We start from the raw sequence: 72,089 nt of genomic DNA on the forward strand, positions 1-72,089 counted from the left end.
CCCTTTAATTGCCTTTGTTGAACTATGATGGGGTTTATTTTTCCTTTAAAATGTTTTGTATTGTGTGTTTCACTGAAGTTAGACGTGGGGTTGCAGTTCCTTGCAGGCACTGGACTGTTTCTGGTGAATTAATGTGGGTAGTGTTAATTGGGAAGAGATTTGAGTGGGATCATTCTGTGCTGAATGCGTGGCTGGGCGGCGGGTTTGCCCTTAGTCCCAGTGATGAGTATTGTTGACACCAAATCCAGGGACCACATACATTGTGCCTCCAAATCCAGGGACAACTTACACTGAGGCAACAAATACAGAGACCAGTTACAATGAGACATCAAATCTATGATAAATTACATCTGACACCAAATTGAGGGATTACTAATACCGTGATAACAAATAGAGAGACCAATAACACTGAGGCACCAAATCCTTGGACCACTTACACTGAGACTATAGAATTACATCAGATATATGGGACAGAAATGGACCATTCGGACTAACCAGTCTGTGCCGGTGTTCAAGCTCTGCTCGGTAATTGGAGAGCCTCAGTATGGGGAATGGCCATGCCGCTGAAAGCAGCTCTAGTTAGGGGGAAAGGTGGGTAATGAATGAAGATATGATGGTGGAATTAGACGGTGACTGGTGAGGCCTGGTGACAGATTATTGTCAGAAGCCCTTTTCAAGCAGGCTGATGATTAAATGTAACCAGCACAACAAATGTATCCTTCTGTTATTGTCCCAAAATCCCCAAATCTAATGTCACTAATTGATTTTTCTGTGAGAAATGTAGAGATGTAAAAGAAGGGAGGAAATGAGGCTAGCGCAGAAGCGAAGGTTCCTTGAATTAACACATTGTGAGGCTGTTTTGTGACTCGTCTGTGAGAGGTTAAAAACATGAAATGGAAAAGGGCAAGTTCAGTGACACTTAGATTGCCAATAGTGCTTTCTACGTTAATCACTATATCCTAAGCCGAATATCATATTGACTATCCCAATCACTAATCCCAATCCTAACACATAACCACAAACCACACCCACTAACCACTAAACCTACATCTAAACCCAGCCCCTAATCAATGCTAAGAACATAAAAAATAGGAGCAGAAGTCGGCCATCTAGCCCCTTGAGCCCGCTCTGCCATTCAATAATATCATGGCTGATCTGATCTTGGCCTCAATTCCACTTCCCTGCCCTCTCCACATAACGCTTGAATTCCCTATCTTTCAAAACTCAGTCTATCTGCAACTTAAATATATTCAATGACCCAGCGTCCGTTGCTCTTTGGGGTAGAGAATTTCAAAGATTTACGACTCTCTGAGAGAAGAAATTCATCCTCATTTCCGTTTTAAATGGGAGACCCCTCATGCTCAGACTATGCCACCTAGTTCTCGATTCCCCCCACAAGAGTTAACAGAGATCAATGGGGAAGCTAATGACCCGATAAAGGAAGTGTTTAAACAATTATTTTGATGCAAAAAATTTCTGCAACGTATGTTAGTAACAAGTAATTATAATCAACTAACCCATCAAAATTAGCAAAGACAATTACAAAGACCAGAACATTTCAAAGGCGATCACATGCATTATGTGTGGAGATGTATTAACCGCATTCAAAAATCGTTAAACAATATGGAAAATGAGAGAGTTCCAGTCTTAAGCAAGATAGTTCTTTCAAGGAACGGCAAATGAGTGTAAAGTGAGACACGCCGGTTCAGTGTATGACATCCACAAGTCGTATACTCAAACGAAACAAGCTTGGGATTTGATGTGGCAAAAGATGAACTGCGTGAGAAGTGAAATAATCTAGAGTGAGAAAAGGCTCAAAATGGAAGGGAAAGGAACATGAATTAGTCTCCCGTGCAGCGGCATGGTTCCAGCCTGCATGACCATCAGCAGGTCGGGGCCATGTGAGGGAGCAGTGTGCGGCGGTGGCATTCCATTGGAGGATGGTGACGGCTGCAAAGTCACGTCGCTAATTGCAGTGTGGGCAGGCACAGCAGGAGGAGCGAAGGAGCAGCAAAAGATTATAGAAGGACGTGACCGGGGCCCAGGAGAGGCATGAGTCTGGGGCCCAGAAGGGGCAAGGGCCTAGGGGCAGCATGGGCCAGCCCAAACTGGTATATTTGTGCTCAGTCCGTGGGCAGCACAGCTGGTCTCCAGTCGTCTGGGGTAATCCTTGCCACTGGACCAAGACCAAGCTCTGTCAAGCCAGTCTGGTGGCTGGTGTGCAACGGCCACCGCAAGTTAAAAAAATCCAAGCACAGACAGCTTCCACCTTTCAAGATGTAGCTCGGGATCTGCAATATTAGGTCCTTCATTAAAACACCTGTGAACTCACTCCTTTTTGGAGTAGAAAGACGTCATCCTCGCTTCCAGGGACTGCCTATGATGATGATGGTTATGGAGAAATCAAATATTCGACACACGGTGTTTGAAATAAGCTGATTTATTAAATATTGAGACAGAACATTAATCTCCAGCTCAGGTACAGGGTTATTCAGAGCAGCAGAAACAAAGTCTAAGTGCCAGAATGAACATGGTTCAGTGCCCAATGGGGGCCCATTATATCCTGTCCCATTCACTGAAGTGATCTTGGGTATTTACCCAGCATTCGCAGCGATAGAGAATGTGCCCAGCCCAGACAACATGGGCCCATTGCGCAGGCGCGAGACCTGGCTGTATTTGGAGCATGCGCGGTGTGTATAATGGCGGTGCGGCTGTGGTGATATGTGCTCCGCAAAACAGCTCATCTCCACGGGGCGGAGGTGAGTAATGGACCAGCGGGTAGCCGGGGAGGCTTCATAAACAACTGGTGCCCGACGGAAGCCAGGAATAACAACCGGAATATCGTCGACTGCAGCCTCGAGGCTTTCTCCCGGTCACAGGCCCAGGGTAACGGCGGCCATCTTTGTACAGGAAGGCAGGGTCAGTCCTCCGCCATGTTAGTTCACAGAGCAGCAAAGCGCATGCGCGGCCATCTTGGTAAAGTAACAACTGAGTTATTTTATTCTCACACCTCGGATTTCTCTCATTGTTCTGAACTCCAAAGTGTATCGTCCCAACCGTCTCAACCTGTCCTCATCAGAGAACCACCTCCTCGCCGGAATTAACCTCTGAACAGCCTCCAATGTAAGTATATCCTTCCTTAAATACACAGTATTCCAGGTGTGGTCTCACCAATACCCTGTACACTTGTAGCAGGACTTCTCTGCTTTTTATTCTATCCCCCTTACAATAAAGGCCAACATTACATTTGCCTTCCTGACTACTTCCTGAACCTGCATACTAACCTTTTTGTGTTTTAGGCACAAACACCTTCAGGTCTCTCTGTCCTGTAGCACTTTGCAATTTTTCTCCATTTAAGTTATAATTTATTTTTCTATTATTTCTGCTAACGTGGATAACCTCACAATTTCCCATATTATACTTCATCTGACAAATTTTTGTCCACTCATTTAGCCTGTCTATCTCCCTTTGCAGATTTTTTGTTTCCTCAATTTGCTTTCTCACCCATCTTTGTATCATCAGCAAACTTGGCTACATTACACTCGGTCCCTTCTTCCAAGTCATTAATATAGATTGTAAATAGTTGAGGACCCAGCACCGATACCTGCGGCACCCCACTGGTTACCATTTGCCAACCGGAAAAAGACCCATTTATCCCGACTCTCTGTTTTCTGTTAGTTAACCAATCCTCTATCCACGCTAATATACTGCCCCCAACCTGATGATATTTTATCTTGTGCAATAATCTCTTATGTGGCACCTTATCAAATGCCTTCTGGAAATCCAAATACACCACATCCACTGGTTCTGCCTTATCCATCCTACTCATTACATCCAGCAAATTTGTCAAACATGATTTCCCTTTCATAAAGCCATGCTGACTCTGCTTGATTGAATCATGCTTTTCCAAATGTCCCGCTACTACTTCCATAATAATGGAATCCAGCATTTTCCCAATAACTGATGTTAAGCTAACTAGTCTATAGTTTCCTGCTTTTTGTCTGCCTCCTTTTTTAGAGAGAGGCTTTACATTTGCAGTTTTCCAATCTTTTGGGACTGCCCCAGAATCCAGGGAATTTTGGTAGATTACAACTAATGTGTCCACTATCTCTGCAGCCACTTCTCTTAAGACCCTACGATGTAAACCATCAGGGCAAGGTGACTTGTCTGCCTTTAGTCCCATTATTTTACCGAGTACTACTTCATTATGCATAGTTATTGTATAAAGTTCTTCCCTCACTATAGCCCCTTGATTATCGACTTCAGTATTAATCTCAGTGACCGAGTGTTTTATTCTTATTAAACTGATCTCTGACTGTTTCTGTCATATATTAACTCCGGCACGGTCCCGGCAAACACTCCCACTCCCTCGTCCCTCCGATGTTGCTGCAGGATTGCTTTTTGAATACTGGCTCATGGAGAGAAACACCCTGCACGGAATGATCCCAAATTGATCATTTCCAAGGGACAAGGCTTGCAGCTTTAATCATTCTCTGTCCTTTCCCCCCAGGCCCAGTTCCTTTGCTCAGATTCTGATAAAAGTAAATTGGGAAAAGTGCACTTTGATTTTTACAGATTGAATTATTGCAGAGAGCTGTGCATGCGTGGTTCAGCCTCGCCCCCTGTGTCAATTCCCAGTGAGCAGAAGAGCACATGCACCCTCTCCTCCCCCAGCCCTGCCTGTGATCGCCATTCACTCAGTGAGTGGAAGAAGATGGTTTAAAACAGCCGGGAATGGAGACACAGTGACCCCGGGGTAAGGCAGTGAGCAGCAGCCTCCTTACAGCAGCACAGCGCTTTGGGAGCGTGTCCGCAGATGGGCTCAGAGATCGGCATTGAGTCCGGGGGGAGTTCAGGGGGAGTCGGGGGCTGTGTGTAAGAGGCAGAGTGGACCAAGAATCAGTGTCAGTGCGTGGTGTGAGTGGGGGAAGGGAGTGGCCATTCTCGGGCTGTGAGTGGACAGTGTGTGTCAAGGGTAACAGAGACAGAATGGGCAGAATCTGCTGTTTACAATCTGCTGCTTTCTCTCTCCAAACCAGGAGTGAACGTTCCTGGTTTAGTTCCCTCAGGGGCTGTGTGTAAGAGGCAGAGTGGATCAGGAACTAGTTCCGGGACATGATGTGAGTGGGGGAAGGGAGAGGCCATTCTCGGGCTGTGTGCGGACAGTGTAAGGTAACAGAGAAAGTAAACCACTCGCTCTTTCAAATCATTGCTGCCGCCTTTCCCCAAATCAGTAGTGAATGTTCCTGATTCAGTTCCAATCTCACCGTGTCTGTTGTTCTTGGACAGTGAGCAGTGGAAACACAGTCTGACAGTGAGGATGTGGGGAATTTCACAAAGTGCATCTATTGCAGGCACCAGGAGAGGAGTGTGGGAGAAGATATTTTAAAGACGGGTTATAATGTTTCGGTGAGCTGAGTTCTCCAGAACCATGTTGCTGGTGGTCGAGAGATATATTGCCACTCCCTCATAATCTCCCCCGCATCCATCTCTTAGAATTACTAATGTTCTCGTATTATTATTCTCAGAGCAAAATTCTTTAGCCAGAACAAATGTGAGCTTTCTTCCACCCGGAATACAAGGAACAGTGCAGTCAGCTCCTTCTCACACACAGTAAGTAGATTATCACTCACAGAGCACAGAGACACAGAACTGGCCTCAATCCTATTGTCACAGGCAGCAGAAGCTGTCAGTCCCACAGTGATCCGAAGTGACAGAGTTACATTGTGAATCTTACAGCCACATGGAGCAGTAGAATCACATGCTGTTTCACCATTGAAACAGATCACACTGACAGGTACATTAAACACCCACACTCACTTGCCAGAAACTGGCAGGTGAAGAATAAAAGACAATCATCTATCAGAAAAAATAGCCAATAGAACGTATAAACCACACTCGCATATCAGAAGATGATGGGTACAGAGCAAAAGCCATATTCATGTTTCAGAATCTGACGGATTCAGTATTTAAACCCCCCGAACATACCAGAAGATGACAGGTGCAGAATAAAACCCACATTCCTGTTCCACAGACTGACAGATACAGTATACAACACACACCCACATATATGAAAGTGACAGTAATAGAATAAAATCCCCACTTGCATACTAGAGAGTGACAGGTAAAGTGTAAATCCCCTGGGCACATATCGGACAACTGAAAGGCAGTAAGTAAAATTGTTACTTGCATCGCAGAAACTGATAGGGGCAGAATAAAACCCACAACCACACATCAGAAAAAATGACAAGGAGAAGGCAAAATCTTCATTCACATATTATAGAAATACAGGTTAAAAGTAAAATTGACTCTCACGTTCTCATACGAGAGACTTGCAAATACAGAGCAAATTTCACACTCGCACAGCAGGAACTGACAGGTACAGTCGAAAACACACAATCAAGTAGCAGGAACAAATAGGTACAATCTAGCATATCAGAAACTGAGAGGCACAGATTACACCTCAACACACGACAAAACCTGACAGTTACAGAAAAATACAAACACTCACATATCAGAGGCTGACATATTACAATCCATATTCCCATAACATAAATTGACATACAGTGACATGCCCTGACTCACGAACCAGTAATTGACAGGTACAGGGTAAAGACCTCTCTTTCATTCCAGAAACTGACAGGGACAAAGGAAAGTCCACTCACAATTAAGCAGAAACTGGCAGTTATAGAGTGAGGCCCACAATCTCATGTCAGAATGTGACAGGTACAAAATAAAACCCAGACTCCCATAATACAAATGGAGAGATACAGAGAAAGGCCCACACTCATAGCAGAGACAGATAGATGCAGAGTGAGACTCAGACTCATTTACCAGAGACCGACCGAGTCACCATAAACACTCACCTCCATAACACAAATTGACAGTTAAAAAGTAAAACGAATACTCTATCAGGAATTGGTGGTACACAGTAAAACAATACTAACATACTGGAGAATGACGGGTATGGAGTAGAGCTCACATTCACATAAGAGATGGACAGATACAGCGCAAAATACACATCACACACCAAGAATGGAAAGAAACATAGAAAATAGGTGCAGGAGTAGGCCATTCGGCCCTTCGAGCCTGCACCGCCATTCAATATGATCATGGCTGTCAATTGCAACTTCAGTACCCCACTCCCGCTTTCTCTCCCTACCCCTTGATCTCCTTAGCCGTAAGGGCCACATCTAATTCCCTCTTGAATATATCCAACGAACTGGACTCCACAACTTTCTGTGGTAGAGCATTGCACAGGTTTAACACTCTCTGGGTGAAAAAGTTTCTCCTCATTTCATTCCGACATGGCTTACCCCTTATCCTTAGACTGTGACCCCTGATTCTGGACTTCTCCAACATCGGGAACATTCTTCCTGCATCTAACCTGTCCAGTCCTGTCATAATTTTATATGTTTCTCTGAGATCCCCTCTCATTCTTCTAAATTCCAGTGAGTGCAAGCCTAGCCGATCCAGTCTTTCTTCATATGTCAGTCCTGCCATCCCGGGAATCAGTCTGGTGAACCTTCACTGCACTCCCTCAATAGCAAGCACGTCCTTGCTCAAATTAAGAGACCAAAACTGCACACCATACTCAAGGTGTGGTCTTACCAAGGCCCTCTACAACTGCAGTAACACCTCCCTGCTCCTACACTCAAATCCTCTTGCTATGAAAGCCAGCCTGCCAGTTGCTTTCTTTACTGCCTGCTGTACCTGCATGCCTACCTTCAGTGACTAATCTACCATGACACCCAGGTCTCTTTGAACCTCCCCTTTTATTAATCTGTCAGCATTCAGGTAATAACCTGCCTTCCTGTTTTTGCCACCAAAGTGGACAACCTCTCATTTATCCACATTATATTGCATCTGCCATGCAATTGCCCATTCACCTAACCTATCCAAGTCAACCTGCAGCCTCTTCGCATCCTCCTCACAGCTCACACTGCCACCCAGCTTTAGTGTCATCTGCAAACTTGGAGATATTACTTTCAATTCCATCGTCTAAATCATTAATATATATTGTAAATAGCTGGGATCCCAGCACTGAATCTTGTGGCACCCCACTAGTCACTGCCTGCCATTCTGAAAAGAATCCGTTTATTCCCACTCTTTGCTTCTATCCACGTCAATACATTACCCCCAATACCATGTGCTTTAATTTTGCACACTATTCTCTGGTGTGGGACCTTGTCAAAAGCCTTTTGAAATTCCAAATACACCACATCCACTGGTTCTCCCTTATCCACTCTACTAGTTACATCCTCAAAAACCTCTAGTAGATTTGTCAATCAGAATTCCCTTTCATAAATCCATGCTGACTTGGACTGATCCTGTCACTGCTTTCCAAATGCTCTGCTATTGCATCTTTAATTGATTCCAGCATTTTCCCCACCACCGATGTCAGGCTAACTGGTCTATAATTCCTAATTTCTCTCTCCCTCCTTTTTTAAACAGTGGGGTTACATTAGCTACCCTCCAATCCATAGGTACTGATCCAGAGTCCATGGAATTTTGAAAAATGACCACCAATGCATCTACTATTTATAGGGCCACTTCTTTAACTACTCTGGGATGCAAACTATCAGACCCTGGGGATTTATCGGCCTTCAGGTTCACTGCAAGCATTTCCTGACGAATAAGGATTTCCCTCAGTTCCTCCTTCTCGGTCCCCTCATATTTTTGGGAGGTTATTCGTGTCTTCCTTACTGAAGACAGGACCAAAGTATTTGTTCAGTTGGTTTGCCATTTCTTTGTTCCCTATTATGAATTCACCTGATTCTGACTGCAAGGGGCCTACATTAGACTTCACTAATCTTTTTCTCTTCACATATCTATAGAAGCTTTTGCTGTCAGTTTTTATGTTCCCTGCAAGCTTACTCTCATATTCTAGTTTCCTCCTCCTAATTGCACCCTTAGTCCTCCTCTGCTGAATTCTAAATTTCTCCCAGTCCTCAGGTTTGCTGCTTTTTCTGGCCAATTTATATGCCTCTTCCTTGGATTTAACACTGTCCCTAATTTCCCTTGTTAGCCACGATTGAGCCACCTTTCCTGTTGTATTTTTACGCCAGACAGGGATGTACAATAGTTGTAATTCATCCATGTGATCTTTAAGTGTCTGCCATTGCCTATCCACCGTCAACCCTTTAAGTATCATTCGCCAGTTTATCCCAGCCAAATCACGTCTCATACCATTGAAGTTTCCTTTAAGCTCCGGACCCTAGTCTCTGAGTTAACTGGGTTGCTCTCCATCTGAATGAAGATAACTGGGTTGCTCTCCATCTGAATGAAGAATTCTACCATATTGTGGTCACGCTTCCCCAAGGAGCCTCACATGACCAGATTGCTAATTAATCCTCTCTCGTTACACAAAACCCAGTCTAGGATGGCCTGCTCACCCGTAGGTTCCTCGACATATTGGTCGAGAAAACAATCTCTGAAACACTCTAGGAAATGTTCCACCACAGTATTGCTACAAGTTTGGTTAGCCCAATCAATATGTAGGTTGTCACCCATGATAACTGCTATACACTTATTGCACATGTCCTTAATTTCCTGTTTGATGCCATCCCCAACCTCCCTACTATTGTTTGGTGGTCTGTACACAACCACAACTAACGTTTTCTGCCGTTTGGTGTTTCACAGCTCTACCCATATAGATTCCACATTATCCCAGCCAATGTCCTTCCTTACTATTGCATTAACCTCCTCTTCAACCATTAACGCTACCCCACATCCTTTTGCTTTCTGCCTATTCTTCCTGAATATTGCATACCCCTGGATGTTATGTTCCCAGCTTTGGTTACTCTGGAGCCATGTCTCTGTAATCCCAATTACATCATATCCGTTAACAGCTATCTGTGCAGTTAATTCGTCCACCTTATATCGAATACTTCTCGCTTTGAGAATCAGAGCCTTTAGGCTTGTTTTTTTAACACTCTTTGTCCCTTTAGAATTATGTTGTAATGTGACCCTTTTTGATACAGAATGAAACCCACAGGCAATTACCAGAAATTGACATGTACAGGATAAAATCCACCTCTCGTATCAGAAACTAACATACAGAGTAAAATCCTCATCCACATACCAGAGATGGACAGATAGAGTCAAATCCACACTCCCGTACCAGACACCAACTACATAAGAAAATAAGAACAAAAGAAAAAGGAGCAGGAGTAGGCCATACGGCCCTTCGAGAGTGCTCCGCCATTTAATACGATCATGGCTGATCCGATCGTGGACTCAGCTTCACTTCCCTGCCCGTTCCCCATAACCCCTTATTCCCTTATCGATTAAGACACTGTCTATCTCTGTCTTAAATATATTCAATGTCCCAGCTTACACAGCTCTCTGAGGCAGCGAGTTCCACAAGTTTACAACCCTCTGAGAGAAGAAATTCCTCCTCCTCTCAGTTTTAAATGGGGGGGGCCCTTATTCTAAGTTTATGCTCCCTAGTTCTAGTCTCCCCTATCAGTGAAAACATCCTCTCTGCGACTACCTTGTCAAGCCCCCTCATAATCTTATACGTTTCGATAAATCACCTTTCATTCATTCTTCTGAATTCAATGAGTAGAGGCCCAACCTCCTCAACATTTTCTCATAAGTCAACCCCTCATCTCCGGAATCAACCTAGTGAACCCTCTCTCAACTTCCTCCAAAGCAAGTATATCCTTTCAAAAATATGGAAACCAAAACTGCATGCAGTATTCCAGGTGTGGCCTCACCAATAATCTGTATAACTGTAGCAAGCCCTCCCTGCTTTTATACTCCAGCCCCTTTGCAATAAAGGAAAAGATTGCATTGGCCTTCCTGATCACTTGCTGTCCCTGCATATTAACCTTTTGTGTTTCATGCACAAGTACCCCCAGGTCCCGTTGTACTGCAGCACTTTGCAATCTTTCTCCATTCAAATAATAACTTGATCTTTGATTTTTTTTCTGCCATCGTGCATCACTTCACACTTTCCTACATTATACTCCATCTGCCAAATTATTGCCCACTTACTTAGCCTGTCTATGTCCTTTTGCAGATTTTTTGTGTCCTCCTCACACTTTGCTTTTCCTCCCATCTTTGTATCATCAGCAAACTTGGCTACGTTACATAGAAACATAGAAAATAAGTGCAGGAGTAGGCAATTCGGCCCTTCTAGCCTGCACCGCCATTCAATGAGTTCATGGCTGAACATGCAACTTCAGTACCCACTTCCTGCTTTCTCGCCATATCCCTTGATTCCCCTCGTAGTAAGGACTTCATCTAACTCCTTTTTGAATATATTTAGTGAACTGGCCTCAACTACTTTCTGTGGTAGAGAATTCCACAGGTTCACCACTCTCTGGGTGAAGAAGTTTCTCCTCATCTCAGTCCTAAATGGCTTACCCCTTATCCTTAGACTGTGACCCCTGGTTCTGGCCTTCCCCAACATTGGGAACATTCTTTCTGCATCTAACCTGTCTAAACACATCAGAATTTTAAACATTTCTATGAGGTCCCCTCTCATTCTTCTGAACTCCAGTGAATACAAGCCCAGTTGATCCAGTCTTTCTTGATAGGTCAGTCCCGCCATCCCGGGAATCAGTCTGGTGAACCTTCGCTGCATTCCCTCAATAGCAAGAATGTCCTTCCTCAGGTAAGGAGACCAAAACTGCACACAATACTCCAGGTCTGGCCTCACCAAGGCCTTCTACAACTGTAGCAACTCCTCCCTGCCCCTGTACTCAAATCCCCTCGCTATGAAGGCCAACATGCCATTTGCTTTCTTAACCGCCTGCTGTACCTGCATGCCAACCTTCAATGACTGATGTACCATGACACCCAGGTCTCGTTGCACCTCCCCTTTTCCTAATCTGTCACCATTCAGATAATAGTCTGTCTCTCTGTTTTTACGACCAAAGTGGATAACCTCACATTTATCCACATTATACTTCATCTGCCATGCATTTGCCCACTTACCTAACATATCCAAGTCACTCTGCAGCCTCATAGCATCCTCCTCGCAGCTCACACTGCCATCCAACTTAGTGTCATCCGCAAATTTGGAGATACTACATTTAATCCCCTCATCTAAATCATTAATGTGCAATGTAAACAGCTGGGGCCCCAGCACAGAACCTTGCGGCACCCCACTAGTCACTGCCTGCCATTCTGAAAATTACACATTTACTTCTACACTTTGCTTCCTGTCTGACAACCAGTTCTTAATCCACGTCAGCACGTTACCCCCAATCCCATGTGCTTTAACTTTGCACATTAATCTCTCGTGTGGGACCTTGTCGAAAGCCTTCTGAAAGTCCAAATATACCACATCAACTGGTTCTCCCTTGTCCACTCTACTGGAAACATCCTCACAAAATTCCAGAAGATTTGTCAAGCATGATTTCCCTTTCACAAATCGATGCTGACTTGGACCTATCATGTCACCTCTTTCCAAATACGCTGATATGACATCCTTAATAATTGATTCCATCATTTAACCCACTACTGAGGTCAGGCTGACCGGTCTATAATTCCCTGTTTTATCTCTCCCTCCTTATTTAAAAAGTGGGGTTACATTGGCAACCCTCCACTCCATAGGAACTGATCCAGAGTCTATGAAATGTTGGAAAATGACTGTCAATGCATCTGCTATTTCCAAGGCCACCTCATTAAGTACTCTGGGATGCAGTCCATCAGGCCCTGGGGATTTATCGGCCTTCAATCCCATCAATATCTCCAACACAATTTCCCGACTAATAAGGCTTTCCCTCAGTTCCTCCTTCTTACGAGACCCACTAACCCCTTTTATATCCGGAAGGTTGTTTGTGTCCTCCTTCATGAATACCGAACCAAAGTACTTGTTCAATTGGTCTGCCATTTCTTTGTTCCCCGTTATGACTTCCCCTGATTCTGACGGCAGGGGGACCTACGTTTGACTTTATGAACCTTTTTCTCTTTACATATCTATCGAAACTTTTGCAGTCTGTCTTAATGTTCCCTGCAAGCATTCTTCTCGTACTCCATTTTCCTTGCCCGAATCAAACCCTTTGTCCTCCTCTGGTGAGTTCTAAATTTATCCCAGTCCCCAGGTTCACTGCTATTTCTGGCCAATTTGTATGCCACTTCTTTGGCTTTAATACTTTCCCTGATTTTCCTTGATAGCCACGGTTGAGCCACCTTCCCTTTTTTATTTTTACGCCAGACAGGAATGTACAATTATTGTAGTTCATCCAAGCGGTCTCTAAATTTCGGCAATTGCACATCCCCAGTCAACCCCTTCAGTATCATTCGCCAATCTATCCTAGCCAATTCATGCCTCATACCTTCAAAGTTACCCTTCTTTAAGTTCTGGACCATGGTCTCTGAATTAACTGTTTCATTCTCCATCCTAATGCAGAATTCCACCATATTATGGTCACTCTTCCCCAAGGGGCCTCGCACAACGAGATTGCTAATTAATCCTCTCTCATTACACAACACCGAGTCTAAGATGGCCTTCCCCATAGTTGGTTCCTCGACATATTGGTCTAGAAAACCATCCCTTATGCACTCCAGGAAATCCTCCTCCACTGTATTGCTTCCAGTTTGGTGAGCCCAATCTATGTGCATATTAAAGTCACCATTATAACTGCTGCACCTTTATTGCATGCACTCCTAATTTCCTGTTTGATGCCCTCCCAAACATCACCCTACTGTTTGGAGGTCTGTACACAACTCCCACTAACGTTTTTTGCCCTTTGGTGTTCTGCAGCTCTACCCATATAGATCCCACATCATCCAAGCTAATGTCCTTCCTAACTATTGCATTAATCTCCTCTTTAACCAGCAATGCTACCCCACCTCCTTTTCCTTTTATTCTATCCTTCCTGAATGTTGAATACCCCTGGATGTTGAGTTCCCAGCCCTGATCATCCTGGAGCCACGTCTCTGTAATCCCAATCACATCATATCTGTTAACATCTATTTGCACAGTTAATTCATCCACCTTATTACGGATACTCCTTGCATTAAGGCACAAAGCCTTCAGGCTTGTTTTTTTAACACCCTTTGTCCTTTTAGAATTTTGCTGTACAGTGGCCCCTCGGTCCCTTCTTCCAAGTCGTTAATATAGATTGTAAATAGTTGGGGTCCCAGCACTGATCCCTGCGGCACCCCACTCATTACTGATTGCCAACCCGAGAAGAACCATTTACCCAGACCCTCTGTTGTCTGTTAGTTAGCCAATCCTCTATCCATGCTAATATATTACCCCCAGCCCCGTGAACTTTTATCTTGTGCACTAACCTTTTATGTGGCACCTTGTCAAATGCCTTCTGGAAGTCCAAATACAACACACCCACTTTATCCACCCTGGCCCATGATGTGAAGTGGAACATAATTCATCGAAAGCACCTCTGACAGTGTTGAACGGAAACTGACCGAACAAATGTGAAAAATGAATTACTGAATGTTTGGTATTGTACAAGACAAAAATAGAAAGAATGCATTTCTTCCAAATGTCCAGGCCTGGTCTGAATGATGGATTAGTGATTTTGAGATGAGATAAAATTATAACTTTTGCATACTGTTTAAAAATAGACTGATATTTGAGGACAAAAATATTTCATTTCAGAATTTTTTTCAACATGGTACAAGCAGAGAAGGAGTTTGATGACATATGCCATTGCCTAATAGTGAACTGATTTAGTTGGCTACTATTGCATATTTTCTTCAAATTTTTTAAAGTTTTCATTTGCTGTGTATTTCCACCTGTTTTGAATAACACCAAAAATGAAAATAATCATAGCATTTAGGATAAGGGGTAGGCCATTTAGGACTGAGATGAGGAGAAACTTCTTCACTCAGTGAGTTGTTAACCTGTGGAATTCCCTGCAGCAGAGAGTTGTTGAGGCCAGTTCACTGGATACATTCAAGAGGGAGTTAGATATGGCTCTTACGGTTAAGGGGATCAAGAGGTATGGAGAGAAAGCAGGAAAGGGGTACTGAGGGAATGATCAGCCATGATATTGAATGGCGGTGCAGGCTCGAAGGGCCGAATGGCCTTCTGCACCTATTTTTCTATGTTTCTATGTTCGTTACATGCTCAAAAAGTTCCAGCAAATTTGTCAAACTTAACTTCCCCGTCATAAATACATGCTGACTCAACCTGACCGAATTATGTTTTTCCAAATGTCATGCTAATGCTTCTTTAAGAATGAACTCTTCAACATTTTCCCAACCACAGATGTTAGGCTAACTGGTCTATAGTTTCCTGCTTTTTGTCTGCCTCCTTTTTAACCGAGTGCGGCTCTCGGTCCCCGGGCAGCGCCGAGTGCGGCTCTCGGTCCCCGGGCAGCGCCGAGTGCGGCTCTCGGTCCCCGGGCAGCGCCGAGTGCGGCTCTCGGTCCCCGGGCAGCGCCGAGTGCGGCTCTCGGTCCCCGGGCAGCGCCGAGTGCGGCTCTCGGTCCCCGGGCAGCGCCGAGTGCGGCTCTCGGTCCCCGGGCAGCGCCGAGTGCGGCTCTCGGTCCCCGGGCAGCGCCGCGTGCGGCTCTCGGTCCCCGGGCAGCGGCGAGTGCGGCTCTCGGTCCCCGGTCAGCGCCGCGTGCGGCTGTCGGTCCCCGGGCAGCGCCGAGTGCGGCTCTCGGTCCCCGGGCAGCGCCGAGTGCGGCTCTCGGTCCCCGGGCAGCGCCGAGTGCGGCTCTCGGTCCCCGGGCAGCGCCGAGTGCGGCTCTCGGTCCCCGGGCAGCGCCGAGTGCGGCTCTCGGTCCCCGGGCAGCGCCGAGTGCGGCTCTCGGTCCCCGGGCAGCGCCGCGTGCGGCTCTCGGTCCCCGGGCAGCGCCGCGTGCGGCTCTCGGTCCCCGGGCAGCGCCGCGTGCGGCTCTCGGTCCCCGGGCAGCGCCGAGTGCGGCTCTCGGTCCCCGGGCAGCGCCGAGTGCGGCTCTCGGTCCCCGGGCAGCGCCGAGTGCGGCACTCGGTCCCCGGGCAGCGCCGAGTGCGGCTCTCGGTCCCCGGGCAGCGCCGCGTGCGGCACTCGGTCCCCGGGCAGCGCCGCGTGCGGCTCTCGGTCCCCGGGCAGCGCCGAGTGCGGCTCTCGGTCCCCGGGCAGCGCCGCGTGCGGCCCTCGGTCCCCGGGCAGCGCCGCGTGCGGCCCTCGGTCCCCGGGCAGCGCCGCGTGCGGCCCTCGGTCCCCGGGCAGCGCCGCGTGCGGCCCTCGGTCCCCGGGCAGCGCCGCGTGCGGCCCTCGGTCCCCGGGCAGCGCCGCGTGCGGCCCTCGGTCCCCGGGCAGCGCCGCGTGCGGCCCTCGGTCCCCGGGCAGCGCCGAGTGCGGCCCTCGGTCCCCGGGCAGCGCCGCGTGCGGCCCTCGGTCCCCGGGCAGCGCCGAGTGCGGCCCTCGGTCCCCGGGCAGCGCCGAGTGCGGCCCTCGGTCCCCGGGCAGCGCCGAGTGCGGCCCTCGGTCCCCGGGCAGCGCCGAGTGCGGCCCTCGGTCCCCGGGCAGCGCCGAGTGCGGCCCTCGGTCCCCGGGCAGCGCCGAGTGCGGCCCTCGGTCCCCGGGCAGCGCCGAGTGCGGCCCTCGGTCCCCGGGCAGCGCCGAGTGCGGCCCTCGGTCCCCGGGCAGCGCCGAGTGCGGCCCTCGGTCCCCGGGCAGCGCCGAGTGCGGCCCTCGGTCCCCGGGCAGCGCCGAGTGCGGCCCTCGGTCCCCGGGCAGCGCCGAGTGCGGCCCTCGGTCCCCGGGCAGCGCCGAGTGCGGCCCTCGGTCCCCGGGCAGCGCCGAGTGCGGCCCTCGGTCCCCGGGCAGCGCCGAGTGCGGCCCTCGGTCCCCGGGCAGCGCCGAGTGCGGCCCTCGGTCCCCGGGCAGCGCCGAGTGCGGCCCTCGGTCCCCGGGCAGCGCCGAGTGCGGCCCTCGGTCCCCGGGCAGCGCCGAGTGCGGCCCTCGGTCCCCGGGCAGCGCCGAGTGCGGCCCTCGGTCCCCGGGCAGCGCCGAGTGCGGCCCTCGGTCCCCGGGCAGCGCCGAGTGCGGCCCTCGGTCCCCGGGCAGCGCCTAGTGCCGCCCTCGGTCCCCGGGCAGCGCCGAGTGCCGCCCTCGGTCCCCGGGCAGCGCCGAGTGCCGCCCTCGGTCCCCGGGCAGCGCCGAGTGCCGCCCTCGGTCCCCGGGCAGCGCCGAGTGCGGCCCTCGGTCCCCGGGCAGCGCCGAGTGCGGCTCTCGGTCCCCGGGCAGCGCCGCGCGCGGCTCTCGGTCCCCGGGCAGCGCCGAGCGCGGCTCTCGGTCCCCGGGCAGCGCCGAGCGCGGCTCTCGGTCCCCGGGCAGCGCCGAGCGCGGCTCTCGGTCCCCGGGCAGCGCCGAGCGCGGCTCTCGGTCCCCGGGCAGCGCCGAGCGCGGCTCTCGGTCCCCGGGCAGCGCCGAGCGCGGCTCTCGGTCCCCGGGCAGCGGCGAGCGCGGCTCTCGGTCCCCGGGCAGCGCCGAGCGCGGCTCTCGGACCCCGGGCAGCGGCGAGCGCGGCTCTCGGTCCCCGGGAAGCGCCGAGCGCGGCTCTCGGTCCCCGGTCAGCGCCGAGCGCGGCTCTCGGTCCCCGGTCAGCGCCGAGCGCGGCTCTCGGTCCCCGGGCAGCGCCGAGCGCGGCTCTCGGTCCCCGGGCAGCGCCGCGTGCGGCTCTCGGTCCCCGGGCAGCGCCGCGTGCGGCTCTCGGTCCCCGGGCAGCGCCGAGTGCGGCTCTCGGTCCCCGGGCAGCGCCGAGTGCGGCTCTCGGTCCCCGGGCAGCGCCGAGTGCGGCTCTCGGTCCCCGGGCAGCGCCGAGTGCCCCTCTCGGTCCCCGGGCAGCGCCGAGTGCGGCTCTCGGTCCCCGGGCAGCGCCGAGTGCCCCTCTCGGTCCCCGGGCAGCGCCGAGTGCGGCTCTCGGTCCCCGGGCAGCGCCGAGTGCCCCTCTCGGTCCCCGGGCAGCGCCGAGTGCCCCTCTCGGTCCCCGGGCAGCGCCGAGTGCGGCTCTCGGTCCCCGGGCAGCGCCGAGTGCGGCTCTCGGTCCCCGGGCAGCGCCGAGTGCGGCTCTCGGTCCCCGGGCAGCGCCGAGTGCCCCTCTCGGTCCCCGGGCAGCGCCGAGTGCGGCTCTCGGTCCCCGGGCAGCGCCGAGTGCCCCTCTCGGTCCCCGGGCAGCGCCGAGTGCGGCTCTCGGTCCCCGGGCAGCGCCGAGTGCGGCTCTCGGTCCCCGGGCAGCGCCACCGGGCCCAGCACCAGCAACCCACGGGGGCAGCACCTCCCCCACACCAGGAATACAACAACTTACATTTATACAGCAGGCGCAGCAATTCCCAGCCGCTCTGTATCAGGTGGGCGCTGGATGTGGAAGTTACTCCCTGGCCTCCTGTGTGGGTCTGTTTGTTACATCAGTTTGAGCTGGATGCAGAGGGGGGTGAAGCTGCTGGGTTTCACCCCCAGTATTTCTGGGCCCAGTGGGAACAACAATTTCCCATGTGGGCCTGTCGAGGGAGGTGGTTTCCCTTCCCTGAAGGACAGCAGTGACCCAGATGTGTTATTACGACAATCCGGCAGCTTTCATGGTCACTTTTTTCTAGTGCTGGCCCCACAAATGATCAGATTCATTAAGCTCAATTTCACAACCTGCCTTTGTGTTTTTGTGGGTTCTCTCTCACACTCACTTTTCCTGTTTGAAATTCACTGTACAAGGTGTTAAAAGGGGAGGATTTGTCGACTGGAAGCTCAAACCAAACATCACCTCAAGATCTGACAGTCACTCACTACATCGGAACTGGAATATCATCAGCTTTTGACCATGGAAGCAGAAGGCACCATTCGCAGTGGGGAGAAATGGTACACATGCTCTGTGTGTGGACAAGGCTTCAGTCAAACTGGAGAGACACAAGTGCAGTCACACTGGGGAGAAACCGTGCAAATGTGGGAATTGTGGGAAACGATTCAACTACCCATCCCAGCTGGAAACACATCGGCGATTTCACACTGGGGAGAGGCCGTTCACCTGCTCCGACTGTCGGAAGGGATTCACGACATCATCCGACCTGCTGAGACACCAGCGAGTTCACAATGGGCAGAGACTGTTCAGCTGCTCTGACTGTGGGAAGGGATTCACTACATCATCCCATCTTCTGAGACACCAGCGAGTTCACACTGGGGAGAAGCCATTCAGCTGCTCTGAATGTGAGAATGGATTCACTGCATCATCCAACCTGCTGACACACCAGCGAGTTCACACTGGGGAGAGGCCGTTCACCTGCTCCGACTGTGTGAAGGGATTCATTACATCATCATCTTCTGAGACATCAGCGAGTTCACACTGGGGAGAGGCCGTTCACCTGCTCCGACTGTGTGAAGGGATTCATTACATCATCATCTTCTGAGACATCAGCGAGTTCACACTGGGGAGAGGCCGTTCACCTGCTCCGAGTGTGGAAAGGGATTCACTACATCATCCTACCTGCTAACACACCAGCGAGTTCACACTGGGGAGAGGCCATTCACCTGCTCTGAGTGTGGCAAGGGATTCACTCTGTCAGGCAACCTGCTGAGACATCAGCGAGTTCACAAGTGACTGCAGGGGTTGGATTCTGCTGTTATTCACATCCCGGACTAAATCGTGTTCATTCTGACAGTTGGGGTTTATAACTCCTGTAACACTGATGGTAATAACTCCTGAAATCGACTGGAGTTTAATATTTGTGATATAGACATATAAATTAGTGTTGCTTTCAACACATTGCTGTGGATTTTTGTCTTTCTCACCTGAGTGTTGAGCATCACCTGGCTGGAGCTGAGAAAGGACATTCTGTGGGGAGGATCTTACAGTGGGATCAGAATTTCAGCCTGGACACTGACCTTCAGGGCCACAGTAAGATCACCTCATTCTTCTGAACTCCAATATGTTTAGTCCAACCTACTCAACCATAAGTCAATCCCCTCATCTCTGGAATCAACTCTGAAATCTGCAACAGACATGAGCAAGGACCTGAGGCTAATTAAATGACACATATTTCATTACAGACAAGGTTACACTGGGAGAAATGTTCAGTTAGAACATAATAAATAGGAGCCGGAGTAGGTCATTTGAACCCTCAGGCCTGCTCCGCCATTCAATAAGATCATGGCTGATCTGATCATGGACTCAGTTCCACTTCCCTGCCCGCTCACCATAATCCTTTACTCATTTATCGCTCAAAGATCTGTCTATTTCCGCCTTAAATATATTCGAAGACCCAGCCTCCACAGCTCTCCTGGGCAGAGAATTCCACAGATTTACAACCCTCAGAGAATAAATTCCTTGTCTCAGTTTTAATTGGGTGGCCGCTTATTCTAAGACTATGTCCCCTAGTTTTAGTTTCCCGTGTAAGTGGAAATATCCTCTCTGCATCCACCTTGTTGAATCCCCTCATTATCTTATATTTCGATAAAATCACCTCTCATATTTCTGAACTCCAATGTGTTTAGGCCCAACTTACTCAAGCTATCTTCATAAGTAAATCCCCTCATCTCCGGAATCAACCTAGTGAACCTTCTCTGAACTGCCTCCCATGCAAGTATATCCTTCCTTAAATACGGAGACTAAAATACGGAGTCCATTACAGGCAAAATGCCAATTAAGCCAGCAGCACACTGGCACCTTAACAGTGTCTCATTGGCTGACAGGCTTTTCTTAAATAGATTTGCTGAGTGGATATAAACTTAAACCAGGTTTGCAGATGTGATGTTCTATTCACATATTGAAGGTAGAAGAGATGCTGTGGGGCACATGCTAAGTCCAGTAGCTGAAAGTGATTAACAGACTGGGTTTTGTGTTTACTGATCCCGGGCGTGTTACCAATACCAGAAAAATCGAAGCCCATGGAATAACTGGGACAGTGGCAGCATGTTAATGAAAGTGGCTAAGTGACACAAACAGAGTAGTGGTGAACGGTTGTTTTTCAGACTGGAGGAAGTGCTGTTCCCCAGGGGTCGGTATTGGGGCCATTGCTTTTTTTAATCTATATTAATGACCTAGACTTGGGTGTACAGGGCAAAATTTCCAAATCTACAGCTCACACAAAACTTGGAAGTACAGTGAACAGTGAGGAGGATAGTGATAGACTTCAGAAAGTCTGACAGACTGGTGGAATGGGCAGACATGTGGCAGATGAAACTTAACGTAGAAAAGTTTAAAAGTGATACATTTTGGGAGGAAGAAAGAGGAGAGGAAATATAAACTAAAGGGTACAATTGTAAAGGGGTGCGTGAACAGAGAGACCCAGGAGTATATGTGCAACAATCACTGAAGGTGGCAGCACAGGTTGAGAAAGTGGTTACAAAGACTTACAGGACCCTAGGCTTCATGAATAGAGGTATAGAGTACAGAAGTGTGGATATTATGTTGAAAGCACGTAAAACTCTGATTCGGCCTCAACTGGAGTATTGTGTCCAATTCTGGGTCATCATCATCATCATAGGCAGTCCCTCGGATTGAGAAAGACATGCTTCCACTCTAAAAATGAGTCCTTACGTGGCTGAACAGTCCAATACGAGAGCCATAGTCCCTGTCACAGGTGGGACAGATAGTCGTTGAGGGAAGGGGTGGGTGGGACAGGTTTGCCGCATGTTCTTTCTGATGCCTGCGGTTGATTTCTGCATGCTCTCGGCGATGAGACTCGAGGTGCTCAGCGCCCTCCCAGATGCTCTTCCTCCACTTAGGGCGGTCTTTAGCCAGGGACTCCCAGGTGGCAGTGGGGATGTTGTACTTTATCAGGGAGGCTTTGAGCGTGTCCCTGTAACGTTTCCTCTGCCCACCTTTGGCTCGTTTGCTGTGAAGGAGTTCTGAGTAGAGTGGTTGCTTTGGGAATCTCGTGTCTGGCATGCGAACAATGTGGCCTGTGCAGCGGAGATGATCAAATGTAGTCCGTGCTTCAATGCTGGGGATGTTGGCCTGGCCGCCGATGCCAACGTTGGTGCATCTGTCCTCCCAGGGAATTTGTAGGATGTTGCAGAGACCTCGTTGTTGTTATTTCTCCAGAAACTTGAGGTGTCGACTGCACATAGTCCATGTCTCTGAGGGTGGGTATTACTAAAGCCTTGTAGACCATGAGCTTAGTGGTAGATTTGAGGGTATGGTCCTCAAACACTCTTTTCCTCAAGAGGCCGAAGGCTGCACTGGAGGCGGTGTTGAATCATGTCGTCAATGTCTGCTCTTGTTGATAAGAAATATGGGATATGGTCCACGTTGTCCAGGGCCGTGCCATGGATCTTGATGACTGCGGGGGGTGGGTGGAGGGAGTGCTGTGCGGCGAGGACAGGCTGGTGGTGGACCTCGGACTTTCAGGTGTTTAGTGTAAAGCCCATGCTTTGGTACGCCTCAGTAAATACGTTGACTATGACTTGGAGTTCAGCCTCTGTGTGTTCGCAGACGCTAGTATTGTCCGCGTACGGTAGCTCAACGACAGAGATTGGGGTGGTCTTGGACCTGGTCTCGAGACGATGAAGTTTGGACAGGTTCCCACTGGTTCTGTAGTTTAGTTCCACTCCAGCGGGGAGATTGTTGACTGAGCTGGAGCAATTCTGGCTTCTGCATTTTAGTAAGTATACAAAGGACTTTTGAGAGCGTGCAGAAAGATTCCAGGGATGAGGGACTTCAGTTACGTGGATAGTCTGGAGAAGTTGGGGTTGCTCTCAGAACAGAGAAGATTGAGAGGAGATTTGACAGAGGTGTTCAAAATCATGAGGGGTCTGGACAGAGTAGCTAGAGTGGGATTAGTAGAAGCTCTTGCAGATAGCCGGCATGGGCTCGACAGGCCAAATGGCCTCCTTCCATGTTGTAACCAGTCTCTGATTCTATGATGATGAAAAATGTGTTGCCCAAAATGCTCCATCTCCCGGGCACTGGGACCCAGTTGGGAACAGAGATACTGAAGCCCCGCCCACTCTCTGTCCCCAAACCAAGATGGCCGCGCATGCACCCTGATCCCGCCATGTGCAAGATGGCGGCCAGTGACCCCGCTCACCCGGGCCTGTCAGCACGGGGCCTGTGGGCTCTAATTCAGAGCCTGAGATTTATTCTGTATCTAAGCCGTGCTGCACCTGCTCTGGGATTGTTTGACGAGATAGTGTAGAGGGAGCTTTACTCTGAATCTAATCAGTGCTATACCTGCTCTGGTAGTGTTCGACAGGACAGTGGAGGGGAAACGTTTTAATACATACTATAAATGACGGACAGGTAAAGAACATCTGGTCCATCAAGCCTGTCCCACACAATTGCGATATATCACAGCGTATACACTCCATTCCACCCACGTCCATGTGATCAACTGGGAGAGGCAAAAATACAGATTTAAAAAAAAACCTTGGACAATTTGGGAAAATAAAATCTATGAAATTCCTCTCCAAGCCATCTAAGTGATCGAAACCAGACCAGCAGATCACTCTTGCCATTAAACTCCCTGCAGTACCTAACTTCTGTAAGTGTTAATCTCCGCCGCAGGCAGAAACAAATCCAGCTTTTACTTGAAGGAATTCAGTGAGTCTGTATCCAGCACATGAGAGGGCAGCTTGTTCCAGAGGTCTACTGTTCTCTGGGAAAAGAACCACCTCCTGATGTATAACCTGGATCTAGGCTTGTACAACTGATATTTGTATCCCTGGTCCTGTCTAACCTACTTAATTGAAATAAATGGTCAGCTGGACCACTCTCTTTCACCTTCATTATCTTATAAACCTCAATCATATCACGCTAAGTCGACACTGCTCTATGGTAAAGAGTCCCAACTCTTTTAACCTACCTTGGTAACTAAGATGCTTTAGACTTGGAATTAGTCTAGTGACCCTTTCCAGAACCTCAATATCACCCACCATGTGAGGAGACCAAAACTGGACACAGTATTCGAAGTGTGGCCTGACTAAGGTCTTGTATAAGGACAAAACAGTACGCCTCGTCTTATAATCAATTGTCCTATGGATACACCCCTTCACCCTATTTGCTTTAGCTGCCGCTACACTGCATTGCTCGTGTACATTTAAGGATGTATTCACTAGAATGTCTAAATCTCTTTCTATCTCCACTATCTTTAATGCCTTTCCCTGGAGGGTGTATGAATGTTGAGCATTTGCCCTTCCCATATGCATAACACTGAACTTATCGAAGTTATACATCATTTTCCAGACACGAGGCCAGTGTCCCAACACATTAAGATCTGTCTGAAATAGACGAGCTTCTTCTACAGTTCGAGCACTCGCACAGATCTTGGTATAATTTCAAAATTTGCAAATTGTGCCCCCAACCCCAAAATCCAGATCATAAATAAAAATAGTGAAAAGCAGGACACCGGTCTCCAAACAGATCCAAATCTATCTACAACTGCTCTTTACCTGCATCCTGCAGCCAGTTCTGTATCCAGCTCAATATATTATCAGTACCAGAGGCTCCGATCTTATAGAGAAGCCTCTTGTGTGGTACACTGTCAAAAGGTTTTTGGAAATCTAAGTAGACAATGTCTACTGGGCTTCCCTCATCCACCAACTTTGTACCTTCTTCATAAAATATAATTGGAGTTGTGAGACAAGAACTCTTTATAATGGGTTGTGGTGTACATAATATGTCCCTCCCTATCCAAGTATTTAGATATTGCATCCCTTATGATTCTTTCAATCATCTTAACTATTACTGATATTAATCTGATGGGCCTCTGGTTACCCGGGTCTGCCTTGTCACATTTTTATTAAAATGGGGACTTCATTAGCCTCCTTCCAATCTGTAGGAACTATTTCAGAGTGAGCTATTAAACATACATGCCAGGGGCTCGCACAACACAAGTCCCATCGCCCAGAGAACCCTCACACAGCACATGTCCCATCGCCCAGAGGACCCTCACATAGCACATGTCCCATCTCCAGAAGGGGCTCACACAGCACATGTCCATCTCCCGGAGGACCCTCACACAGCACATGTCCATCTCCCGGAGGACCCTCACACAGCACATGTCCCATCTCCCGGAGGACTCTCACAGCACATGTCCCATCTCCCGGAGGACCCTCACACAGCACATGTCCATCTCCCGGAGGAGCTCACACAGCACATGTCCCATCTCCCGGAGGACCCTCACACAGCACATATCCATCTCCCGGAGGACTCTCACAGCACATGTCCCATCTTCCGGAGGACCCTCACACAGCACATGTCCATCTCCCGGAGGACCCTCACACAGCACATGTCCATCTCCCGGAGGACCCTCACACTGCACATGTCCCATCTCCCAGAGGACCCTCACACAGCACATGTCCATCTCCCGGAGGACTCTCAAATAGCACATGTCCCATCTCCCGGAGGGGCTCACACAGCACATGTCCCATCTCCCGGAGGACCCTCGCACAGCACATGTCCCATCTCCCGGAGGGGCTCACACAGCACATGTCCCATCTCCCGGAGCACCCTCACACAGCACATGTCACATGTCCCATCTCCCTGAGGACCCTCACACAGCACATGTCCCATCTCCCGGAGGACCCTCGCACAGCACATGTCCCATCTCCCGGAGGACCCTCGCACAGCACATGTCCATCTCCCGGAGGTGCTCACACAGCACATGTCCCATCTCCCGGAGGACCCTCACACAGCACATGTCCCATCTCCCGGAGGGGCTCACACAGCACATGTCCCAACTCCTGGAGGACCCTTGGATGGATATCCTCCTGCCCGGCTGCTCTATCTATTTTTAAGTTCTGAATGTTTTCTAAAACAATATGTTTATCTATGTTAATGTTACTGATAAAACTATTATTATTAATAAATTCTAATATTTGGGATGATGTTAAAGGGTGAAGACTGATGCACAGTACTCACTAATATTCCCACCATACTCAGTGAGTCCTGTGTAACCTGTCCTTGAACACCCTTCAGTGGCCCAATACAGACTTTGATAGTTCTCGGACTCTCCACATAACTGAAAAAGCTCTGCCCATGACGGCCAGTTGTCTACAATACTTTTATTCACAGAGACTTTTTCCTGATCAAATAGCAGCCTTCGTTTTCTTTCATTGTTCATTGTATTCACCCTATTTATTTGAGGGTTAAATTATTTAATTTATGGAAACATTTCTGTTTACATCTTTGTCCAGAGCCAGTCGGCCATCTCGGCTTTTTCTTACCACATTTCTATCTTTTAATGTTGACTACATTTGTTTACCACATTTTTAAACTTGTTTCTAAAACTTTTCCATTGATATCCAACATCAGTCACATCACCACCGAGGAGGTTTGACCAATTTACCTGTTACAATCCTCTGCCAGTTTGGAGAAGTTTGCCCTGAAATGCGGTCCGTGTCGCAGGGTCTCAGTCCCTTTGGTTCTCCCGGCCAGTCGGGACGGTATAATGTGATCAGTGTTGCCCAGATGTTCCCCACACGGAGGCCTGATCCGAGATCAGGCTCACTACTAAACACCAGATCCAATCTCTGATTTTCCCCAGTTACTGCATTAACATGTTGTGTCAGGAAACAGTGCTGTATATTGTCACTCAATCTTTCAGCTGCACTGACCCCAGCAGCAGGTAAAGGCCCGTGGCCCTGAATGTCAGGCCAATGACAATGATCTTCCCTCAGCTCCATTCTCTCTCTCTGTCCCCCCACACACACTGCCTGAGCTCTCAGTCTGACTGTTCCCATCACATTCTTTCTTTATTCTCTCACATTGCTGGGCTCGGGCTGTGTGGGCGGGGCCCCGACCTCTCACACGGTGGGCGGGACCATGACCCGTGCGTTGAGTGGGCGGGGCTGTGAACTCACGCACGGTGGGCGGTCCTTCTCCAGACGTGGTGGATACTCAGACAGGAATTGAGAGCTTCATTGTTGTCTCTCCGGACACAGAGAGACCCAGACAATGGGAGGGAGAAAGCCCTTCTTAATCAGTGTCATTAAAGCTGGCCAACGCTCCAGGGAAGTTGCTGAGTTGTGTGAGCTGAATATATCGTCTGTCAGCTCTCTCTCTGCCTGAGGTGTCCCTGAGAGAAAGCAAAACCCGAGGGACAGATAGACAGGTGGAGGCTGGGCGTGTGTGTCCTGGATGGGCTTCAGCCAGGAATATAAAGGAATGGGCAGTGATTGTAGACAGCAGAGAAAGCATGCTGGCCTTCATAGCGAGAGGATTTGAGTATAGGAGTAGGAAGGTCTCACTGCTATTGTACAGGGCCTTGGTGAGACCACGCCTGGAGTATTGTGTGCAGTTTTAGTCTCCTAATCTGAGGAAGGACATTCATGCTATTGAGGGAGTGCAGCGAAGGTTCACCAGACTGAGTCCAGGGATGGCAGGATTGACATATGAGGAATGACTGGATCGGCTAGCCTTATACTCACTGGAATTTAGAAGAATGAGAGGCGATCTCATAGAAATATATAAAATTCTGACGGGACTGGACAGGTTAAATGCAGGAAGAATGTTCCCGATGTTGGGGTAAGTCCAGAACCAGGGGACATAGTCTTTGGATAAGGGTTAAGCCAATTAGGACCGAGATGAAGAGAAACTTCTTCACTCAGAGAATTGTGAACCTGTCGAATTCTCTGCCACAGAAAGTTGTTGAGACCACTTCATTGGATATATTCAAAAGGGAGATAGATGTGGCCCTTTTGGCTAAAGGGATCAATGGGTATGGAGAGAAGGCAGGGGTGGGGTACTGTGGTTCAATGATCAGCCATGATCTTATTGAATGGCGGTGCAGGCTAGTACGGCCGAATGGCCTGCTCCTGCACCTATTTTCTATGTTTGTATCTTTAATATGTGACCTACTCCTGGAAAATGCACGGCCGGTATATGAGGAGTCTCTAACCGCGGAATATGGAATTATTTTTACTTCAATGTTTTGTTTCGACCAGTAATTACAAGGTAGGTTAACTTTGCACTCTATTTCACACCGATAATATTGTTCCCATTTTCTGTCCTGATTAGATGTCCCGGTGAATGTAGGAGTGCTTGAGAAAATTCCAGCTGTGGACCTAACAGGGATTGTAGACTGAGGAACAACACCAGGTGAACAAGCCCAGGATTGTGCGAGCACTAAACAGAGAAAAGTATTGATTCAAAGAGCTTCCATACATCGATAGGGGCGAAAGGTAAGCAAGAGTCCCATTGATTCAGAGACAACCTGGTCCTGGGGATAGACTGGGGAGAAAGGTCAGAGAGAGTCCCATTGACTCAGATACACACTGGTCCTGGGGATAGACTGGGGAGAAAGGTCAGAGAGAGTCCCAATCCACGTCACTTAATCAATATTTATCTAATTTTCTGTCTCGCATAATTAGATCTCGGGTAAATGATGGAGTGATAGAGAAAGGTCCACAGCTGGAAGTGAACAGGGGTTGCAGACTGAGGAACAACAGCAGGTGAACCATCTATTGCTGAAAACCTTATCTCTGCCTTTGCTACCTCTCGACTTGAATATTCCATCATTCTCCTGGCCGGTGTCCCTTCTTACACCCCCCGTAAACCTGCACTCTTCCAAAACCCTGTTGTTCACTTCCTAACTCCTCACAAATTAATGCCAGAGAATAACTTCAACAACTGTTTGGAGAAATTCCTGATCCGAGACTGAATCGCTTGCATTTCCACAGTGTGGAAAGGACGTTGACAGTTAACGTGCATGAGCGTGTGTTTGCACAAGCACAAGTGGAGAATTGTGATTGTAAAACAGCAGCTAACTCTACCAATTATATATTTATGGTGTCTTGAGATTGTAAGACACCTAAAGATAATTTAACAAATCAATGTTATGTATCCCCTGACTGTGAAGGTACACAATTCATTCTACATTATGGTATCAGTGGAACAGTGGGAAATGTCCTCACCCCCTAAAGTGCTCATTCATCATCATCGCAGACAGTCTGTCAGAATCGAGGAAAACTTGCTTCCACTCTAAAAGTGAGTCGAATATGAGAACCACAGTCTGTGGCACAGTTGGGACAGACAGTGGTTGAGGGAAGGGATGGGTGGCGCTGGTTTGCCGCACCCTCCTTCCGCTACCTGTGATTGATTTCTGCATGCTCTTAGCAACGAGACTCGAGGTGCTCAACGCCCTCCCGGATTCACTTCCTTCACTTAGGGCGGTCTTTGGCCAGGGACTCCCAGGTGTCGGTGGTGATGTTGTATTTCATCAAGGACGCTTTGAGGGTGTCCTTCAAACGTTTCCTCCGTCCACCTTGGGCTTGCTTGCCGTGAAGGAGTTCCATGTAGAGCGCTTGCTTTGGGAGTCTTGTGTCAGGCATGTGAACAATGTGGCTCGCCCAGTGGATTTCATTAGTCAGGTGCTGACACCAGGAGATATGGTCAATATATTTAAATAGAAGCAGCAACAGTTCACATCTCCCTGAACACACGGACAATATCACTGCCCATAGAGACCAGGGGAATTACACCCAGCTATATGTTGGTATGTGGATAGATATAATATTCATAAAATGCCATAAATTATTATCCCAACTCAAAAATATTAAACACACAACTGTGAATAAAAATAATACAATACCGCCATTAAATGGCGGAGCAGGCTTGAGGGGCCAGATGGCCTACTCCTCTTATTTCTTATGTTCTTATGCCAGACTATGTAAAACTGATTAAAGGATCATTTAATCCATCAATGATCACCCGCTCCACATTTCCCTGCTGAATATTCCCTACCTAGGTAATAATGGTTTGGGACTGCACTGTGAGTAAATCTCACCAATGGTCGCTCCCAGTGCGGAGTCTCGGCCAACGGGAGCCCGTCTGGAACTGGGTTGTGGAGATCAGTGGGACTCACTGGATTTCATTGGAGAGCTGTATGTGCCACACCTGATGTGGAGAGTTGATTGTAACACTCGGGAAATGCTCGATCCCAGAGCTAACCGCTATTGTACTGCTGGGGGAGGAGGGACTGGGTATCATGTTTAACAAGGCAATGTCCTCCTTCCCATTTTAATATTTCCCTCTAACCCTCCTATTAATATTTTATTTATTACAGAGCATCAGAACCAGGGAACGCCTGTCACCGCCATTGCTGAAGGTCCAAACAGGGGAGAAGATCCAACATCTTCAACAAGAATGAGAATGGACACAGCTCGGTTCACATCACCACTCCCAGAGCAGGTACATCACAGGTTATATATGGAGTAAAACTCCCTCTGCACTGTCTCATCAAACACTCCCAGAGCAGGTACAGCACGGGTTATATACGGAGTAAAGCTCACTCTACGCTGTCCCATCAAACATTCCCAGAGCAGATACAGCACGGGTTAGCTACGGAGACTAGCTCCCTCTACACTGTCGCATCAAACACTACCAAAGCAGGTACAGCACGGGTTAGATACAGAGTAAAGCTCCCTCTACACTGTCCCATCAAACACTCCCAGGGCAGGTACAGCACGGGTTACATACAGATTAAAGCTCCCTCTACACTATCCCATCAAACACTCCCAGGGCAGGTACAGCACGGGTCATATACAGATAGCTCTGTCTACAGTAGGCCATTAGATACGCTCAGCACAGGAACAGCACGGGTTAGATACACAGTAAAGCACCCTCTACGCTGTCCCATCAAACATTCCGAGGACAGGTGCAACATTGGTTAAATGCGGAGTAAAGCTCCCTCTGCACTGTTGCATCAAACAACCCCAGGGCAGGTACAGCACGGGTTAGATATAGGGTAAAGCTCACTCAATGCTGTCAAACCAACCAACCACAGGGTAGTTGTAGCCTGGGTTAGATACAGAGTAAAGCTCCTTCTGCACAGTTTCATCAATCACTCCCAGGGGCAAATATAGCACGGGGTTAGATACAGAGTGAAGCTCCCTCTACACAGTCCAATTCCAGGTACAGGTACAGTAAGGGGTAGATACAGAGTAAAGTTCCCTCTACACTGTCTCATCAAACACCCCCAGGCATGTACAGCACAGGTTACATACAGAGTAAAGCTCGCTCTATACTGTCCCATCAAACACTCCTAGAGCAGGTACAGCATGAGTTAGATACAGAGTATAGCTCCCTGAACACTGTCCCATCAAACACTCCCAGGCAGATGCAGCACGTGTTAGATAGAGATTAAAGCTCCCTTTATACTGTCCCATCAGACACAGCCAGGGCAGCTGACGCATGGGTTACATATATAGTAAGGCTCTATCTGCACTGTCACATCAAAAACTGCCAGTACAGGTACAACATGGGTTAGATACAGAATAAAGCTCCCTCTACACTGTCCCATCAAACACTCACATGGCAGGAACTGCTCGGGTTTGGTACAGAGCTCTGTCTACACTTTACGATGAATCACTCCCAGACCAGGTATAGCACTGGTTAAATACAGAGTAAAGCTCCCTCGACGCTGGCCCATCAAACAATCCTAGGGCACCTACCGCAAGGGTTCCATGCATAGTTCGGCTCCCTTGACACTGTCCCAGCGAATACTCCCAGTACAGGTACAACATGGGTTAAATACAGAGTATAGTTCCCTCTACATTATCCCAACAATCACCCCCAGGGCAGATACAGCACGGGTTAGATGCAGAGCAAAGCTTCCACTGCACTGCCCAGGGTAGCTACAGCACACTTCACATACAGAGTAAAGCTTGCTCTAAACTGTCCTGTCAAACATTCCCAGGACAGGAACAGCACGGATTAGATACACAGTTAAGCTTCCTCTGAACTGTACCATCAATACTTCCAGGGCAGGTACAGCATGGGTTAGATACAGAGTAAAGTTCCCTCTAACCTTTCCCATCAAACATTCCCAGGACAGCTACAGCACGGGTTAGGTTGAGAATAAAGCTCCCTCTACACTGTCCCATCAAACAGTCTCAGGGCAGGTGCAGCAACTGTTGGATACGGAGTAAAGTTCCCTCTACAGTGTCCCATTAAACACTCCCAGTGCAAGTACAGCATGTGTTAGATACAGAGTAAAGCTCTATCTACAATGTCCCATCACACACTCCCAGGCAGGTACAGCACGGGTTAGATATAGGGTAAAGCTCACTCAATGCTGTCAAACCAAACAAAACCAGGATAGTTGCAGCCTTGGTTAGATACAGAGTAAAGCTCCCTCTATACTGCCCCATCAAACACTCAGGCAGGTACATCACACGTTGGATATAGAGCAAAGCTACTTCTGCACTGTCCCATTAAACACACTCAGGGGCAAATACAGCTCGGGTTGGATACAGAGTCAAGCTCCCTCTACACTGTCCCATCAAACACTCCCAGGGCAGGTACAGCACGGGTTAGGTGCAGAGTAAAGCTCCCTTTATACTGTCCCATCAAACATTCCCAAACACATAGAGCAGAGGTTCCATGCTGAGTGAAGCTCCCTCTACAATGCCCCATTAAACAATCTCGGGACACCTACCACATGGGTTACATAAATAGTAAGGCTCCCTCTTCAATAACCCATCAAACACTCCCGGTACAGGTATAACACGGGTTAGATACAGAATAAAGCTCCCTCTACACTGTCCCATCAAACACTCCCAGTACAGGGACAACATGGGTTAAATACAGAATAATGCTCCCTGAAAAGTAGTAATCTCAGGTTTGCTACCAGTGCCACGTGCTCGTCAGAGTAGGAATCTCAGGATAGCTCAGATGAATACATGGCTTGAGGAGTGATACAAAAGGGAGGGAATCAAATTCCTGGGACATTGGAAATGGTTCTGGAGGAGGTGGGACCACTACAAACTGAACGGTTTGCACCTGGGCAGGGCTGAAACCAATGTCATAGGTGAAGTGTTTGCTCGTGCTGTTGGGAAGGAGTTAAACTAATATGGCAGGGGGATGGGAACCTATGCAGGGAGACAGAGAGAAGTAGAATGGGGGCAGAAGCAAAAGATAGATAGAAAGAAGAAAAGTAAAAGTGGAGGGCAGAGAAACAATGCAAAAAAGGGCCACATTACAGCAAAATTCTAAAGGGGCAAAGTGTGTTAGAAAGACAAGCCTGAAGGCTCTGTGCCTCAATGCGAGGAGTATTCGGATTAAGTTGGACGAATTAACTGCGCAGATAGCAATTAACTGGTATGATGTAATTGGCATCACGGTGACCAAGGCTGGGAACTCGACATCCAGGGGTGTTCAACATTTAGGAAGGGTAGACAGAAAGGAAAAGGAGGCAGGGCGGCATTGTTAGATAAAGAGGAAATTAAAGCAACAGTAAGAAAGGACATTTGCTTCGATGATGTGGAATCGGTATGGGTGGAGCTACGGAATACCAAAAGGCAGAAAAAGCTAGAGGGAGTTGTGTACAGACCACCAAACAATAGTAGTGAGGTTGGGGACAGCATCAAACAAGAAATTAGGGATGCATGCAATAAAGGTACAGCAGTTATCATGGGCGACATTAATCTAAATATAGATTCGGCTAACCAAACTGGTAGCAATGCGGTGGAGGAGGATTTCCTGGAGTATATTAGGAATGGTTTTCAAGACCAATATGTTGAGGAACCAACTAGGGAGCTGGCCATCCTCGACTGGATGATATGTAATGAGAAAGGACTAATTAACAATCTTGTTGTGCGAGGCCCCTTGGTGAAGAGTGACCATAACATGGTAGAATTCTTTATTATTCTTTATTATGATGGAGAGTGACACACTTAATTCAGAAACTACGGTCCCGAACTTAAGGAAAGGTAACTTCGAATTGGTTCAAATAGACTACTTAAAGGTTTGACGGTGAATAAGCAATGGTAAACATTTAAAGATCACATGGATGAACTCCAGCAATTGTACATCCCTGTCTGGAGTAAAAATAAAACGGGGAAGGTGGCTCAACCGTGGCTAACAAAGGAAATTAAGGATCGTGTTAAATCCAAGGAAGCGGCATATAAATTGGCCAGAAAAAGCAGCAAACCTGAGGACTGGGAGAACTTTAGAATTCAGCAGAGGAGGACAAAGGGTATAATTAAGCGGGGGGGAATTGAGCTTGCCGGGAACATTAAAAACTGACTGCAAAAGCTTATATAGATATGTGAAGATAAAAAGATTAGTGAAGACAAACGTAGGTCCCTTGCAGTTGGATTCAGGTGAACAAAGAAATGGCAAACCAATTGAACAAATACTTCAGTTCTGTCTTCACGAAGGAAGACACAAATAACCTTCTGGAAGTACTAGTGGACAGAGTGCCTCGTGAGAAGGAGGAACTGAAGGATATCGATATTGGGTTGGACATTGTGTTAGGGAAATTGATGGGATTGAAGTCCGATAAATCCCTAGGGCCTGATAGTCTATATCCCAGAGTATTTAAGGAAGTGTCCGTAGAAATAGTAGATGCATTGGTGATCATTTTCCAACAGTCTATCGACTCTGGATCAGTTCCTATGGATTGGAGGGCAGCTAATGTAACACCACTTTTTAAAAAGGGAGGGAGAGGGAAAGTGGGTAATTATAGACGGGTTAGCCTGACATCAGTAGTGGGGAAATTGTTGGAATCAATTATTAAAGATTAAATAGCAGCGCATTTGGAACGCAGTGACAGTGTCAGTCCAAGTCAGCATGGATTTATGAAGGGGAAATCATGCTTGACAAATCTTCTGCAATTTTTTGAGTATGTAACTAGTAGAGTGGACAAGGAGAACCAGTGGAAGTCATGTATTTGGATTTAAAAAAGGCTTTTGACAAGGCCCCACACAAGAGATTGGTGTGCAAAATCAAAGCACATGGTATTGGGGGTAATATACTGACGTGGATAGAGAACTGGTTGGCAGACCGGAAGCAGAGAGTCGGGATAAACGGGTCCTTTTCTAAATGGCAGGTAGTGACCAGTGGAGTGCCGCAGGGCTCAGTGCTGGGACACCAGCTCTTTACAATATACATTAATTATTTAGATTCAGGAATTGAGTGTAATATCTCCAAGTTTGCAGATGACACTAAAGTGGGTGGCAGCGTGAGCGGTAAGAGGGATGCTAAAAGACTGCAGGTTGACTTGGACAGGTTAGGTGAGTGGGCAAATGCATGGCAGATGCAGTATAATGGTATATGAGGTTATCCATTTTGGGGGCAAAATCGCGAAGACAGAATATTATCTGAATGATGGCAGATTAGGAAAAGTGGAAGTGCAACGAGACCTGGGTGTCATGGTTCATCAGTCATTGAAAGTTGGCATGCAGGTTCAGCAGGCGATGAAGAAGGCAAATGATATGTTGGCCTTCATAGCTAGGGGATTTGAGTAAAGGAGCAGGGAGGTCTTACTGCAGTTATACAGGCCCTTGGTGAGGTCTCACCTGGAATATTGTGTTCAGCTTTGGTCTCCTAATCTGAGGAAGGATGTTCTTGCTATTGCTGGAGTGCAGCGAAGATTCACCAGACTGATTGCCGGGATGACAGGACTGACATATGAGGAGACATTGGATCACCTGGGCCTTTATACATTGGAATTTAGAAAGATGAGAGGGGATTTCATAGAAACATAAAATATTCTGACAGGACAGGATAGATCCGGATAGAATGTTCACAATGTTGGGGAAGTCCAGAACCAGGGGACACAGTCTTAGGATAAGGGGTAGGCCATTTAGGACTGAGATGAGGAGAAACTTTTTCACAAGTTGTTAACCTGTGGAATTCCCTGCCGCAGAGAGTTGTTGATGCCAGTTCATTGGATATATTCAAGAGGGAGTTAGATATGGCCCTTAGGAACCAAGTCGTATGGAGAGAAAGCAGGAAAGGGGTACTGAGGGAGTGATCAGCCATGATCTTATTGAATGGGGGTGCAGGCTCGAAGGACCGAATGGCCTACTCGTGCACCGATTGTCGATGTTACTATGAATGAGAAGTGATCTTACAGATATATATATAAGATTATGACAGGGCTTGACAAGGTGGTTGCAGAGAGGTTGTTTCGACTGATGGGTGAGACTATAACTAGATGGCTTGATCTTAGAATAAGGGGCCGCCCATTTAGAACTGAGAAGACGAGAAATTTCTGCTCTCAAAGGGTTGTGAATCTGTGGAATTCATTGCCTCAGAGAGCTGTGGAAGTTGGGACATTAAGAAACTGTCTATTTCTGTCTTAAATATATTTAAACGATAAGGGGATAAGGGGTTATGGGGAGCGGGCAGGGAAGTGGAGCTGAGTCCATGATCGGATCAGCCATGATCTTATTGATCAGCGGAGCAGGATCAAGGGGCCTTATGGCCTACTCCTGCTCCTATTTCTTATGTTCTTATTTATTGAAAATATACAGGAATGTTTCCTGACTCAACATGTTAATGAAGGAACTTGTAAAATTATATATTGGATGTGCTGTTTAGCAGTGAGCCTGACCTCCTATCAGGCCTCCGTTTGGGGGAACATCTGGGCAACGGTGATCACATTGTCGGGTCCCAATTGGCCAGAAGAACCAAAGTGACTGAGAACCTGCAACTCGCACCGCATTTCATAAGGGCAAACTTCTCCAAAATGGCAGAGGACTTGCAACAGGTAAATTGGCTAAGCCTACTCAGTGGTGATGTGACCGATGTTGAATATAAATGGAACGTATGTCAGAATAAAAATGTGGAAAACTAACATAGCCAAAATCTAAAGATGCAAATGTGGTAAGATAAAGCCAAGGTGGCTGACTGGCTCTGTACAAAGACAAATAACAAGTAAACAGAAATGTCCCTATAAATTAAAGAAATTTAACACTCAAATAAATAGCGTTGAATACAAAGAACTAAAGAAAACGGAAGCTGCTATTCGATCAGCAAAAAGGTTATTTTGAAAAAAGAATTGTAGGCAACTGTGGCAGTCGTGGGAAAAGCCTTTTTTATTTATGTAAAGAGTCAGAGAACTATTAAAGACTGTTTTGGGACACTGAAGGGTGTTCAAGGACAGATTACAAAGTACTCACTGAGTATGGTGGGAATATTAGTGAGTACCTTGCATCAGTCTTTACCCTTGAAGATCATGCTCAAATATTAGAATTTAATAATACTAGTTTTTCTCAGTAACATTAACATAGATATGAATATTGTTTAAGAAAAAATTAAGAACTTAAAAATATATAGAGCAGCCACCCGAGGGTCCTCCGGGAGATGGGACATGTGCTGTGTGAGGGTCCTCCGGGAGATGGGACATGTGCTATGTGACGGTGCTCCGGGAGATGGGACATGTGCTGTGTGAGGGTCCTCCGGGAGATGGGACATGTGCTGTGTGAGGGTCCTCCGGGAGATGGGACATGTGCTGTGTGAGGGTCCTCCGGGAGATGGGACATGTGCTGTGTGAGGGTCCTCCGGGAGATGGGACATGTGCTGTGTGAGGGTTCTCCAGGAGATGGGACATGTGCTGTGTGAGGGTCCTCCGGGAGATGGGACATGTGCTGTGTGAGCCTCTGGCATGTATGATTAATAGCTCACTGCACTCTGGAATGGTTCCTACATAAGAAGGCGGCTAGAGTCATCCCCATTTTTAAAACAACGTGACAAGGCAGACCTGGGTAACTATAGGCCCATCAGCTTAAAATAAGTAATAGGTAAGATGCTGGAAAGAATCATAAGGGATGCAATATATGAATACTTGGATAGGGAGGGATATATTAGGGAAAGCCAACATGGCTTCATTAAAAAAAAGTTCATGTCTCACAATTCTAATTGTATTTTTTGAAGAAGTTACAATGTTAGTGGATGAGGGAAGCCCAGTAGACATTGTCTATTTAAATTTCCAAAAACCTTTTGACAAGGTACCACACAAAAGGCTTCTCTATAAGATCGCAGCCTCTGGTATTAGTGAAATATATTGAGCTGTATACAGAACTGTCTGGCATGATGTAAGTAAAGAGCAGTAAAATATGTATTGGATCTGTTTGGAGACTCGTCACCAGTGGTGTCCTGCAGGGATCAGTGTTGGGACTATTGCTTTTTACTATTTTTATTAATGATCTGGATTTTGGGGTCGGGGCACAAATTTGAAATGATACCAAGATCTGTGCGAGTGCTCGAACTGTAGAAGAGGCTCGTCTGATTCAGGCAGATCTTAAAGTGTTGGGACACTGGCCTCATGACTGGAAAATGCTGTATAACTTATATAAGTTGAGTGATATGTATGTGGGCAGGGCGAATGCTCAACATTCATACACCCTCCAGGAAAAGGCATTAAAGATGGTGGAGATAGAAAGAGATTTAGACATTCTAGTGAATACATCCTTAAAGGTATACGAGCAATGCAGTGTAGCGACAGTTAGAGCAAATAGGGTGTTGGGTTGTATCGAAAGGACAATTGAGTATAAGACGAGGAGTACTGTTTTGTCCTTATACAAGACCTTAGTCAGGCCACACTTGGAATACTGTGTCCAGTTTTGGTCTCCTCACATGGTGGGTGATATTGAGGTTCTGGAAAGGTTCACTCGACTAATTCCAAGTCTAAAGCATCTTAATTATGAAGATAGGTTAAAAGAGTTGGGACTCTTTACCTTAGAGCAGCGTAGACTTAGGGCGATATGATTGCGGTTTATAAGATAATGAAAGTGAAAGAGAGTGTTCCAGCTGACCGTTTCTTTCAATTAAGTAGGTGAGGCAGGACCAGGGACACAAATTTCAGTTGTACAAGGCTAGATTTAGGTTAGACATCAGGAGGTGGTTCTTTTCCCAGAGAACAGTAGACCTCTGGAACAAGCTGCCCCCTCATGTGGTGGATGCAGACTCACTGAATTCCTTCAAGAAAAAGCTGGATTTTTTTCTGGCTGCGGCGGAGATTAACACTTACAGAAGGTAGGTACTGCAGGGATTTTAATCGCCAGAGTGATCTCCTGGACTAGTTTCCATCGCTGAGATGGGTTGGTGAGGAATTTCCCAGATTTTATTTTCCCAAATTGTCCTAGGTTTTTTTAAAATCTGTTTTTTTTGCCACTCCCAGGAGATCACATGGACTCGGGTGGAGTGGAGTGTAAACGCTGTGATATACCGCAGTTGTGTGGGACAGGCTTGATGGACCAGATGGTCTTTACCTGTCCGTCATTTTTCGTATGTATTAAAACGCTTCATCTACACTGTCCGGTCGAACACGACCAGAGCAGGTACAACACTGATTAGATTTAGAGTAAAGCTCCCTCTGCACCATCTCATCAAACAATCCCAGGGCAGGTACAGCACGGCTTAGATACAGAATAAATCTCAGGCCCCGAATTAGATCCCACAGGCCCCGTGGTGACAGGCCCGGGGGAGCAGGGTCACAGGCCACTTTCTTGCACATGGCGGGATCAGGGCGCATGCACGGCCATCTTGGTTCAGGAACAGAGAGTGGACGGGGCTTCAGAATCTCTGTTCCCAACTGGGTCTCAGTGCCCGGGAGATGGAGCATCCTGGGCAACACATTTTTCATCATCATAGAATCGGAGACTGGTTACAACATGGAAGAAGGCCGTTTGGCCCGTCGAGCCCATGCCGGCTATCTGCAAGAGCTTCGACTAATACCACTCTATCGATTCTGTCCAGACCCCTCATGATTTTGAACACCTCTGTCAAATCTCCTCTCAAACTTCTTTTTTTTGAGAACATCCCAACTTCTCCAGACTATCCACGTAACTGAAGTCCCTCATCCCTGGAATCATTCTCGTAAATCTTTTCTGCACGCTCTCAAAAGGCCTTCGCATACTTACTAAAATGCGGAAGCCAGAATTGCTCCAGCTCAGTTAACAAGCTCTCTGCTGGAATGGAACTAAACTACAGAACCAGTGGGAACCTGTTCAACCTTCGTCGACTCCAGGCCAGGTCCAAGACCACCCCAATCTCTGTCGTTGAGCTACCATACACGGACAATACCTGTGTCTGTGAAAATACAGAGGCTGAACTCCCAGTCATAGTCGACGTATTTACTGAGGCGTAGCAAAGCATGGGCTTTACACTAAACATCTGTAAGTCCGAGGTCCTCCACCAGCCTGTCCTCGCCGCACAGCACTCCCTCCACTCACCCCCCACCCCGCAGTCATAAAAATCCATGGCGCAGCCCTGGACAACGTGGACCATTTTCCATACCTCTGGAACCTCTTATCAACAAGAGAAGACATTGATGACAAGATTCAACACCGCCTCCAGTGCAGCCTTCGGACGCTTGAGGAAAAGAGTGTTTGAAGACCACATCCTCAAATCTACCAGCAAGCTCATGGTCTACAGGGCTGCAGTAATACCCACCCTCAGAGACATGGACTATGTACAGTAGACACCTCAAGTTGCTGGAGAAATAACACCAACGCAAGATCCAACAAATCCCCTGGGAGGACTGACGCACCAATGTCGTCGGCCAGGCCAACATCCCCAGCATTGAAGCACGGACCACATTTGATCAGCTACACTGCACAGGCCACATTTTTCGCATGCCAGACACGAGACTCCCAAAGCAAGCACTCTACTCAGAACTCCTTCACAGCAAACGAGCTAAAGGTGTGGCAGAGGAAACGTTAGAAGGACACCCTCAAAGCCTCCCTGATAAAGTCCAACATCCCCACTGACACCTGGCTAAAGACCGTACTAATTGGAGGAAGAGCATCCGGGAGGGCGCTGAGCACCTCGAGATTCATCGCCGAGAGCATGCAGAAATCAACCGCAGGCATCAGAAAGAATGTGCGGCAAACCTGGCCCACCCACCCCTTCCCTCAACGACTATCTGTTCCCTCTGTGACAGAAACTGTGGCTCTCGTATTGGACTGTTCAGCCACCTAAGGACTAATTTTTAGAGTGGAAGCATGTCTTCTTCGATCCGAGGGACTGCCTATGATGATGATGACCCAGAACTGCACACAATACTCCAGTTGAGGCCGAACCTGAGTTTTATGCAGATTCAACATAATATCCAAACTTCTGTACTCTATACCTCTTTTCATGAAGCCTAGGGTCCCGTAAGTTTTTGTAAGCACTTTCTCAACCAGTGCTGCCACCTTCACTGATTGGTGCACATATACTCCTGGGTCTCTCTGTTCACGCACCCCTTTACAATTGTACCTTTTAGTTTATATTTCCTCTCCTCTTTCTTCCTCCCAAAATGTATCACTTTTAAACTTTTCTATGTTAAGTTTCACTTCCTCCAGTCTGAAAACAAAACCATACTCCTGTTTGTGTCACTTAGCCACTTTCATATCCATGCTGCCACTGTCCCTGTTATTCCATGGGCTTCGATTTTGCTGGTATTGGTAACACGCCTGGGGTCACTAAACACAAAACCCAGTCTGTTAATCACTTTCAGGTACTGGACTTAGCATGTACCCCACAGCATCTCTTCTACCTTCAGTATGTGAATCGAGCATCACGCCTGCAAAACTGGTTTAAGTTTATATCCACTCAGCAAATCTATTTAAGAAAAGCCTGTAGACCAATGACACACTGTTAAGGTGCCAGTGTGCTGCTGGTTTGCTTGGCATTTTGCCTGTAATGGACACCGTATTTTGGTCTCCGTATTTAAGGAAGGATATACTTGCATTGGAGGCAGTTCAGAGAATGTTCACTCGGTTGATTCCGGAGGTGAGGGGATTTACTTATGAAGATAGCTTGAGTAAGTTGGGCCGAAACACATTGGAGTTCAGAAGAATGAGATATGATTTTATCGAAACATAAGATAATGAGGGGGCTTGACAAGGTGGATGCAGAGAGGATATTTCCACTTATATGGGAAACTAAAACTAGGGGACATAGTCTTAGAATAAGGGGCCACCCAATTAAAACTGAGACGAGGAATTTCTTCTCTGAGGGATGTAAATCTATGGAATTCTCTGCCCAGGAGAGCTATGGAGGCTGGGTCATTGAATATATTTAAGGCGGAAATAGACAGATTTTTGAGCGATAAGGGAGTAAAGGATTATGGCGAGTGGGCAGGGAAGTGGAACTGAGTCCATGATCAGATCAGCCATGATCTTATTGAATGGCGGAGCAGGCCCGAGGGGCCAAATGGCCTACTCCAGCTCCTATTTCTTATATTCTCATGTTCTAACTGAACATTTCACCCAGTGTAACCTTGTCTGTAATGAAATATGTGTCTTTTAATAAGCCTCAGGTCCTTGTTCATGTCAGCTGCAGATTCCAGAGTTGATTCCGGAGATGTGGGGCTTGACTTATGACGATAGGTTGAGTAGGTTGGGCCTATACACATTGGAGTTCAGAAGAATGTGGTGAACTCAGTGTGGCCCTGAAGGAATGTGTCCAGGCTGAAGTTCTGTTCCCTGTGTAAGATCCTCCACACAGATTGTCCTTTTTCAGCTCCAGCCCGGTGATGCTAAACCCTCAGGTGTGAAAGACAACAATCCACAGCAATGTGTTGGAAGCAACACTAATTTATGTGTCTGTATCCCAAATATTAAACTCCAGTCCAGTTACAGGAGTTATTAACATCAGCATTACAGGAGTTATAAACTCCAACTATCAAAATGAAGACAATGCAGTCCAGGATGCGATTAACAACAGAATTCAAGCCCTGCAGTCACTTGTGAACTCGCTGGTGTCTCAGCAGGTTGCCTGACAGAGAGAATCCCTTCCCACACTCAGAGCAGATGAACGGTCTCTCCCCAGTGTGAACTCGCTGGTGTCTCAGCAGGTTGGATGATGTAGTGAATCCCTTCCCACAGTCGGAGCAGGTGAACGGCCTCTCCCCAGTGTGAACTCGCTGGTGTGTCAGCAGGTCGGATGACTGAATTAATCACTTCCCACAGTTGGAGCAGGTGAACGGTCTCTCCGCAGTGTGAACTCGCAGATGTGTTTCCAGCTGGGACGGGGAGTTGAATCATTTCTCACAATCCCCACATTTACACGGTTTCTCCCCAGTGTGACTGCACTTGTGTCTTTCTAGTTTGGATGATCGACTGAAGCCTTGTCCACACACAGAGCACGTGTACCGTTTCTCCCCACTGTGAACGGTGCCTTCTGCTTCTATGGTCAAAAGCTGATGATAATCCAGTCCTGATGTAGCGAGTGACTGTCAGATCTTGAGGTGATATTTGGTTTGAGCTTCCAGTCTACAAATCCTTCCCTTTTAACACCCTGTAAAGTGAATTTCAAACAGGAAAAAGGGAGTGTGAGAGAGAACCCACAAAAACACAAAGGCGGTTGTGAAATTGAGCTGAATGAATCTGATCATTTGTGGGGCCGGCACGAGAAAAAAATTACCATGAAAGCTGCCGGATTGTCGAAAAAACACATCTGGGTCACTGCTGTCCTTCAGGGAAGGGAACCCACCTCCCTCGGCAGGCCCACATGGGAAATTGTTGGTCCCACTGGGCCCAGAAGTACAGGGGGTGAAACCCAGCAACTTCTCCCCCCTCTCCATCCAGCTCAAACTGATGCAACAAACAGACCAACACAGGAGGCCAGAGAGCGACTTCCACATCCAGCGCCCACCTGATACAAAGCGGCTGGGAATTGCTGGGCCTGCTGTATAAATGTAAGTTGTTTTTTCCTGGTGTGGGGGAGGTGCTGCCCCCAAGGGTTGCTGGTGCCGGGCCCAGTTGCTCTGACTCATGGCCCGAGAGCCGCACTCGGTGTTGCCCGGCGCCCGAGAGCTGCACTCGGTGTTGCCCGGGGACTGAGAGCCGCACTCTGTGTTGCCTGGGGACTGAGAGCCGCGCTCGGCGTTGACCGGGGACCGAGAGCCGCACTCCGTGTTGCCCAGGGACTGATAGCCGCACTCGGCGTTGCCCAGGGACCGAGAGCTGCACTCGGTGTTGCCCGGGGACTGAGAGCCACACTCGGTGTTGCCCGGGGACTGAGAGCCACACTCGGTGTTGCCCGGGGACTGAGAGCCGCACCTGGTTAAAAAGGAGGCAGACAAAAAGCAGGAAACTATAACCTAACATCTGTGGATAGGAAAATGTTGAAGAGTTCATTCTTAAAGAAGCATTAGCACGACATTTGGAAAAGCATAATTCGGTCAGGCAGAGTCAGCATGGATTTATGAAGGGGAAGTCATGTTTGAAAAATTTGCTGGAATTCTTTGAGCATGTAACGAACAGGGTGGATAAAGTGGGTGTGGTGTATTTGGACTCCCAGAAGGCATTTGACAAGGTGCCACAAAAAAGGTTACTGTAAAGATAAAATTTCACGGGGCTGGGGTTAATATATTAGCATGGATAAAGAATTGGCTAATTGACAGAAAACAGAGAGTTGGGGTAAATGGTTCATTCTTGGGTTGGCAATCAGCCACAGGGATCAGTGCTGGGACCCCAACTATTTACAATCTATATTAACAACTTGGAAGAAGGGTCCGACTGTAATGTAGCCAAGTTTGCTGGCGATATAAAGATGGGAGGGAAAGCAATGTGTGAGGAGGACACACATAACCTGTAAAAGGACACAGATAGACTAAGTGAGTGGGCAAAAATTTGGCAGATGGAGTATAATGTAGAAGTGTGAGGTCATGCACTATGGCAGAAAAAAAATCAAAGAGCAAGTTATTATTTAAATGGAGAAAGATTGAAAAGTGCTGCAGTACAGCGGGACCTGGGCTACTTGTGCATGAAACACAAGGGGTTAGTATGCAGGTACAGCAAGTGATCAGGAAGGCCAATGCAATCTTGGCCTTTATTGCAAAGGGATTGGAGTATAAAAGCAGGGAGGTCTAGCTACAGTTATACAAGTTATTGGTGAGGCCACCCCTGGAATACTGCGTGCAGTTTTGGTTTCCATATTTATGAAGGGATATACTTGCTTTGGAGGAAGTTGAGAGAAGGTTCACTAGGTTGATTCCAGAGATGAGGGGTTGACTTATTAGAAAAGTTTGAGGGGGTTGGGCCTCTACTCATTGAATTCAGAAGAATGAATGAGAAGTGATTTATTGAAATGTATAAGATTATGAGGGGGCTTGACAAGGTGGTAGCAGAGAGGATGTTTTCACTGATTGGGGAGACTAGAACTGGGAGGCATAATTTTGGATTGAGGGGGCCTCCATTTAAAACTGAGGTGAGGAGGAATTTCTTCTTCAGAGGGTTGTAAACCTGTGGAATTCGCTGCCTCAGAAAGCTGTGGAAGCTGGGACATTGAATATATTTAAGACAGAGATCGACAGTTTCTTAACCGATAAGGGAATCAGCGGTTATGGGTAGTGGGCAGGGAAGTGGACCTGAGTCCATGATCCGATCAGCCATGATCGTATTAAATGGTGGAGCAGGCTCGAGGGGCCGTATGGCCTACTCCTGCTCCTATTTCTTAATTCTTATTTTCTTATATAGTGGGTGTCTGGTATGTGAATGTGGATTTTACTCTAATCTGTCCATCTCTGGTATGTGGATGAGGGTTTTACTCTGTATGTTAGTTTCTGACACGAAAGCATGGATTTTATCCTGTACCTGTCAATTTCTGGTAATTGCCTGTGGGTTTCATTCTGCATTAAAAGGGCCACTTTACAACATAATTCTAAAAAGACAGAGTGTTAAAAAAAAAACAAGCCTGAAAGCTCTGAGTCTCAAAGCGAGAAGCATTCGTAATAAGGTGGACGAATTAACTGCACAGATAGCTATATGATGTAAATGGGATTACTGAGACATGGCTCCAGGGTAACCAAGGCTGGAAACAAAACATCCAGTGGTATTCAATATTCAGGAAGGATAGCCAGTAAGGATAAAGACGTGGGGTAGTGTTAATAGTTAAAGAGGAAGTCAATGCAATAGTAAGGAAGGAGATTAGCTGGGATGATGTGGAATCTACATGGGTAGAGCTGCGAAACACCAAAGGGAAGAAAATGTTAGTTGGGGTTGTGTACAGACCACCAAACAATAGTAGAGAGGTTGAGGATGGCATCAAACAGGAAATTAGGGATGCATGCAATAAGAGAACAGCAGTTAACATGGATAACTTTTAACTAGATATTGATTGAGCTAACCAAACTGGTAGCAATATTGTGGAGGAGGATTTCCTGGAGTGTATAAGGGATGGTTTTCGAGACCAATATGTCGAGGAACCAACTAGAGAGCAGGCCATCCTAGACTGGGTGTAACGAGAGAGGATTAATTAGCAATCTAGTCGTGCGTGGCCCCTTGGGGAAGAGTGACCATAATATGGTAGAATTCTTCATTAAGATGGAGAGCGACACAGTTAACTCAGAGACTAGGGTCCTGAACTTAAAGGAAACTTCAATGGTATGAGACGTGGTTTGGCTAGGATAAACTGGCGAATGATACTTAAAGGGTTGATGGTAGATAGGCAATGGCAGACAATTAAAGATCACATGGATGAATTACAACTATTGTACATCCCTGTCTGGCGGAAAAATAAAACAGGAAAGGTGGCTCAACCGTAGCTAACAAGGGAAGTTAGGGACAGGGTTAAATCCAAGGAAGAGGCATATAAATTGGCCAGAAAAAGCATCAAACTTGAGGACTGGGAGAAATTTAGAATTCAGCAGAGCAGGACTAAGCGTGTAATTAGGAGGAGGAAAATAGAATATGAGAGTAAGCTTGCAGGGAACATAACAAACTGACTGCAAAAGCTTCTATAGATATGTGAAGAGAAAAATATATGTAAAGTCTCATGTAGGCCCCTTGCCGTCAGAATCAGGTGAATTCATCATGGGGAACAAGGAAATGGCAGACCAATTGAACAAATACTTTGGTTCTGTCTTCACTAAGGAAGTTACAAATAACCTCCCGAAAATACTAGGGGGCTGAGGGTCTAGCGGGAAGGAGGGACTGAGGGAAATCCTTATTAGTCAGGAAATGGTGTTAGGGAAATTGAAGGGACTGCAGCCCAATAAATCCCCAGGGCCTGGAAGTCTGCATCCCAGAGTAGTTAAAGAAGTGGCCGGAGAAATAGTGGATGCATTGGTGTTCATTTTCCAGAATTCCATGGACTCTGGATCAGTACCTATGGATTGGAGGGTAGCTAATGTAACCACACTTTTTAAAAAAGGATGGAGAGAGAAAACAGGGAATTATAGACGGGTTAGCCTGACATTGGTGGTTGGGAAAATGCTAGAATCCATTATTAAAGATGTAATAGCAGAGCATTTGGAAAGCAGTGACAGGATCGGTCCAAGTCACCATGGATTTATGAAAGGGAAATGATGCTTGACAAATCTTCGAGTTTTTTGAGGATGTAACCAATAGAGTGGATAAGGGAGAACCAGTGGATGTGGTGTATTTGGAATTTCAAAAGGCTTTTGACAAGGTCCCAAACAAGAGATTAGTCTGCAAAATTAAAGCACATAGTATTGGGGTAATGTATTGACGTGGTGGGAGAACTGGTTGGCAGACAGGAAGCAAAGAGTGGGAATAAATGGGTCCTTTTCAGAATGGCAGGCAGTGATTAGTGGGGTGCCGCAAGGTTCAGTGCTGGGACCCCAGCTATTTGCAATATACATCAATGATTTAGATGAAGGAATTGAGTTAATATCTCCAAGTTTGCAGATGACACTAAGCTGGATGATGGTGTGAACTGTGAGGAGGATGCTAAGAGGCTGCAGGGTGACTTGGGCAGGTTAGGTGATTGGGCAATTGCATGGCTGATGCAGTATAGTGTGGATAAATGTGAGGTTATCCACTTTGGTGGCAAAAACAGGAAGGCAGATTATTATCTGAATGGTGACAGATTAGTAAAATGGGTGGTGCAAAGAAACCTGGGTGACATGGTACATCAAGTCACTGAAGGTAGGCATGCAGCTACGGCAGGCAGCAAAGAAAGCAAATGGCATGCTGGCCTTCATAGCGAGGAGATTTGAGTATAGGAGCAGGGAGGTCTTACTGCAGTTGTACAGGGCCTTGGTGAGACCACACCTTGAGTATTCTGTGCAGTTTTGGTCTCTTAATCTGAGCAAGGAAGTGCTTGCTATTGAGGAAGTGCAGCGAAGGTTCACCAGACTGATTCCCGGATTGCAGGACTGACATATGAGGAAAGACTGGATCGGCTAGGCTTATACTCACTGGAATTTAGATGAATGAGAGGGGATCTCATAGAAACATGTAAAATTATGACAGGACTGGACAAATTAGATGCAGGAAGAATGTTCCCGATGTTGGGAAAGTCCAGAACCTGGAGTAACAATATAAGGATAAGGGATAAGCCATATAGGACTGATATGAGGAGAAACATTTTCACCCAGAGAGTGTTAAACCTGTGCAATTCTCGACCACAGAAAGTTGTGGAGTCCAGTTCGTTGGATATACTCAAGAGGGAGTTAGATGTGGTATTTACGGCAAAGGAGATCAGAGGGTATGGAGAGAAAGCGGGAGTGGGGTACTGAAGTTGCATAATCAGCCATGATCATATTGAATGGTGGTGCAGGCTCGAAGGGCCGAATGGCCTCCTCCTGCACCTATTTTCTATGTTTCTATGTATATTTCCATTCCTGGTGTGTGATGTGTATTTTGCGCTGTATCTGTCCATCTCTGTTATGTGAATGTGAGCTCTACTCCATACCCGGCATTCTCCAGTATGTTAGTATTGTTTTACTCTGTACCCCCAATTCCTGATACAAAATAAAATGAATACTATGTTAATTTGTGAAATGGAGGTGAGTTTTATGCTGAATCTGTCGATCTCTTGTAAATGAGTTTGAGTTTTACTCTGTATCTATCTGTCTCTGTTATGTGAGTGTGGGCCTTTCTCTGTATCTCTCCATTTCTGTTATGGGAGTCCGGATTTTAATATGTCAGCTCGGATGTGAGTGTGGGTTTTATATTATATCTCTCAGTCTCTGATATGAGTATGGGTTTTATATTGTATCTCTCAGTCTCTGATATGCAAGTGTGTGTATTTTTCTGCAACTGTCAGATTTTGGTGTATGTTGAGGTTTAATCTGTGCCTCTCAGTGTCTTCTATGTTGCACTGTACGTATTTGTTCCTGCTACTTGATTGTGTGTTTTAGACTGTACCTGTCATTTCCTGCTATGTGAGTGTAGAATTTACTCTGTATCGGCTAGTCTCTGGTATGTGAACGTGAAAATCAATTTTACTTTTTTCCTGTATTTCTCTGATATCTGAATGAAAATGTTGCCTTCTACGTGTCATTTTTCTGATGTGTGTGGGTGTGGGTTTTACTCTGCCCCTATCAGTTCCTGCGATGCAAGTAACAATTTTACTTACTGCCTTTCAGTTTTCCGATATGTGCACATGGGATTTACATTTTACCTGTCACTCTCTGGTATGCAAGTGGGAATTTTATTCTGTTACTGTCACTTTCATATATGTGGGTGTGTGTTGTATACTGTATCTGTCAGTCTATGGTACGGGAATGGGGGTTTTATTCTGCACTTGTCATCTTCTGGTATGTTCAGGGGTTAAACACTGAATCCGTCAGATTTTGAAACGTGAATATGGCTTTTGCTCTGTATCCATCAGCTTCTGATCTGCGAGTGTGGTTTATACGTTCTATTTGACATTTTTTCTGATAGTTGATTGTCTTTTATTCTCTACCTGCCAGTTTCTGGTAAGTGAGTGTGGGTGTTTAATGTACCTGTCAGTGTGATCTTTTTCAATGGTGAAACAGCATCTGATTCTACTGCTCCATGTGGCTGTAAGATTCACAATGTAACTCTGCCACTTTGGATCACTGTGGGACTGACTGCTTCTGCTGCCTGTGACAATAGGATTGAGGCCAGATCTATGTCTCTGCAGTCTTTGAGTGATAATCTACTTACTGTGTGTGAGAAGGAGCTGCCTTCACTGTTCCTTGTGTTCCGGGTGGAGGAAAGATCACATTTGTTCAGGCTGGTTGAAGAATTTTGCTCTGAGAATTATAATACGAGAACATTATTAGTTCTAAGGTATGGATGAGGGGAGAATATGATGTATCTTTAGGAGTGGCAATGTAGCTCTCGATCATCAGCAACGCGGTTCTGCAGAAGTCAGCTCACCGAAACAATATAACCCGTCTTTAAAATATCTTCTCCCACACTCCTCTCCTGGTGCCTGCATAGATGCACTTTGTGAAACTCCTCACATCCTCACTGTCAGGCTGTGTTTCCACTGCTCACTTTCCATGAACAACAGACACGGTGAGATTGGAACTGAATCAGGAACATTCACTGCTGAATTGGGGAAAGAAAGCAGCAATAATTTGAAAGAGCGAGGTGGTTTACTTTCTCTTTTACCTTACACTGTCCACACACAGCCCGAGAATGGTATCTCCCTTCCCCCACTCACATCATGTTCAGGAACTAGTTCCTGCTCCACTCTGCCTCTTACACACAGCCCCCAATGGAACTAAACCAGGAATGTTCACTACTGATTTGGAGAGAGAAAGCAGCAGATTGTAAATAGCTGATTCTGACCATTCTGTTTCCCTTACAAAGAGTAGGAGTAAATGGGTACTTTTCAGAATGGCAGGCAGTGACTAGTGGGGTACCACAAGGTTCTATGCTGGGGCCCCAGCTGTTTACATTGTACATTAATGATTTGGACAAGGGGATTCAATGTAGTATCTCCAAATTTGCGGATGACACTAAGTTGGGTGGCAGTGTGAGCTGCGAAGAGGATGCTATGAGGCTGCAGAGTGACTTGGATAGGTTAGGTGAGTGGGCAAATGCCTGGCAGATGAAGTATAATGTGGATAAATGTGAGGTTATCCACTTTGTGGTAAAAACAGAGAGACAGACTATTATCTGAATGGTGACAGATTAGGAAAAGGGAAGGTGCAACGAGACCTGGGTGTCATAGTACATCAGTCATTGAAGGTTGGCATGCAGGTACAGCAGGTGGTTAAGAAAGCAAATGGCATGTTGGCCTTCATAGCGAGGGGATTTGAGTACAGTGGCAGGGAGGTGTTGCTACAGTTGTAAAGGGCCTTGGTGAGGCCACACCTGCAGTATTGTATACAGTTTTGGTCTCCTAATTTGAGGAAGGACATTCTTGTATTGTGGGAGAGCAGCGAAGATTCACCAGACTGATTCCCGGGACGGTGGGAATGACCTATCAAGAAAGATTGGATCAACTGGGCATGTATTCACTGGAGTTCAGAAAAATGAGAGGGGACCTCATAGAAAAGTTTAAAATTCTGATGGGTTTGGACAGGTTTGATCCAGGAAGAATGTTCCCAATGTTGGGGAAGTCCAGAACCAGGGGTCACAGTCTGAGGATAAGGGGTAAGCGTTTTAGGACCGAGATGAGGAGTAACTTCTTCACCCAGAGAGTGGTGAACCTGTGGAATTCTCTACCACAGAAAGTAGTTGAGGCCAATTCACTAAATATATTCAAAAGAGAGTTAGATGAAGTCCTTACTACTCGGGGAATCAAGGGGTATGGCGAGAAAGCAGGAAGGGGGTACTGAAGTTTCATGTTCAGCCATGAACTCATTGAATGGCGGTGCAGGCTAGAAGGCCTGAATGTCCAGTTCCTGCACGTTTTTTCGATGTTTCTATGTTACCCTGGACACAGACTATCCACACACAGCCCGAGAATGGCCTCTCCCTTCCCCCACTCACACCACACACTGAGACTGGTTCTTGCTCCACTCTGCCTCTTACACACAGCCCCGATTCCCCCTGAACTCCCCCCGGACTTGGGGCTGATCTCTGAGCCCATCTGCAGACACGCTCCCAAAGCTCTGCGCTTCTGTAAGGAGGCTGCTGCTCGCTGCCTTACCCCGGGGCCACGGTGTCTCCATTCCTGGCTGTTTTAGAAACATAGAAACATAGAAAATAGGTGCAGGAGTAGGCCCTTGGCCCTTCCAGCCTGCACTGCTATTCAATAAGATCATGGCTGATCATTCCTTCAGTACCCCTTTCCTGCTTTCTCTCCAGACCCATTGATCCCCTTAACCGTAAGGGCCATATCTAACTCCCTCTTGAATATATCCAATGAACTGGCATGAACAACTCTCTGCGGCAGGGAATTCCGCAGGTTAACAACTCTGAGTGAAGAAGTTTCTCCTCATCTCAGTCCTAAATGGCCTTATCCTGAGACTTTGTCCCCTGGTTCTGGACTTCCTCAACATCGGGAACATTCTTCCTGCATCTAGCCTGTCTAGTCCAGTCAGAGTCTTATATGATTCTATGAGATCCCCTCTCATCCTTCTAAACTCCAGTGAATAAAGGCCCCGTTGATCCAGTCTCTCCTCATATGACAGCCCAGCCATCCCTGGAATCAGTCTGGTGAACCTTCACTGCAATCCCTCAATAGCCAGAACGTCCTTCCTCAGATTAGGAGACCAAAACTGAACACAATATTCCATGTGGGGCCTCATCAAAGTCCGCTCACTGATTGAATGGCGATTACAGGCAGTGCTGGGGGAGGGGAGGGTGCATGCGCTATTCTGCTCACTGGGATTTGACACAGGGGTCGATTACTCACCTCCGCCCCGCTGAAAGGGATCACGTTTGCGGAGCAGTGCTCACCATGTCCGCTCCGCCATTACACGCACTGCGCATGCTCCATACACAGCCAGTCCCTGCGCATGCGCACTGGGCCCCTGAAGTCTGGGCTCGATACGGCCCCCGTCGCCGGGATCATAGGGTTGGGGGCAGTATATTAGCATAGATAGAGGATTGTTTCGCCAACAGAAAACAGAGAGTCAGGATAAATGGTTCTTTTGCTGGTTCGCAAATGGTCACTAGTGGGGTGCCGCAGATTCGGTGCTGGGTCCTCAACTGTATACAATCTATATTAATGACTTGGAAGAAGGGACCAAGTGTAATGTAGCCTAGTTTGCTGATGATACAAACGTGGGTGAGAAAGCAAATTGAGGACCACAAAAAATCTGCAAAGGGATATAGACAGGCTAAATGAGTGGGCAAAAAATTGTCAGACATAGTTTGACATGGGAAAATGTGAGGTTATCCACTTCGGCAGAAATCATAAAAAAGCAAATTATAAGTAAAATGGAGAAAAATTGAAAAGTGCTACAGGACAGAGAGACCTGAGGGTGTTTTTGCATAAAACACAAGTATGCAGGTACAGCAAGTAATCAGGAAGGCAAATGTAATATTGGCCTTTATTGCAAGGGGGATGTAGGTTTAGGGGTTAGCGGTGTGGTTTGTGGTTAATTGTTAGTATTGGGATTAGTGATTGGGATAGTCAGTAGGATATTCGGCTTAGGATATAATGATTAACTTAGAAAGCACTATTGGCAATATATGTGTAACTGGACGTGCATTTTTCCATTTCATGTTTTTAACCTCACAGAGACGAGTCACAAAACAGCCTCACAATGTGTTCATTCAAGTAACCTTCTTTCCTGTGCAAGCCTTATTTCTTTCCTTCTTTCACATCTCTACATTTCTCACAGAAAAATATATCAGTGACATTAGATTTGGGGATTTTTATACAATAACAGACGAATACAATTGTTGTGCTGGTTACATCTAATCATCAGCCTGCCTGAAAAGGGCTTCTGACAATAATCTGTCACCAGGCCCAACCAGTCACCGTCTGATTCCACCATCATATCTTCATTCATTACCCACCTTTCACCCTAACGAGAGCTGGTTTCACCTGCAAGACCATTCCCCATACTGAGGCTCTCTAATTCCCGAACAGAGCTAAAACAACTGCATGGACTGGTTAGACCGAATGGTCCATTTCTGTGTCGTATATCCTATGTAATGTGGTTGTCTCAGTGTAATTGGTCCCTGGATTTGATGTCTCAGTGTAAGTGGTCCCTGGATTTGATGTCTCAGTGTAAGTGGTCCCTGGATTTGATGTCTCAGTGTATGTGGTCCCTGGATTTTTTGTCACGGTATTAGTAATCCCTCCATTTGATGTCACGTTGTAATTCATCTTGGATTTGATGTCTCATTGTTACTGGTCCCTCAGTGTAAGGATTCCCTGGATTTGATGCATCAGTGTAAGTCGTCCTTGGATTTGCTGCCTCAATGTAAGTAGTCCCTGGATTTAAAGTCACAATGTATGTGGTCCCTGGATTTGGTGTCACAATGAAGGCGGTCCCTGGATTTGGTGTCAACAGCACCTCGTCACTGGGACTGAGGGAAAACCTACAGCCCAGCATCGCATTCAGCACAGAATGTTCCCACTCAAATCTATTCCCACTGCCCGCATTAATTCAACAGAAACAGTTCCGTGCCTACAAGGAACTGCAGCTCCAAGTCTAACTTCAGTGAAAGACACTATACAAAACATTTTAAAGGAAAGACACACCCCATCATAGTTCAACAGAGGCAAGTAATGGGCAGTAAATCCCCCTCACTTATACACCTTCTTCACCCCTACTCTCCAACCCCTCACCCCAACTCCTCAATCACCCCATTTCTCTCACACCAATTCCTCTTTCAACCCTTCTCTCCAAACGCCTCCCCCCAACTCCTCTTTCACCCCTACACCCCAAACACCACTCACCCAACTCCTCTTTTACTGCTACAATTTCATTTTTAACATCACTTACACAAGTCATCCACACTGGAGGTAAATCTTGGATCTTCTGTGTGAGGGTGAGGTGATCACTGGACAATAAAGTGCAGAGACTGATGGGTGGTATCTCATTTCCCTCGGTGAGATTTAATCTCCTTTCCCACTGAATACTGCGGACAGACGGTCACCTTGGCAACCGAATGGTCATTGTGACATCACTTTCTAAACAAGACCACACAAGAAAATGGGTCATAAATAAATGGTAAAGGGATTAAAAAAAACTGCAATTACATTGTAAATAATAGGAAATAAAATGCTGGATAATAACTGGTGAAGATAATAGCTTATCTCTGTGGAATTGACAAGCAAACATTAAGAATGATGTGTTTTGTTTACACACACACACACATATCAACGATTCTGTGTGCATTCTTTTCAGTTGATGGTTTTAATATAATCCAAAAATTTTAGGATCTTAGGACCCTGCGGGAACCCATCCGGCGGCGCTTCCTGTGTCAGGATTTCAAGAGATCGCGCCCCGTTGCTCCTCCCACTGCCCTTGGACATGGGGCAGATATTTAAAGGGACAGGGATGCCCTTTTCTTTGCCTATTTATACTTAAAGAAACAGTCCAGTTTATCTCTGAGTTTCGGAGGACTTCACGAACCGAGCTCCCATTAACAATCGTTCCCTTCTGTACTGTGCTGTGATTTTAAAGCTGTCTATTTCAGTGATTTGAGCCTTTCTAAAATGTCACATTGTTTTTATAATACATTTGACTTGCTTGTCTAATTTGGAAAGATTTCAGAATTGTGCAGTTTTGTTTAAAGGTGGAGTAAAATTTGTTTCAAAATAATCTTTCTAACCCTCCCTCCCCCCCCCCCCCCAAAAAAAAAAAATGTTTTTAGAACACTCTGCAATACTGACTGGGAAGGTGCCAAGTTCAGTCTTTGATCAGTGCTGTTAGTTGATCTCAGCCAAGGTAGCTGTTCAGGGGTTATAATTGTCCTCAGTACCACTGGGCGAAATATGAGTAAAAATTAGCCAGCGCAATTACTCTTGATACTGATCCAGTGACATCAATTGGGAAGTGTATGGATGTCTTTGAGGGTAGGATTGGACTCGGCTCTGATGCCTACCATGGTGGAAATGCTGCTGACACTCTTTGAGTCGACTGATGATGAGGCACCAGAGGTTAACAAATGTCTGTGGAATTGCACTCAGCCAGATTTAGCACTTCCTGGAGAAAGTAACTCGCAGTTGATTTTAGACAGTAAGCATGGAGGGAGAGTGTCGAGAAAAAGGAATTTACAGCTTTGGAGGGACAGGAGGGGACAGAATGTCCTATAGAATCTAGACTTGTCTGTTCTGAATTTCTATCCTGTACTTAAAGTAACAACGTTTGTATCCTACATTTGCAGGATATTAGAAGGGGAGGATCTGCAGCTTGGTAACTCAAACCTAACATCATGTCAAGATTTGAGAGATTCATTGGATTCATCAGGATCACCTTATCATCAGTGGAAAAACACCAATCACAGTCGTGAGAAACAGGACACATATTCTGTGTGTGGATGCAACTTCAACCATTCGTCAACCTCTGAGACTCGTGTGCCCAGCTGACTGAACACTGTAAATGTGGGGACAGTGGGAATGGATGCAGATGCGCGTTGGGTGGAAACACATCGGGAGAGGCCATTTACCAGCTGAGTGTGGAAAGAGATTCAGTCTCTCATCTCAACAACTGACATTCAAGGACTTAGATAACAGACTTTCTCCTGTGAATATAGAGCTGTGTTATTGGGCCGCGATGTTTTTACTTGTTCATCTAGTAGACTGTAAACCTTTGTCAATTAGTTGATGTGATCGGTTTACTTGTAGATATTTAAAAAAAATACATTTACTGAGTGGATTCAAATTTAAATTGAAACCAGCTTTGCAGGTGTGATACTCTATTCACACATTGAAGGTGAGAGAGATGCTGTGGGCACACGAACATTCAAGTATGTGTAAGTGATTAACACACTGGATGTTGTGTTTAGTGATCCCAGGCGTGTTAGCTATCCCTACCCTGGACATCAAGGCACTCTGGACGGTATGGGGAACTGAGACTTGTCCTGAGCGTAACCAAAGGTCTGAGAACTGAAACAATCTACAGTTAGAAAGGAGTAAAGGCACAAAATGAAGCAGACAGTAACAGGACATCAATTTGTCTCCTCTTATCATGGAGACATCAAGTATCGACACATTCTGATATTTGAAATATCAAAATAGTAAACTCCAGCCCAGTTTTATGGGTGATTAACATCAGCAGGAACAAATCCCAACTCGCAGAATGAACACGATTCAGTCAGGATGTGATTAACAGCAGTAATAACAGTAGAATCCAACCTCTGCAGTAACTTGCAAACTAGCAATTCAAATGACTGAATAAACCCCTTCCCACACTTCCCCAGTGTGAACTCGCTGGAGTTTCAGCAGATCAGATGAATGAGTGAAACCTTGGCACATACAGAGCAGGTGAATGGTCTCTCCCCGGTGTGACAGCGACGATGGATTTCTAGATCAGTCGGGGAACTGAATCCCTTCCCACAGTCTCCACATTTCCATGATTTCTCCATGGAGCAGGTGTCCTTGTGTCTCTCCAGGTTGGATGATCAGTTGAAGATTCGTCCACACACAGAACACGTGTAGCTTCTCACCGCTGTGAATGGTGTGATGTTTTTCAGGCTGTGTATCTGGTTGAAGCTCTTTCCACAGTCAGTGGACTGGAACATGCTCACTCAGATAGGGTATGTGTGTGTCGCTGCTTTTCCAGTCACACTGATGTTTGAAATATTTTCCTACAGACAGAACAGAAAAATGTTTCTGCTTCCACATTCAAAGGCCGATGGTATTCATCATTTCCAGCTAACATGGTTGGATACAGTGCGCAGAGTGAGAATAAAATCAATGAGCTGCTGATTTTCTCTGCTGGTCACTGGGCCTTTTGTGCTGGCCCAATAGGGTGAACCCGGGCTGGCCCAAAAAGGTTAACCCGGGCTGGCCCAATAGGGTGAGCCTGGGCTGGCCCAATAGGGTTAGCTTGGGCTGGGCTGGCCCAATAGGGTGAGGCGTGCTGGCCCAAGGTCACCAGACAACTATCAGAACAAGGCTCCCTTTCAGGGGCCACGGGGCTTACATAAACATGTGACCAATGAAACTGACAGACATCCTGAAGCCCCTCCCATCCTTTGTCACTGCACAAAGGACCGTGCATGCGCCGTGAGACCGCCCTGACCAATATGGCGGCCGCTGAGCATGCTCCCACCACCAGTTACTGCCAAGAAAGGCGCCAAGAAAACGTTCACTAACACAACACCGAAGAGCGGCAAGAAGCGCAGACAGTCAAGGAAGGAGAGTTACTCCATTTACATCTACAAAGTGATGAAGCAAGTTTACCCTGACACTGGCATATCCTCCAAGGCCATGGGCATCATGAACTCGGTTGTGAAGGATATTTTGGAGCGCATCGCTGGTGAGGCTTCCCGCCTGGTCCATTACAACAAGCGCCGCACCATCAGCTCCCGGGAGAACCAGACCACCATGCGCCTGCTGCTGCCGGGGAGCTTGCTAAGCACGCCTTGTCGGAAGGGACAAAGGCGGTGCCCAAGTACATCAGCTCCAAGTAAAACTACACGCTGTCCTCTGAGGTCAAACCCAAACACAACTGCTCTTTTAAGAGCCACCCACAACCTCTCTGAAACAGCTGCACAAACGCAGCTCCCTTTAAACTTAAATCACTAATTATTTCCTCAAAAATTGTGTGCGAACCTTTGGAGTTCCAGCTGTAGATTTAGTTTTGAATTCTCAGATAAGCAGCTTCACTCTCAGACCTGTTCATTTACACCGCCTGCCGAATTAAAAGCATGTTTAGAGGCTGAGACTCAGATTTCAGTCACACATTCTCTCTCGCAAGTACTTATCAAGTTTATTTTTCAATTCCTGTTGCGTCAGTCCGTTTATTAACCCGACACTCCCCGAAATGGAACAATCCAGAATGGGAGTTCTTACAGAGACCAGAACCGGGTCAGTTTGATCACTCTGTCTAATATGTCCTTACTATATAGTATAAATGTAGACGAGGCCCATACTTAAGAGAAGGTCACTCTGTGACCAGTAACATTTATTAGCCAGCACTGAAGTGATGAATGTGGGTGAAGCTTCCTCTTTTATACCTGAAAGTGCAGGTTAGGAGTGTCTCCCAAAAGTTCACCCCCTTGTGGTCAATGTTCTCACGGTGTACAACTTAGGTCTGTTTATACATGGGTTACAATGACAGTTGAATACATGACATCACCTCTCCCCAAAGTCTTATTGCGATCACAGGTTAAGTCTCTGGTGGTTTCCGCTCCCTTGTACAGCGCCTGAGTTGGGGATCCAGTTGTTGGGCGTTAGACTGAGTGACTGCTGTTTGCGGTGCCTCGGCCTGTCCGGAATGCCCACAGTGACTGGGCTCTCCTCCGCTTGGTTCTTGTGTTCGGTCACCTGTGGAGGAGTGAACTCGATATCGTGTTCTTCCTCTGCTTCTTCTATGGGGTTGCTGAACCTCTTTTTTATTTGATCCACGTGTTTGCGGCAGATTTGTCCATTGTTAAGTTTAACGATCAGAATCATATTCCCCTCTTTGGCAATCACAGTGCCTGCGAGACATTTAAGCCCTGCAGCGTAGTTGAGGACAAAGGCAGGGTCATTGACATCAATACATCACGCCCTCGCATTCCCATCTTGGTAGTCACATTGTGACTGGCGCCTGCCCTCAACAATTTATTTCATGGTGGGGTGCATAAGGGATAACATGGTTTTGAGCGTCCATTTCATTAGCAGCTCTGCGAGTGGAACCCCTGTGAGCGAGTATGGTCGGGATCTATTGGCCAACAGGAGACATGATAAGCGGCTTTGCAGGGAACCTCCTTGGATTCTGAGCATCCCCTGTTTGATTATCTGCACTGCTCGTTCCGCCTGACCATTTGAGGCCGGCTGGAACGGTGCCGTTCTGACATGGTTGTTACCAATTCCTGCCATGAAGTCCTGGAATTCAATGCTTGCAAAGCACTGGCCATTGACCAAGACGTCCGGTAGACCATGGGCGGCGAACATTGCACGTCGACTTTCTACCATGGCCGAGGATGTGCTTGAATTGAGAATGTCACACTTGATCCATTTGGAGTAGGCGTCTACTACAACCAAAAACATTTTTCTCATGAAAGGACCTGCGTAGTCCACATGGATGCGTGACCATGGTTTGGCGGCCCAGGACCAGTGACTAAGGGGGGGGCGTCCCTGGGCGCATTGCCCAGCTGGGCACACGTGTTGCATCTGTGAACACAAAGTTCCAGGTCTGCATCTATCCCTGGCCACCAAACGTGTAAGCTGGCAATTGCCTTCATTATGACAACGCCCGGGTTCTCATTGTGGAGTTCTCTGATGAACATCTCTCTGCCCATCTGGGGCATGACTACACAGTTTCCCCATAGTAGGCAATCGGCCTAAATCGAGAGTGTATCCTTGTGCCTGTGAAATGGTTTGAATTCCTCAGAGAATGCCCCGTACATGGCTGCCCAGTCCCCATTCAGGACACAGGACTGCTAATGTCGTGTGCTCTGCACGCATGGGTTCGAATCCCATCCTCGTCGTCGTTGTGTTACAGCTTTGATTTCCCGGGTCGTGTTGTCAATCACATTTAACCTCTTCACCAAATTTCCCTTTTACTGACACGGATGGTGTACTTTGTTCATGTCATGTCATGTCTCAAATTAATAATATAATAGTCAAGAGGATAATATTTGAAGGACTATGGAGAGGTGGTCTAATTAGGTAGGTCTCTGAGGGACAGCACAAGCACGATGTGCCGAAGATCTTTTCTCACTACCGTCAGAATCTGAGAGCTACGCTCTTCACCGTCGGCGGCTCGTTGGTCTAGCTGTACGATTATTGCTTAGGAATGATCACATTTGAAATGCGAGAGGTCTCGGGCTCAATCCCGGACGAGCCCCGCCATTGTTTACTCAAAGTTCCGCTTCTCACAGCCGCTTGACATGTGAGAAATCAGACATCTTTCACGTTAAAACGCGTGATTTTGCGCCGATGATCCCTTAGCGTCCAAATCCCAAAGCAAAGAGAACCCCGCCAAACTGAGTATAGTTAATGTTTCTCAGAGGTACTCGGCTCTGTGACTCGTTGGATAACCTAAACGCTTGTTTTGTTCAGGCCAATACTTGATCAGTATACCTTCCTCTCTGTACGCATAAGCTCACCTCAATTGGGATAAGCATACATTCAGCGTCAATCTCCACATCTGCCCTGAATATGAGTGCGTCCTGTTTCTCTGGAGTTGAAAAGTTGAGAGAAGCTGGCTTTTGAATTAGACCCTTGGCTGCCGAATTCAAAGCGGACAGGAAATCAATCCGGGCTGGCAAAGCTGCCTGGTCTGATTAAAAGGCGGTGACACCCAATATTGTCGGCATGTTCTGGTCTTCAGACCTCAACATTAGGTTCAACGTATCGGATCAAAAGCACCGCACTCATTGTCTGGTAATGGTTCTGCTATTCCCATTAACACCTCCTCTGGACCATCCTTTGTTAAGTTATTGCCCGATTACCACCAACTTTGCCGTTTCCCATTGTGCCATTTATTATTTAATCACTCCTGCGTTCCACTGTATCACAGACGTTTCCATTTGACCTTTCTCGCTGCGTATTTTTTCCAGGCGCTATTTTTGTTGAAATAATCTGTAATCTTTAACTTTTTCATGAAATATCGGAATGATTATCCGACAGAACGTGAAACCGGATTCTTCCTCCACAGAATCTGCACGACCTGTCGAGTTTTACATATTTATCTGTTTTTATTGATTCTATTTCCGTGTCCCTTTTAAGGGGATGTGCTGTCTGTCCGAGATCATTCTCTGTCTGTTTAAAATGGTGTGCTATCAGACCCGCATCATTCTGTGTCTGTTTAAAAGTGATGTGCTGTCTGTCCCGGATTTCCAATTTCAAATTTCAAAAACTGCCTTTGGAGGTTGCAGGAATTTTAGTTTGTTTGTGTGTTTGTTTAAGCCAGAGTGTGTGCAAACGTGCTGTGCGATCTTACTGCCATGTGAGAAAAATGCATTACATGCAACTTGAAACCGTACTGATTTGATTGAACACTCCTTCGTGGACTGTCTGACGGTAGAAGAATCTGCTGTGGGATTTTGCTATTCTGAAAGAAGGGAAAATACACAAGTAAGAAATATAGCGATTTTAGCCAGGGCTTGCGTGTGGGCTGTGTAATTTGACGACATCCTCCATCCTTATTTTCAAATTCAAATCAAATCAAACCAAGACAAGACAAGACAAGACATGACTGACTTTGTTTATACATATATAAATATGTGTATATTTATATGTAATCCCAAATTTGTAACTTCCAAAAGAAATATGCTTTTTCTGTTCAGCCTGCACCGGGCTCCATTACATTTGACCTCTTTCACAGCACAAACAGCTGCTGTCTGATCCAGCAGAAAGACACACGCGACTTTAAAATATCGCCTTTGTAGCCCACATCTTCCCTCGTGACTTGTCTTCCACCATGGGCTTACTGTGTTTGGACAATGATTGACTGCACACCTCATTTCCAATGAAATTCTTCCAGTCATACAGCCTTCCTTCTGTCAAAAAATATATATATTATGAATCAATTATTTATTTATTTAAAACTACTCAAATTCAATTAAAAAAAAAATTAAATGCATTTATTTTCTTAAAATGTTAAATATATATATATTTCAACCTGGGCTGGTTTGACGTCCCTCCCTCCTTCCTGCCTGTGGCTTCAATAACCGTCTCTGCCCCGCGTGGTCCTGAGGCCCAATACACAATTGCCTTCAGGGATGATAGAAATCTCAAGTTATTCTTTTAAAAGAGAACTGCTGTCAGTCAAGGGTCATTCTGCAACTGGGTAAAAGCGATGTCCTTGCAGTCCCGGATCATTCTGTGTCTGTTTAAACGGGCTGGTTGTCAGTTCCGGTTCATAATCTTTCCCTTTGAAACGGATTTTCTCATAAACCCGGGTCATCCTGTATAGTTTGAGAAGGAGTATGATTTCAGCTGCAATGACCGAATTGTTAAACTGTTGTGTTTCAATTTACATTGGGCTTGCCTGCGCCGGTGCGCACCCAGATCGCCGTGCATCTGTTCATTCACTCGAAATATGCTCATCTTTTCCTAAATCCAGTCCTTGATATTGCAGTTGCCCCGAATCTGCTAGCAATATACACAATAACACAATGGATGGTGTTGACAGCGACCGCGTGGCCTAATGGATAAGGCGTCTGACTTCGTTTATAACCGCGAAGATTGCAGGTTCGCGTTCAACTTAGCTTGCTGCGTGAAATTTTACTTTTTTTGTTGTGATTCTGCCGAGAAACCAACCATCTCTTCCAGTCACTCACCTGAAGTAAAGGAAGTCTGTTTGCTTAAAGAATCTCATGACATGTTTTCATTATTGTCGATTTGCATGCACGGGCAGAGCAAGCTGTGAAGTGGACTTTCTTGCACATTATTTTTGTTTGGATACAAAAAGCAGGAGATTGAATGGGTGACGACGCGCTGTACATGTGACGAGGTGGCCGAGAGATTAAGGCGATGGACTGCTGATCCATTGTGCTCTGCATGCATGGGTTCGAATCCCATCGTCGTCGTTGGCTTACAGCTTTGACCTCGTTTTGTCAGTCAAATTTAACCTCATCGCCAAATTCCCCTTTTGCTTACAAGGATGCTGTACTTTCCTCATGTTATTTCTCAAATTAATAATATATTCGTCAAAAGGAGAAAAGTTGCAGGACAATGGCGAGGGAGACTAATTCGATAGGTTTCTGAGGGACAGCACAAGTACGATGGGCCTAATATCTTTTCTCACTCCCGTCAGAATCTGAGAGATGCGCTTTTCACTGTCGGCGGCTCGTTGGTCTACGGGTATGAATCTCGCTTAGGAATGATCAGATTTGAAATGCGAGAGGTCTCGGGCCAAATCCCGGACGAGCCCCGCCATGTTTTACTCAAACTTCCGCTTCTCACAGCCACTCGACATGTGAGAAAACAGACATATTTCACGTTAAAACGTGTGATTTTGCGCCGATGTTCGCTTAGCATCCAAATCCCAGAGCAAAGTGAAACACGCCAAACTGAGTACAGTTAAAATATCTCAGAGGTACTCGGCTCTGTGACTCGTTGGTTAACCTAAACCCTTGTTTGGTTCCGGCCAATACTCGATCAGCATATCTTGCTGTCTGTACGCATAAGCTCACCTCAATTGGGATAAGCATACATTCAGCGTCAATCTCCACCTCTGCCCTGAATATCAGTGCGTCCTGTTTCTCTAGAGCTGAAAAGATGAGAGAAGCTGCCTTTTGAATTAGTTCCTTGTCTGCCGAATTCAAAGCGGACAGGGAATCAATCCGGGCTGGCAAAGCTGCCTGGTCTGGTTTAAAGGCGGTGACACCCTATATTGCCTGGTCATGGTTCTGTTATTCCCACTAACACCTCCTCTGGACCATCCTTTGTTACGTTATTGCCCGATTACCACCCACTTTGCCTTTTTCCATTGTGCTATTTATTATTTAATCACTCCTGTGTTCCACTGAATCACAGACGTTCCCATTTGACCTTTCTCGCTGCGTATTTTTTCCAGGCGCTATTTTTGTTGAAAAAATCTGTAATCTTTAACTTTTTCCTAAAATATCGGAATGATTATCCGACAGAACGTGAAACCGGATTCTTCCTCCACAGAATCTGCACGACCTGTCGAGTTTTACATATTTATCTGTTTTTATTCATTCTATTTCCGTGTCCCTTTTAAAGAGATATGCTGTCTGTCCGAGATCATTCTCTGTCTGTTTAAAATGGTGTGCTATCAGACACGCATCATTCTGTGTCTGTTTAAAAGTGATGTGCTGTCTGTCCCGGATTTCCAATTTCAAATTTCAAAAACTGCCTTTGGAGGGTGGAGGAATTTTAGTTTGTTTGTGTGTTTGTGTAAGCCAGAGTGTGTGCAAACGTGCTGTGCGATCTTACTGTCATGTGAGAAAAATGCATTACATGCAACTTGAAACCGGACTGATTTGATTGAACACTCCTTCGTGGACTGTCTGACGGTAGAAGAATCTGCTGTGGGATTTTGCTATTCCACATCTGAAAGAAGGGAAAATACACAAGTAAGAAATATAGCGATTTTAGCCAGGGCTTGCGTGTGGGTTGTATGATATGACGACATCCTCCACCCTTATTTTCAAATTCAAATCAAATCAAACCAAGACAAGACAAGACAAGACATGACTTTGTTTATACATGTATAAATATGTGTATATTTATATGTAATCCCAAATTTTGAACTTCCAAATGAAATATGCTTTTTCTGTTCCGCCTGCACCGGGCTCTATTACACTTGACCTCTTTCACAGCACAAGCAGCTGCTGTCAGATCAAGTAGAAAGACACACGCGACTTTAAAAGATCGCCTTGTAGCCCACATCTTCCCTCGTGACTTGTCTTCCACCATGAGCTGACTGTGTTTGGGCAATGATTGACTGCACACCTCATTTCCAATGAAATTCTTCCAGTCACACAGCCTTCCTTCAAACAAAAAATATATAGATTATGAATCAATTATTTATTTGTTTAAAACAACTCAAATTCAATTTTTTTAACGTAAAATTTAAATGCATTTATTTTCTTTAAATGTTAAATATATATATATTTCAATCTGGGCTGGTTTTACGTCCCTCCCACCTTCCTGCCTATGGCTTCAATAACCGTTTCTGCCCCGCGTGCTCCTGAGGCCCAATACACAATTACCTTCAGGGATGATAGAAATCTCACTTTATTCTTTTAAAAGATAACTGCTGTCAGTCAAGGGTCATTCTGCAACTGGGTAAAAGCGATGTCCTTGCAGTCCCAGATCATTCTGTGTCTGTTTAACCGGGCTGGTTGTCAGTTCCGGTTCATAATCTTTCCCTTTGAAACGGATTTTCTCATAAACCCGGGTCATCCTGTATAGTTTGAGAAGGAGTATGAGTTCAGATGCAATGACCGAATTGTTAAACTGTTGTATTTCAATTTACATTGGGCTTGCCTGCGCCGGTGCACACCCAGATCGCCGTGCATCTGTTCATTCACTCGAAATATGCTCATCTTTTCCGAAATCTAGTCCTTAATATGTAATCCCAAATCTTGAACTTCCAAAATAAATATGCTTTTTCTGTTCCGCCTGCACCGGGCTCTATTACATTTGACGTCTTTCACAGCACAAGCAGCGGCTGTCAGATCCAGCAGAAAGACACACGCGACTTTAAAAGATCGCCTTTGTAGCCCACATCTTCCCTCGTGACTTGTCTTCCACCATGGGCTTACTGTGTTTGGGTAATGATTGACTGCACACCTCATTTCCAACAACTCAAATTCAATTTTTTTTAGATGAAATTTAAATGCATTTATTTTCTTAAAATGTTCAATATATATATATTTCAGTCTGGGCTGGTTTTACGTCCCTCCCTCCTTCCTGCTTGTTTATCACCTGTGGCTTCAATAACCGTCTCTGCCCCGCGTGGTCCTGAGGCCCAATACACAATTGCCTTCAGGGATGATAGAAATCTCACTTTATTCTTTTAAAAGAGAACTGCTGTCAGTCAAGTGTCATTCTGCATCTGGGTAAAAGCGATCTCCTTGCAGTGCCCGATCATTCTGTGTCTATTTAAACGGGTTGGTTGTCAGTTCCGGTTCATAATCTTTACCTTTGAAACGGATTTTCTCATAAACCCGGGTCATCCTGTATTGTTTGTGCTATCTCCGTCGGTGCGCACCCAGATCTCCGTGCATCTGTTCATTCACTCGAAATATGCTCATCTTTTCCTAAATCCAGTCCTTGATATTGCAGTGGCCCCGAATTTGCTCGCAATATAAACAACAACACAATGGATGGTGTTGGCAGAGGACGCGTGACCCAATGGATAAGGTGTATGATTTTGATTATAATCGCGAAGTTATCAGAAGATTGCAGGTTCGAGACGTGCTGCGGTCATCTTAGCTCGCTGTGTGAAATTTTACATTCTTTGTTGTGATTCTGCCGAGAAACCAACCATCTCTTCCAGTCACTCACCTGAAGTAAAGGAAGGCTGTTTGCTTAAAGAATCTAATGACACGTTTTAATCTTTGTCGATCTGCATGCAAGGGCAGAGCAAGCTGTGAAGTGGACTTTCTTGCACATTATTTTTGTTTGGATACAAAAAGCAAGAGATTGCATGGCTGACGATGTGTTGAAGCAGAGACGATTTGGCCGAGAGGTTAAGGCGATGGACTGCTAATGCGCTCTGTGCAATGGGTGCGAATCCCATTCTCGTCATCATTATCTTACAGCTTTTACCTTCCTGGTCGTTTTGTCATTCACATTTAACTTCATCGCCAAATTCCCCTTTTACTTGCAATGATGCTGTACTTTGCTCATGTCATGTCTCAAATTAATAATATATTCGTAAAAAGGATAACATTTGTAGGACGATGGAGAGGGGGACGAATTAGATAGTTCTCTGAGGGACAGCACAAGCACGATGGGCCTAATATATTTTCTCACTACCGTCAGAATCTGAGAGCTGCACTCCTTACTGTCGGCGGCTCGTTGGTCTAGGGGTATGATTCTTGCTTAGGGAAAATCACATTTGATATGTGAGAGGTTCGCCGACGAGCCCCGCCATTTGTTACTCAAAGTTCCATTTCTCACAGCCGGTCGACATGTGAGAAAACAAACATATTTAACATTAAAACGTGTGATTTTGCGCCGATGTTCCCACAGCATCCAAATCCCAGAGCAAAGATTTAATCCCCTTCCCAACGAATACTGCGGACAGACATGGTCACCTTGGTAACTGAATGGTCATTCTGTCATCACTTTCTAAACAATAGCACACAAGAAAATGGGTCATCAATAAATGGTAAGTGAATTAAACACTCTGCAATTGCATTGTAAATAATAGGAAATAAAATGCTGGATGATCGCTGGTGCAGAAAGTAGCTTATCTCTCGCAAAGTTTAGGAATGATGTGTTTTGTTTACACACACACACACGCACATAGCAACGACCCTGTGTGCATTTTTTTCAGTTGTTCTACTTACCCTGAGGCAATTTATTTCTTACCACTTTAGGAACCTGCGGGAAGCCATTCGGCGGTGTTTGCTGTGTCAGTATCTCAAGAGGTTGCGCGCCGTTGCTCCTCCCACTGCCCGGGGGAATGGGGCAGCTATTTAAAGGGACAGGGACTCTCTTTTCTCTGCCTATTTATACTTAAAGGATCAGCCCAGTTTATCTCAGAGTGTTGGCGGACTTCACGAACCGAGCTCCCATTAACATTCGCTCCCTTCTGTATTGTCCTGTGATTGTAAAGCTGTCTATTCGAGTGACTTGAGTCTTTCGAAAATGGCACATTGTTTTTATAATCCATTTGACTTGCTTGTTTAATTTGGAAAAATTTCAGAATTGTGCAGTGTGACGAAGGTTTTGTTTAAAGGTGGAGTAAAATGTGTTTCAAAATATTCTTTCCAACCCTCCCTCAACCCCCCAAATTTTAGAACACTCTGCAATACTGACTGGGAAGTTCCCAAGTTTGGTCCTTGGTCTGGGCTGTTAGTTGTTCTCAGCCAAGGCAGCAGTTCAGGGGTTATAATTGTCCTCATTACCACTGGGCGAAATATGAGTAAAAATTAGCCACTACCCTTGCTCTTGATACTGATCCAGTGACATCAATTTGGAGGTTTGTGGATGTCATTTGGAGGTTGGATTGGATTCGGCTCTGATGACTACCACGGTGGAAATCCTGCTGACATTCTCTGAGTCGACTGATGGTGAAGCACCAGAGGTTAACACATTTCTGTGGATTTAACCCAGCCAGATTCAGCACTTCCTGGAGAAAGTAACTCGCAGTTGATTTTAGACCGTAAGGATGGAGGGAGAGTGTCTAGAATAAGGCTTTTACATATTTGGAGGGATAGGAGGGGACAGAATGTCCTATAGAATCTAGATTTGTTTATTCTGAATTTATATCCTGTACTTAAATTAACAACTTTTGTAACATACATTTGCAGGGTATTAGAATGGGAGGATCTGCAACTTGGTAACTCAAACCAAACATCACATCAAGATTTGAGAGATTCACCAGATTCATCAGGATAACCTTATCATCAGCCTTTGGAAAAACAACAATCAGAGCGCTGAGAAACAGTACACATGTTCTGTGCGTGGATAGAACTTCAACCATTCGTCAACCTCTGAGACTCTTGTGCCCAGCTGACTAAACACTGTAAATGTGGGGACTGTGGGAATCGATGCAGATGTGCGTTGGGTGGAAACACATCAGGGAGAGGTCATTTACCAGCTGAGTGTGGAAAGAGATTCAGTCTCTCATCTCACCAACTGACATTCGAGGATGAGATAACAGAGTTTCTCCAGTGAATATAGAGCTGTGTTATTGGGCCATGATGTTTTTACTTGTTCATCTAGTTGACTGTAAACCTTTGCCAATTAGTTGATGTGATCAGTTTAATTGTAGATATTTTAAAAAATACATTTACTGTGTGGATTCAAATTTAAATTGAAACCATCTTTGCAGGGGTGATACTCTACTCACACATTGAAGGTGACAGAGATGCTGTGTACACCTGAAAATTCCAGTATGTGTAAGTGATTAACAGACTGGATTTTGTGTTTAGTGATCCTGGGCGTGTTAGCTAACCCTATCCTGGACATCAAGGCTGCCTGGACGGTATCGGGAACTGGGACTTGTCCTGAGAATAATCAAAGATCTGAGAAATGAAACAATCTACAGTTAGAAAGGAGTAAAGGCGCAAAATAAAGCAGTCGATAACAAGACACAAATTTGACTCCTCTTATCATGGAGACATCAAGTATCGACACACTGTGTTATTTGAAATATCAAAATATTAAACTCCAGCCCAGTTTTATGGGTAGGTAAGATCAGCAGAAACAAATCCCAACTCACAGAATGAACACGATTCAGTCAGGATGTGATTTACAGCAGTAATGACAGTAGAACCCAACCCCTGCAGTGACTTGCGAACTCGCAATACAAATGACTGAGTAAATCCCTTCCCACACCTCCCCAGTGTGAACTCGCTGGAGTTTCAGCAGATCAGATGACTGAGTGTAACCTTGGCCACACACAGAGCAGGTGAATGTTCTCTCCCCAGTGTGACTGCGATGATGGATTTCTAGATCAGTCGGGGAACTGAATCCCTTTCCCAGAGTCTTCACATTTCCATGATTTCTCCGTGGAGCAGATGTCCTTGTCTCTCCCCAGTTTGGACGATCAGTTGAAGTTTCGTCCACACACAGAACACGTGTAGTTTCTCCCCGCTGTGAATGTTACGATGTTTTTCAGGCTGTGTAACTGGTTGAAGTTCTTTCCACAGTCAGTACTCTGGAACATTCTCACTCGGATAGGGTATGTGTGTGTCGCTGCTTTTCCAGTCACATTGATGTTTGAAATATTTTCCCACAGACAGAATGAAAAATGTTTCTCCTTCCACATTGAAAGGCAGATGTTATTCATCATTTCGAGCTAACATGGTTGGGTAAGTACGCAAAGTGAGAATAATGAGCTGCTGATTTTCTCTGCTGATCACTGGGCCTTCTGTGCTGGCCCAATAGGGTCAACCCGGGCTGGCCCAATAGGATGTGCTTGGGTGACCCAATAGGGTGAGCCCGGGCTGGCCCAATAGGATGTGCCTGGGTGACCCAATAGGGTGAGCCCGGTCTGGCCCAATAGGATGTGCCTGGGTGACCCAATAGGGTGAGCTCGGTCTGGCCCAATAGTGTGAGCCCGGGTTGACCCAAGGAGATGAGACTGTGTTGGCCCATTAAGGTGAGCCTGGGCTGGCCAAATAGGGTTAGCTTGGGCTGGTCTGACCCAATAGGGTGAGGCATGCTGGCGCAGGTTCACCAGACAACTATCAGAACAACAAGGCTACCTTTCAGGGGCCACTGAGCTGGACATAAACATGTGACCAATCAAACTGACAGACATCCTGAAGCCCCGCCCACCCTTTGTCCCTGCACAAAGGACCGTGCATGCGCCGTGAGACCGCCCTGACCAATATGGCGGCCGCTGAGCACGCTCCCACCACCAGGGGAAACAGTTTTACTCGTTGGAGTTCAGAAGGATGAGGGGTGATCTTATAGAAACATTTAAAATAATGAAAGGGATAGACAAGATAGAGGCAGAGAGGTTGTTTCCACTCGTCGGGGAGACTAGAACTAGGGGACACAGCCTCAAAATACGGGGGAGCCAATTTAAAACCGAGTTGAGAAGGAATTTCTTCTCCCAGAGGGTTGTGAATCTGTGGAATTCTCTGCCCAAGGAAGCAGTTGAGGCTAGCTCATTGAATGTATTCAAATCACAGATAGATTGATTTTTAACCAATTAGGGAATTAAGGGTTACGGGGAGCGGGCGGGTATGTGGAGCTGATTCCACGGCCAGATCAGCCATGATCGTGTTCAAGGGTGGAGCAGGCTCGAGGGGCTAGATGTCCTACTCTTGTTCCTAATTCTTATGTTCTTATGTTCTTATTAGTTACTGCCAAGAAAGGCTCCCAGAAAACAGTCACTAAAACGCCACCGAAGAGCGGCAAGAAGTGCAGAAAGTCGAGGAAGGAGAGTTACTCCATTTACAGCTACAAAGTGACAAAGCAGGTTCACCCTGACACTGGCATCTCTTCAAGGGCATGGGCATCATGAACTCGATTGTGAACGATATTTTGGAGCTCATCGCGGGTGAGGCTTCCCGCCTGGCCTATGACAACAAGCGCCGCACCAGCAGCTCCCGGGAGATACAGACCGCCATGCGCCTGCTGCTGCCCGGGGAGCTGGCCAAGCACGCCGTGTCGGAAGCGAGAAAGGCGGTGCCCAAGTACACATGCTCCAAGTAAAACTGTGCGCTGTCCTGAGAGATCAAACCCAAACATAACGGCTCTTTTAAGAGCCACTCACAACTTCTCTGAAAGAGCTACACAAACGCATCTCCCTTTAAACTTAAATCACTAATTATTTCCTGAATAAGTGTGTGAACCTTTGGAGTTCCAGCTGTAGATTTAGTTTTGAATTCTCAGATAAGCAGCTTCACTCTCAGACCTGTTCATTTACAACGCCTGCCGAATTAAAAGCATGTTTAGAAGCTGAGACTCAGATTTCAGTCACACATTCTCTCTCGCAAGTACTTATCAAAGTTATTTTTCAATTCCTGTTGCGTTAGTCCGTTTATTCACCCGACACTCCCCGCAGTATAACAATCCAGAATGGGAGTTCTTACAGAGACCAGAACCGGGGCAGTTTGAACACTCTGTCTAATATGTCCTTACTACAGATTATAAATGCACACGAGGCCCATACTTGAGAGAAGGTCACTCTGTGACCAGTAACATTTATTAGCCAGCACTGAAGTGATGATAATGGGTGGAGCTTCCCCTTTGATACCTGAAAGTCCAGGTTAGGAGTGTCCCCCACAAGTTCACCCCCTAGTGGTCAATGTTCTCACGGTGTACAACTTAGGTCAGTTTATACATGGGTTACAATGACAGTTGAATACATGACATCACCTCTCCCCAAAGTCTTATTTGGATCATTGGTTAAGTCTCTCTGGTGGTTTACGCTCCCTTGTAGAGCGCCTGAGTTGGGGATCCAGTTGTTGGGCGCTGGTCTGAGTGTCTGCTGTTTATGCTGTTTCAGGCCTGTCCGGACTGCCCACAGTGACTGGGCTCTCCTCCGCTTGATTCCGATGTTCGGTCACCTGTGGAGGAGTGAACTCAATATCGTGTTCTTCCTCTGCTTCTTCTATGGGGTTGCTGAAACCCCTTTTTAATTAATTCACGTGTTTGAGGCAGATTTGTCCATTGATAAGTTGA

The 72,089-nt window shown here is 46.5% G+C and overlaps 1 long non-coding RNA gene and 1 other non-coding gene across 3 annotated transcripts; both read left to right on the plus strand.

The window, feature by feature from the left end:
• The first annotated feature begins 2,771 nt into the window (after positions 1-2,771).
• On the plus strand, positions 2,772-56,002 carry LOC139238089 (uncharacterized). Of its 2 annotated transcripts, none has more exons than XR_011588569.1 (5): positions 2,772-3,123; positions 27,864-28,027; positions 29,911-30,035; positions 36,174-36,342; positions 55,529-56,002. It is a non-coding gene; the product is annotated as an uncharacterized lncRNA (long non-coding RNA). The 2 variants fall into 2 exon arrangements; XR_011588568.1 differs by lacking the exon at positions 2,772-3,123 and adding an exon at positions 5,533-5,613.
• Positions 56,003-62,748: 6,746 nt separating this feature from the next.
• trnas-gcu (transfer RNA serine (anticodon GCU)) lies at positions 62,749-62,830 on the plus strand. The gene has a single exon. It is a non-coding gene; the product is annotated as a tRNA-Ser (tRNA).
• Positions 62,831-72,089: the final 9,259 nt, after the last annotated feature.

This window comes from Pristiophorus japonicus, chromosome 25 (assembly GCF_044704955.1).
Source record: "Pristiophorus japonicus isolate sPriJap1 chromosome 25, sPriJap1.hap1, whole genome shotgun sequence".
NCBI lineage: Eukaryota > Metazoa > Chordata > Chondrichthyes > Pristiophoridae > Pristiophorus > Pristiophorus japonicus.